Source organism: Platalea leucorodia, assembly GCF_965183815.1.
Source record: "Platalea leucorodia genome assembly, chromosome: 4".
In the NCBI taxonomy this organism is placed as follows: Eukaryota; Metazoa; Chordata; class Aves; order Pelecaniformes; family Threskiornithidae; genus Platalea; species Platalea leucorodia.
This window is the reverse complement of record NC_138826.1, coordinates 88,596,968-88,654,611: the sequence shown is the minus strand read 5'-3', so window position 1 is coordinate 88,654,611 and position 57,644 is coordinate 88,596,968. Positions and strand designations below refer to the sequence as shown.

At 40.0% G+C, this 57,644-nt stretch overlaps 2 protein-coding genes across 5 annotated transcripts; both read left to right on the top strand.

The window, feature by feature from the left end:
- The first annotated feature begins 6,000 nt into the window (after positions 1-6,000).
- Positions 6,001-37,669, top strand: NUP107 (nucleoporin 107). Of its 3 annotated transcripts, none has more exons than XM_082308140.1 (28): positions 6,001-6,071; positions 6,871-6,956; positions 8,707-8,796; positions 13,141-13,256; positions 15,173-15,308; positions 15,843-15,946; positions 17,829-17,956; positions 18,286-18,334; positions 19,560-19,631; positions 20,208-20,296; positions 21,218-21,296; positions 22,294-22,407; positions 24,569-24,659; positions 25,822-25,898; positions 26,437-26,496; positions 27,893-28,038; positions 28,146-28,194; positions 29,348-29,417; positions 29,860-29,978; positions 31,643-31,681; positions 32,035-32,185; positions 33,226-33,332; positions 34,321-34,423; positions 34,602-34,762; positions 35,017-35,142; positions 35,887-36,000; positions 36,297-36,464; positions 37,364-37,669. In XM_082308140.1, the coding sequence occupies exons 1-28, from the start codon at positions 6,064-6,066 to the stop codon at positions 37,469-37,471; spliced, it is 2,760 nt and encodes a 919-aa protein (XP_082164266.1). In that variant the 5' UTR covers positions 6,001-6,063; the 3' UTR covers positions 37,472-37,669. The 3 variants fall into 3 exon arrangements, with proteins under 3 accessions (XP_082164266.1, XP_082164268.1, XP_082164267.1); XM_082308141.1 differs by lacking the exon at positions 6,001-6,071 and adding an exon at positions 6,226-6,269; XM_082308142.1 differs by lacking the exon at positions 31,643-31,681.
- A 938-nt stretch (positions 37,670-38,607) lies between these two features.
- On the top strand, positions 38,608-45,069 carry SLC35E3 (solute carrier family 35 member E3). 2 transcript variants are annotated; one of them, XM_082308236.1, is made up of 5 exons: positions 38,608-39,061; positions 39,242-39,352; positions 40,975-41,133; positions 42,101-42,183; positions 42,655-43,827. In XM_082308236.1, the coding sequence occupies exons 1-5, from the start codon at positions 38,672-38,674 to the stop codon at positions 42,839-42,841; spliced, it is 930 nt and encodes a 309-aa protein (XP_082164362.1). In that variant the 5' UTR covers positions 38,608-38,671; the 3' UTR covers positions 42,842-43,827. The 2 variants fall into 2 exon arrangements, with proteins under 2 accessions (XP_082164362.1, XP_082164361.1); XM_082308235.1 differs by lacking the exon at positions 42,101-42,183 and having other exon boundaries at positions 43,721-45,069.
- Positions 45,070-57,644: the final 12,575 nt, after the last annotated feature.

The window sequence follows — 57,644 nt, the reverse complement described above, 5'->3', positions numbered from 1 at the left end:
GGCACAGAATTATCAGAGCTTGTTCTAATCCATTCCTGCAAATTCAGTCAGATTAGGTTAGCTAATACCGGTAAGCTTTGAGATAGTTTACGTTGCCCAAAGTGAATTAGGGAGCCCAGCTGATCCTTCCTGCTGGTAATTTCATCAGTCATCACCATTGCTTTAATGGAGGTAATACACTCTTTTCACTGTGCAGAGTCAGAGTTAAGACTGAAATTCCTTTTCATTTATCATTAGAAACCAGAGCATGTGGTTGATGATCCCCATAAATACCTCTTTTGGTGCTCCCTGCATCCTGATTGGTCCCCAGAGTAGATGAGACTGGAGCACTGGATGCTCTAGTTCCTTTTTCACTAGGTACCTTCCTCCTTGATGAGCTAATCAGTATTTTTCCTCCCTTCACTTTCAGCCTCTGCTTATTCAGGTCTTATAACACTTTTATGTCCCAATTGACCTTATCTGTGTTCTTTTTAATGTGTTTCTTTTCCAGGCAGCTGTACAGATGGCATTGGGTGGGAGGGAGAGAAAATTCTTTGATAACATCAGAGAGGGACCCTGGTCTGGTCTCAGTGTCCAGCCAAAGAGTACTGATTACAGGGAACGTCAGGCTTTGTCCTAAAAGCTCTGTACTGAAGCATCCTTGGTTGCTCTGTGGGATAGCAAATGTACAATTCCTCAGCATTAAAGGTAGTCAGTTTGATCAAATCCCAGGAAAGTATAATTTTCAGAAACTCCAGGCTTTAGCATCTAAAGACTGTGCTAAAAAAGTGAAATACACTTTCTCTCCTATATTTAGAACTTAGGCCAGATTTGTAAAATCAACACATCCTAACCCAGGTAATACCTAAAAACCAGTATTTGTCTCCTTGAAAACTTAGGCAGGCTTCAAGGGAGCAGTGTCCTCGTTGTTAAAGGGAAGATGCATGACAAAATGATGCTGAGGAAGTGATGGACATGAAGCGTAAGGAAAAACACATGAAAGAATTTTCATCATATCTAAGTAATCACGGCATAAGACGCTGTTCCTGCTGAGGAAGTGAACGTCCAGTTCCCCGCAGGAATTGGAACTATGTAAGCAGTTACCAATTCTAGAAAAGAATCCTGTCTGCTGAAATTTTTGAACAAACTTTTACATATCTTCAGGATAACAGCTTTGTGTACCAGCGCTTAAGAAGTTCACACTTGAACTACTTGTACAGAAACAGAACACTTCTCATAAAGCTTTGGATGATAACATGCATAATTCATATCTTGAGAACTAATGCAGTAATTTTCCAAATTCAGTGTTAATACACATGTATTACTGCTTGTAAAGTTAGCTTATGCTTACAGTGCACACAAAGGCTGTGACTGCTTTATTTCTACCCTAATCTGAAATTGGTATATGTCAGTATTTAAATGTCTGAGCTTTCTATGGAAAAAGTAATGTTTGTGTCCTGAAATATAGAAGTATTATTTAATGGAATTGCACTCTTCCTTTTAGGACTCTTTCCTGTCAGTATAAATTTATTTCTTATACCTTACCTTGTTACTCATGCCCTTCTTCATCCTCAAATTATTCTGTGAAATGAATGTCTACTTGCTGAACTTACAAGAATATTTTGAGACTTTGCAAGATGTTTTCAGATGTCCAAATGAACGCACTGTAAGCTCAAACTCCTACCGCTCTTCTGCATAAGAGAACGTAACTTGTGGAAAAGTATTGTAGAGTTAGATATTGTTTCATAACGTGTACTGATATTGCAATGCTAGAAATGGGAGGTAGGAGGAGAATCCTGCTGGAATTTGGATTAAACTGTGCGTTTTACTCCTTTACTGGTGTAACTAGAGTTGCTGTTTCCTCATGGGTGAACGCTGAAGATGAGGATTTTCTTCTTTTAAAATGGTAAACCAAATGAATCAAACTTGATAGGGTTTTTTTTTTTTTCTGAAGTTTTCTAATCTTTGCCAGTTTTGGAAATAACTTGGAGGGGGAGAAATTTTGCCACAATACTGTAGTAGTTCTAGATAGACTTCAGTTTAGACATATCAACCATAGAAAGTTATTTCTAGATGTGAATGGTCAAAAATAGTAGTCTATATACAGCTGTCAGTAGTACTTTTTGAATTGTAATATGAAGATGCAGCCAAGCATCAGCGTAGACAGAAAGCTTTTTGTCCAATTTTAAACTGCTGTCCCAACAGCATTAGGCTATACTTTAATTTATAGCTTTTATTTTGCCTGTGTAGGGGGAGGAGAATAAAAGCAAAGAAAAAGTTACTCAAAGATGTAACAAAGTGCAGTTGTATGTAGTTCTCTAAGGCACCATTAGAGAAGCAGAGCTCTTAATCAAATTAGGTTCTTATTTCTGGGTCTCAAGCACCTTACGCTTTTCTTTGAAAGGTTTATAAACAACTTGAAGATTCTGAAAACCTAATTTAACTTCTCTGTTCTATAAAGTAAAACTCTGGAATGATACTGACATTTGTCACAAACTTTACGTTCTCAGCGTGGAACTATAAGCAGCGTTGTTTTGTAGTCTTGATTTTGTTCTCAGTGTTGCAATATCTGGGCTTCAAACAACAGATAAATGTGAATTTTGCTTCTTTTCTTTTTTCTGTGTTTGGGTTTTTTGGGGGGTTGTTTGGGTTTTTTTAAATACCCTCCCAAACCATTTGTTTTCAGAATTTTGAATCATCAAGCGGAGGGTGGCTTCCTGTTCTCAATGAGGTGTTCTTTAGGGAGAGCTTTGTGAATGGAGAAAGGAATGTCTTTATAATTCCACTGTACTCACTTCAGCCTCAAGAAATATTAGTTCGGCTGAACAAGCTCTACAGCTTCATTGTTTTAAGAAAGTTCACTGCCACCAGGATTTTTTTTTTTTCCTTTGAGGTTATGGCTGGGGTGAACTACTTCATTTGAAAGACATTGTAATTTCTAATTAATTCATATAACGTCTTTTCGTTACCATAAACTTGGGGGGAGAGGGCATTTCTGCAATCTTGGATACCAAGTGAAATTATAGTAGAAGTTATAGTTCCTTCTTTGGTCAGTATACTTTACCTTTTCATACTATGCAGCATTTTTACCTTCTAAATCTAACAGGGAGGAGCCAGTAACTTCACTCCTGTACCAAGTACAAAAATCTACACATGAAATCCCAGCTCTCATAAACTGGGTTTACTGCTTGTAATGTGCCCAATACAACAAAGACCCTTGGCACTACTGTCATGATTTTCAGACACAAATAAAATGACAGTTACAAATTTGTCTCTTTCTTTTTAATCAAAAAGGGGTTTTAGGTGAGCTTCCTCAATAGGAGTGGGCATGGGAATCAATTTGTTTAGGGGAAGACCTCCAGCAAACATTAATTTGAGAGTCAACACAAGTATTTTAATACTAAGCAAGCACATAAACACTTTAGTTAAATTCTTGAGATCGGTTTTAAAAAAAAGTTTCCTTACATTTAAATTTTAGAAAGTGGAAAATTACACATTCCAGGAACGTGTTTCAACTAAGAAAAGATGGGCTAAAACATGAGCTTTCTTCCTTCTCTTACAAAAAGGCAAGGTATAGCAGAGGTTCTGTGGTTTTCTTTGTACTGAATGCAGTTGCGCTGCTGTCACATGTTGCAGAACTTTGTCGTGCCCTTGGTTTTGATAGCTCTGAATTAAGACTACAGTTTTGTATAAGCAGATGTCACGTATGCACCTTAGCAATGCATTAGGGCCATTTATTTGATTTGTGAGCTGTCTATATTAAAACATATTTTCTAAAGGGTAATTGGAGTTTTAAGTTAGTTTACTTGTTTAATTTTAATCTAGTATATCCTGAACTTTAACCTAGTAGATCCTGTAAACCTCGCTAACTTCACAGAAAGCTAGTAGGGAGCAGAGGAATCCTAGGCGTTGGCGATAAACACACCATGTTTCTGCGTTAGTCGTGCTAGCTGCTGAGTTGTCTTTGCTTGTCCTGCCTCTTAAGTATGGAGCGTTACTATCCCTTGTGATACTCTGACAACATGGCTGGAGTTAGGATCAGTGTTGATGCAAATATGTGAAACTTAAGATGGATTTATAATTTTTAACTATAAATTCAGAGTCCTTTATATCACTGCCTGAAAAATTTGCATTCCCTTCTGCTTCTTGGAAGTGTAAGATGCTTGCATGACACTTTTAGGTTTTTTTCTCCTTTTTTTTTTTTCCTTCTTTCCCTCTCGCTAGATAAATATGAAGTGGGACAGTAGTCAAAAAATACTGCCTGAAAACACACCTCCAGGTTTTTGCCCTGTTTCCCCCTCCTTGCCCCCGTCCTGGAGCCAACTTGAAGCCTCAAAGGTGCTTCCCCAGCCTGCACTTAAAGAGGCTGTATATGCTATGACAAGTTCTCTTAAGGGCCCCAAATCTTTTGTATTCTTTTACAGGCTGGTTTGGTTTGGGTTTGGTGTTTTGTTTTGTTGGTTTTTTTTAAGGAATGCATGCTGCTCTCTTAATTTCTCTTCAGCCTTCTTTCTTTTGCTTTGTTGTCATCTGTCATTGCTTTGAATGAACTTGAGGCAGCATGCAAAGGAAGCATTTTCTCTGACATCATTACATCCCTCACTTGTTTACACTTTCCTGCCCTGAGAAAGGGCTAGACTGAGAGCTTGAGCTGTTGGCGAAGAATTGCACCAGAATTAATTTGTGCATTGCTCTGTTTGAATTTCCCACTGCACTACAGAGGCAATAATGCTACACTGTTTTGTGAGAATGTGTTGAGAAGTAAATTCTATTAAATATGTAGTACTGAATTAGGATATATACTTCCTTTAACATTCTTTTAGTTTTCTGCCATAACAAAGGTTGCTGCCTTCACTTGTGCTTTCGTGATAGTCTATATGATAGAAGGGCAACTTTTTTTTTTTTTAAATCCAAAACTACATTTCTTGACTAATCTACTCTCTAAGGGTCTTCTGCTTGCTTGTGTTCTTGCATACCCGATCTTCATCAGGCTTCTCGGCTTTCCTCTTCCCGCGAAGCCTTCCGAGGTTAGGCTCTCCAGCAGCTTCAGGGAGCCACCAAGGTTGGGTGCCGCGGCGTTTCATCAGCACCTTAAGCAAGCCGTGGGACTTCGGGTGGTGTTTTGCAGTTCTGCTCCCTTTTGCAGCTGTTTTCAGATGCATCCCTCTGTATGAGGAATTTAAGTGCCTCATTTGCTCAAAGTACCCCTTGGTAGCTGTAGCCCCAAATGCACCCCAGTGTATTTGCAAGCATTTTTCAGAACTTACCTGTCTACGCTAAAAATGCAGTTAGGACGCTTTTCCTTGTACTAGAGCACAAGTAAATGAACTAGTCAGTGGTACGGTCATTTGTACTGATAGAGTGGTATCAGTGTTTTCCTGTAGTTAAAATTATGAATCCATTTTGGGAGGAAAAGGAGAGGCAATGTCGTAACTTCTGTCAGTTTGCCCAGGGAGGTACGGGCTGAGCGATCCTGGTGGTGGTTACTACCTTACCTCTTGGTGCCAGCAGTCCGAGTTACACCGGGACAAATGGGAAAGGAAAAGAAATAAGCACAAGTTTGTCATCTTCTGACAGAAACAGCCTCATCTTGACGAAGCAAAGGCTGGGAGGCACGAAAACAGAAAGAGAAGAAAAAAAAGAAAAAATTTTGAGTATTGGGTTACTTCCTCTCTGTGGAATGAGATAACCTGAACAGCATTTGAAACATTTAAACTTTTTTTTTTTTTTTTTTTAAGCTTTGTCGCTTAATCCGGGATCCTTCGGCCTAAGGAGAGCAGCCTTTGCCCGGCGGCAACTGCCGCCCGGACAGAGGAGGGCAGGGCAGGCCGTTACCCCCTCACCACCGCCACGGCCTGGCTCGCCTCAGCACGGCCGCTCGCCGGGGCCGAGCTGCCGCCGGGGCTCGGGGCCCGGGGCGCGTCCCGGCCCAGGCCAGGCTACCGGTGCCCGGCGCGGCGCAGGCGCAGCGCGGCGGCCCCGCCTTGGGCGGGCGGAAGCTCTCCCTTCTCCTTCCGGGCGGCGGGCCGGCGCTGGCGGAGGCGGGAAGGCTGGAGCCCGGGCTGCGCCGGGCCGGAGGCCGCCATGGAGAGGTGGGAGGCGCGGGGAGGGGGCGGCGGCCGGGGCCGGCGGGGCGTCCCGGGGAGCGCGGCCCCCCCGCGGGTGTGGTGTGGTGTGGTGGGACGGGACACGTCCCCCTGAGGCGGCGGCGGGGAGCGGTGCGCTCGCAGCGCGGGCTGGAAAAGGCAGCGAAGCTGGAGCAGCGGCTGAGGGGCACCGAAGGCTTTTAGGTCACCCGAGAGCTTTAAATCTGTTTGACTTCTTCTGGAATAAATTTATCGGCTGAACGGTTGTTCATTACGGAGGAATCATTGAGCCTTTGCACCTTTGCAGGGTGCTCCACGGGCAGGCCCGCTTGGGCAGTCACGGCTGCGGCCTTCACAGTCCACCTGTAGCTTCTCCTTTGCGTTTTAGCAACTGTTAACGGTTTTTTCCCCACCTGCAAGACACGTGAACTTGCTCAATCTGCAGTGATTTTGTGTATCTGAAGAAAAAAAATCGTGAAATCATGTCATTCTTTCAATTGAATTTTTCAGTTCAAAATTGAATTTCAGACTGTGGCATCTCTTACTGGCTTTTTTTAACAAGAAAATGTTTGTAGTGGTGCAGGAGGAACAAAGTGTGGTTTTTCAGACAAACTCATTTTCCCGAGCTGATGAGCAATACTAGGTGATCTGTAGAGGAAACTGGACATCACTACTAGAATTGGAAATGACTTAGGCTTTGTTTAAGTTTCCCAGTTGTGGAGTTTCTTGAAGCAACAGAATAATCTTGTTGTATGTTCTGCTTGGATTCACTTGCTTACTTTGTGTCTATGTTGCTGTTCTCTAGAAATGGTTTTGGAGACATGCCATCCCCCCGTGATGCAGAGATGGCCAGACCTGGACGAAAACAAAGCTCTCAGAAAAGAGTTTCTAGTATCCTTTTTCTGTAAAAACTTTTTATCTTTTCTTTAATCATTGCTTGCCGTGCTCACAGGGTGTGTGTATTTTTACCACTGCTTTGATTTTAAGCATGTTGAGAGTAGTTTTCAAATATACAGCAAGTTACTCTTTGTTTTATACCTATTTAAAGTGAGGAATGTATGAATATAATGTGAAATTGTTATCTGATTTATGGGGTGTTCTCCAGTCAAAATTTTGCTATTGAACTGTCTCATGTTTTCCCCTTCTGTAGTCTGTTTTCTGTATGGTATTTTCATGCATTAAGAAGGAGAAAAGTTCAAAAACAAAACTATGATTGCAATATCTAGAAGCTAGTAGGGAGGGATATTAATGACTGACTGAAAGTGTGACTAGGAAATCCGGATGAGTTTCATTTAGAAAAATAGTGCGTTTTCAGCAACATGGTACATTACTTGGCCTTTACAGAAGAACTTAGGGATAAGCCAAAAGATGCAGTTCTTGGCCTTTTCACAGAATAGTACTTTCACTGAATGGAATTTTCTCTCTCCCCTTCTTTTCCCCCTATTGTAGTCTCAAACCATGTCAAAGCCGTTGTAGTGATGGCTCAGAAGATTATTTGCTAGACTTCAGGGGAAGTAAGAGATTGTCAAAATGGTTGTATAGTCAATTCTTGACTATATTTAGATTATTTCGGTTGTGGGTTAAATTATGATTGCGGGGATGTTGCATTGCCTATCTCCTAAACTTGTACCATCACATTGGTGTAGCATGGCATTTCACAGTTTTTCATGGGCTTATGAACTCAGATTGATGTCAGCCCAGAGAGCTGTGAGCCACAGGTGACTCCATCCTTGAGTTTTTGAAAAAACAAAGTTTTCCTCACTCCATTATATCTTAATTTTATGGTTTTATGGTCTTTTGCATGTGTTGTGTTATCAGAGTATTGCGATTATTTAGCGTATCTTAGCTTTCCATCCACAATAATAGCAAGAGGAGTGCACAGACATAGATTTAAATTTCCACAGAATTATTTTCCCCCACTTATTTACAATGAGAAAAAAATACCGTGTAATTTGACAGCTAGTATAATGGTATTTTTCTGGTTGTGATGGCAAAGGAATCCAGTACATTTGCTTGCCCTTCTGTTTTTTGCAAGCAGAGTAAAACTAGTGAGATATCGGCCCTGGTTATATTGTCCCTAAGACTCATGATGGTCTTGGACACTGATATAACATAGGATACTGAAACGTTTATACAACTACTTCTTCGTAAACCACACCTAGAGCACTGAACCTAGTTGCTGACAGGAAGAAGCAACGTAGAGCAACAGAGACTTTTTGTTAAAGCCATCAGCATCCTGGAAATGAGAGAGAGAGAAAATTTGTTTAAATGCATTCAGTCTCAGATTTTCTTGTTGTGGTTTATGTAGCATAAAGCAGCTCCTCATGGGGAAAAAGTATTCTCTTTGATCTGAGCAATTATGAGGAGTGAGGAGTCCCAGACCTGTTGTGCTCAGGTTTCTGAACTTTACTCTGCAGTGTCCCTTTTAGCCTTCTAGCTTTTAAGCTTCTGGTGAAACATTTTGTGACCTAACTCAGGCTTATGAATGGGACTTTCTGCTTTAGTCTGAAAGACAAGATGTGTAATCTTCATAATACTTGAGCTACAGCAAAATATTTTTCCTTTCCGAGTACTCAAAGTCGTTTTGAATAGAGCCAAAAGCATGTTTAGGAGAGTGTTTCTTAACTTGTTTATTAATCAGTTCTTGCATCCCTGGACGACACTATTGGAAACATGACGCCCAGAGGCCAGTTGATTTCCCGAACTCCTAGTTCATTGCTTCGCCAGCCAGGTAAGACTGCTTTCTTTCTTTAGTATTTAGTTAAAGGCATAATACGCTTGGACTTCATATTTGCTAGCAATTCATAAGGAGAAAGACATGGATGCACTGTAGTGGGTTCAGTGAAGGGCCGCAAAGTCAATTAGGGGATTGGAGCATCTGACATGTGAGGAGAGGCTGAGAAGAGCTGGGATTGTTTAGCCTGGGAAAGAGAAGGCTTGGGGGGATCTTGTCAATGTATATAAATACCTGATGGGAGGGAATAAAAAGGCAGCCAGGCTCTGCTTGGTGGTGCCCAGTGAAAAGACAAGAGGCAGTAGGCACAACAGGATATACAGGGAATTCTGTTTAAACATAAGAAAAAACTTTTTTACTGTAAGGGTGATTGAACGCTAGAACAGGTTGCCCAGGCGGTCTGTGGAGTCTCCATCCTTGGAGATAACCAAAGCTGGCTGGACAAGGTCCTGAGCAACCTTTTCTAGTTGACACTGCTTTGGGCAGGGGGGTTAGAACAGATGATCTCCAGAGGTTCCTTCCAACCTCAACTACTTGGTGATGTTGTGGTTCTGAAGTTAAACACATTTATAAATATGGAAAAAAACACCTAGTAGCAGTCAACATATATGTTCATATGTTATGTATTTATGCAATTGCTGAATGCCAATGGATTTTTGCCTTTCAGTTTTTAGAGGGTGTTTGAACTTCATTTTCTTTGTTTGGCACAAGAGTATGTCCAGTATCATTTCAGTTTCTCTCAAGTACCACAATGAAACTGATTCTTGCCTTACTAGTAAGCAATCTAATTTGTTGTGTTTACTTCTTTTTCACATCCTTCATTCGGTTTTGCAGTAGCTTTTAATTCTTCAGGATTGTCTGTTGTGTAATGTCTCTTCAGGTATTTTTCCATCCTTGTTTTTGTAGCAGGTTAGTTCTCTTGCTGACCTTTCTACCAGGTGTATTTATTGGTTGCATCAGTAAATGATTTCCCTCTCCACTAGCAGGAGAAGCAATTAGACAGTACACCTCACAGAAAGGCTGTGGAACCACACATGGTGGCTAGGGTCAGGTTGTCCTGAAACCTCCCAGTCTCAACTCCCGTGTTCTGCCTCAGCTGACCCATATTAGGAGTGTGTTGCGGGTTATTCCCAAACTGGCACTGGTGCAAAGATATCACGTTCCAGAGAGACTGATTCTTCATGATTTCTCAGGATTCCTGGCAAGTTCTGTGTAGCCCCTGCTTATTCTCATTTAGTGTAATATCTAGTGGCTTCTGTTTTGGCGGCCAGCAGCAAAGATAAATGCTGTTAGCATCAGCTTTCTTCTCAAGCACAAGCTGCTTGTGTGTCAGCATTGACAGCTCTCGCAGTGAAACTGCAAATTGTTCTTAGTGTTAACTTAAACATACTGTGAAAAGGTCTGTAATCCTCTTAGAGCCTCCCTCACTAGTTGTGGCTGAAATAAAGAAACATGCCCATTCCTCACGTTTCCATGTCATCACCAGGGCTTACCTCCCTTTTCCTTGTTACAGTCTTCTCCTGTAGTCTATTTTGTCATCATTCAGTCACTTATATAAAGGATTCCTCTTTTTCGTCATCATCTAGCCAGTGTGTTTTCCAGCAAGCTCCAAGAGGATGGTTGCACCCTCTGCTGCTTCATATCCTCCTTTCAGGACTGCTTCAAGATGGGTGCTGTGTTAGTTGTTTTAAAGAGAGAAGCGTTGTGTGTCACACTGTGATGGTCAGAGAGCACTTCAAAATCAAGTAGCTCTTTTCGAACTTTTATCTTCAAATTAGAACATGTGTATACCATCCCAACCATTGTCTGTCTTCAGTGAAGATCTTTATTTCGGTTAGCATGTTAATCTAACAGCTTGCTGTGATTTTGTCACTATGAAGTTTCTGTTTTATCTGTTTTCAGAAAGTTCAACAGTACAGAATTTCAGTAAGAGGTAAGAGTTTGCTTGTGCAGCAGCTGCTCTGCAAAAATATAGAGAGTTGATATCAGGTGAAAGTAGAGATTGCAGATGCAAAATACTCTGATCAAGAAGGTTTAATGTTGAGCAATTCTGTTAATTTGTATGGCTGGTCATCATAGAGGTGTTACATCAGGAAATGTAACTAGACAGCATATACTCTGTAAACCTATCATCTATTTTTTAACAGACTTCAGGAGGAGACTTTCTGGCTTCTGAATAATGATTCTCTCTGCAAACTTCCCTAAACACAGCTGACAATTATCCACATGTGTGGCTATGATTTGTGATAAACTTTCTTCAAACAGCATTATGAGTGGACAGGCAGTCCTTACAAAAGGTTTGCTATTTGACGTTCCTGCACTATTTAATCCAAAGACTTCTGCGCTTCTTCATTACAACCCTGTGTTTCTCCGTGGCATCCTGTCTTTCTTCTGTTTAACCCTTGCTGCTGCACTGTACAGATTTTCTAAGAGTCGCAAGTGTCATCTGCTGCATAGGCTAGAGCTACTTCTCTTTCAAACTGTCTGACGATTCTGCAACAAACAAAGCATCAGCATTTTCACTTCTGTTTCTGTTCCCATTGTACAGTCTCATTCCTAGAGTGGAACATTTAAAGTGTTCTTGTGAAGGGCATCCATTCTCTCCTCTCCTGGGGACAAGTTTTTTGCTTCCTCTGATGTCAGTTGCTCCTAATTGTGGATTTGGGGGTATTAGAAACTGTATTTGAGGATTATTCAATATAATTCTTTTTTGCCACCCTGTAAATTCCTACCCTTTGAGTGCATTGTATCATATGGGTAGCAGGGTTTATAGTGATTATTTTCTGGTACCATGGAGGAGAGGAGAATGATGACCCATTAACAATTTAAGTGCTTTGATCTGCAACTTCGGAGTCAGACCGTTAATGTTAGTAGCCATAATTCTAGTTCCACAGACTGGGAATTGATTTGTCTCTTTGATCGTCAGTATGTCTGACTTTCACGTCTCAAGAGTTTAGGGAAAATCTATTTTTGGTGATTCAAGGTATGTGTTAATACAAGCGCATAAACCTTGGGACAGAAACCTTTGGTTCTTCAGCTTTCTAGACCCGTGTGAAATTGACGCATGGAAAACCAAATCTGCCTATTGATACAAAGCCTTCTAGGGTCCCTGTACCCGTTTGCAATGCCCTTGCCACCTTATAATTTGAGGGTGTCAGAGATCTGACGAGATACACTCTTGCAGTCTTCAGGACGAGTCTGATGGAGACCCTGGGCGTGCTCTTATTTTGTGGTTATATGCTGCTGCAGGCATCTTTGATGCCTCTGATTCCAGCAGTCCTCAAGTCCAAAAGGAAATGTTAATGATCTCGATGCTGACTGAAGCTATCTTGGTATCAAGAACTGCTGCTGAGGGCTGTACAAGCACTTCTGTCTCCAAATTTGCTAACAAAACTTTGGGATTGTGTGTCATTCCCTCTTTGCAGCTGCTGACGCAGCTCCTGATCTGGCTGTCACTGTGTTGATGCAACCAATGTTTTTAGATTACTTTCCAGGCTGTTTGTGGTCGATAAGAGGACCCAAGCAGCTACTGTCTCGGTGCAGATTCTGTGGTCTTTGGGCTGTATGACGGTCTGTTGTGGTGAAGCACCCTGTTGTCATAGGATGGAGCATTTACCGTCTTGCAAAGCAGTGTCTCCATTTTTAACACGGGTCAGATATTCCTGGGAACATGCAGGAGTATCTGGAGCAGATGTAGTGTTTGGCAGAGCAGACTTGTTGCCTTTTGCTTTAAGGGTTTGGAGACCAATTTCCAAGGAGTGACTGGAGATTTATTGCTATTTATGCTCATGGTGTGAGCGTACCAATGAACTCTTTAGTAACCAAAGGTGCGTCACACATTCGGTGCGTGTGTACACTTGCGTTCAACATGGCTTCAGACTTCTCTCTGCAATGCTGCTGCACTTGAGGAAGAACTGAAATGACAATAGATACACTTTGTTTTTATGTTTATACATGCCCTACTTGGAAAACTAGGGCTTGAGTATGCTCCAGACTTGGTTAACAGGGTGTTTGTATAACTCTGGTGTAACTAGATGTGTAGACTATTAAGTTCCATTATTGATAGTTAACCTCCTTATTTCTAAGTGTTGTTGGGCCTAAGACTTGTTTCTCTTTTATAATTGTCATTTGTGGGTTTGGTACAAGCCTTCTGATGGAAGGAAAATAAAGATGGACAGGAGCAAGTTACTTCTTCATCAGGTTGGTTTGTCTGTTTCTTCTGTGACCAAGCAGGATTTCATAAATACTTCAATCTCTGTTAAGACTTCCTTTGGAGCTCCTTGATGGAGCATAGTGGCCCTAAATACTACTTCTTTTCAGAAAACGCTCTCTCTCTTTCAGTTACTGCATTAAATCGAAGCTCCATGAAGCCATCAGATATGTCTGCCATCCTGGGAACCGGAGGAAAATCTCCTCTTCTTCTACCAACTCCTGGACTTTTTGGCAATCTGTCAATGGTAAGATAGTTAGAGCACCTTTTCCTCTTTTGTTCCTGTGAAACTTATAAGAAACTGCAAGTTTACAGTGTTTCAGTGTTGTTTGCACCAAGGACAAACTGTGGGTGGTACAAGTTTGCTGTTACTACTGTTGCTGCTTGCTACTAGTATCATTTATTACTGTGGTGTTCTTTGAGATGATGCAGTGAGGGATAAGAGAGGGGTTTAAGGCCTTGCTAAATAGGCCATGTGTGTTAAGCTAGTCCTTATAACATCAGCTTGTGACTACAAAAATCTTGACTTTGCTTGTTTACAAATTCTTCAAAGACAATTGTTCTGTGTCAGCAAGTTAAACCTTCAGAATTTTTCTTATTTTGTCACTCTTCAGTATTAGGCTTCACTTGGATGTTAAACTTTGGACTTCAAAGAACAAGCTCTTCTGATGACTTTTCAGATGACGTTAATTATCTTCTACTGTAATGTCTTTGGAAAAACACTGATTAAAAAAGTTATCAGTAGGGACATCTGAAGTATTTTATCTCCATTTGTTTTTAAATTAACTCAAGCCAAGTTAAGATGTCTTTCTGTATGTGCATTTTAATTCATTCTTCCTTCTAGTTGTTTCCATAGTTTGTTGCAGCCCATTTGTTTCTTTAAATTTTCAGGTTCTGAAAATTTAGTTGATCAATGTGTATACAGCTCTTAGGAGTGACACTTTTCCTCTGATTCAGAGCCTCTTGTCATTCTGTAACCAGTGTTTTGTGAGTGGAGTACACTTTAGATTAGCATTTAGTGCTTTGACTAATCCAGTTTAGATTATCGGGGGAAACTTGGGACTAGACAAAGGCTTTCACAGGAGAGTGACGGAAAAAGGACTTAAAATTGTGTCTTGCGGAAATTTACTTGCTGGGAGATAAGAACACTCATCAGCCCTTTTTGTATTTCCCACAGAGTCCTGATACGATTTTATTGGAACTGAGTTTCTGGTTATTTTTACTCTGCAGTTGGAGTGCTATAGCACTATAGGGTAGAAACTGGGGCATAACAGGAAGAATAACAGGTATCTGTCCACAGTTTTTGGATATGCTGGAGAGACTGCTACAGCAATGTCATCTGGTTCCTTGTTTGTACTTGTTTGGGTGGGACCATTTTAAGAGTCTGGAAAAAAAATCAGCCAGTGGCACATCTTTAGGTCTTTGTATAGCATTAATTGCTGCTGAGAAAGCAATTGCTGTCATGGAAACAGCTATAGGAAGTTGTCCTGTCAGTGCAGTATATGTACAGTCTATTTTCTGTCTTGGCCATTTTGCTGCTCTGATGTCAGATATGTTATCAAATACCTCCCCTGAAATATCCCTCAAAAAGTATAGATGTGTCTTTATTTCCCACTTTAATATTCTGATACTTGCTACTATTTTAAACATATATTGCTTCATTCGATCAAATGGTTTTGAGCAATTCACCAAGAAGGTTGAAAGACTGTGGTAAATGGTTCTGATTAAAATTTTAACTATTTTGTTTAGCTTTTCACAGCTGCTTTACAACTTAGTCAATGTTATTCCGTCATTTTTTACTTTGAATGACAAAATACTAAGTAAACATTTAGCGTAATAGAATATGAAAGTTTAGAGTGATTTATTTGTTTTAAGATGAAAAGTGATACATGGTGTTTTAAAGTAGGTCTTATTAGATTAGCTTCTACTTTAGTTATTTCCTGAAAAAGACATCAAGAATTTCCTTTTTCCAGATTAAAATTTATCTTTTCAGAGCTGTTCGTTAAAGGCATAGTTGCACCTTATCTAAAGGCAGTTACTTCACTATTAATTCTTAGAATTGCTCTGTTTATACCATTTATATAGAATGAAAAAACTTGGAGCTAGGGTTATAATAGTCTGAGATTGCTATTTATTTTCCTTATGTCCTTTTTATGCTTTTAGTTTGATGAAAGTAGCTGGACAATGGCACTCTCACCTCAGCAGACGGGAATGTTTGTAAATCTGGACATGTCCAATATGACAGAAGATGTCACTATGAGTGCTGTACTGTTGCGTGAGGATGATCCTGGGGAAGCTGGTGAGACAATCTGAAGTTTTCATAATAATTGACTACATTTTTTATTTATAGGATATAAATATATATGTTCTTTTTTTTCCTGTATTATTTTGATGAGATATTTCTTCTTCAAAAAGAGTCTAGTTTAAAAAGTTCAGAAAGTTAGCTCTTCCAGTTACTGGTGTTTTGAGAGTTTGTGTCTTCTGTGGAAACTGATGTCACAAATGGGGTGCTCTGGTGATGTAAGATGCAAACTGGATTAGTTTTGTGGAGATATGCAAAGGAGTTTGTTGCTAAAACTTTCTGAGATGACATGTTTACAGCAAAAGTTTTATAATTATTTGACTTACCTCATAGTTTCTGTGTATCTTACTATCTTAGCTGATAAGTTCTTCTGACTTTATGGGCTATAAATAGTTCACATCATCATTGTCCTCATTTAGATTTACGAAAGACGAGATGCCTTGTCATCAGAAGGATTTTTTTTGTAACATGTTGAGGTTTTTTTACCAAGTTGTGTCTGACTAATATGGCTGTTTCTTAAATCTGTTCTAGCCACTATGAGCATGTACTCAGATTTTCTGCATTCCTTTCTGAAGCATACATCAACTACCATTTTTGATCTTGTGGATGAGTATGAAAGTATTTGTAACAGTCAGGTAAGTAGTTTGCTTGGTTTTTTATTTACTTTATTTTACAGTCCCTTCCTTAAGTAGTATTGCTGTTTTTCTTTAAGCTGAAGTCACAGTGCTTAACATAGATAATTTAAATCTTCCAGCTGGTTGCAGTCTTATGAGTCACTGAACACTAGCATTGAGTAGCATCTGTCTTTCCTCATACACTACTCTGGCACAGGAATACCCATTGTGTAGCTTGCTGGATACTAAAAATGTCATCTGGCTGCCATTCCACTGCAAGTGTCAAGTGACAATAAACATGAGCAGATGTATAGATTTTTAGTTAATGATAATAAGATGGATTGAAAAGTACTTATTTCTCTTGGGTATAAATAAATAAAATCATTGTCTTCTGATGCTTTAAGAGTTTTCTGCTATGTTGCTAACAAGCTGGCAGTAGAGGGCTCAATGTTAGATTTAAGGTGTCACTGTACTTTTAGACGCAGTTTTTTATTCGATTGGCTGTTGACTGACAGTTCAGGATCAGCAGGGACTGACAGTTTGAAAGGAACAAATTATGATGCTTTTGTCAATAAGTGTTGATCACAAAAGAGGGAGGTGGGCAGATAGTCTTTTTTTTTTAAGAGACTTCATGCCTGTTTCTATGTTAAGAAAATGTGTTCTTGGTAGAAGGTTGCTAGCCCTGTTTTGTGCAAATTTGTTTGTGGCGCTGAGTTGGAGAATGCTGAAACCTTTAATGAGGTGTGTACCACATTTGTGTTCCCAAGCGGGAAGCAGACAAGACAAGGAAAATAAATGTGAACTTGATTATTTTGTGAGATGGTTGAACTTCCAAGGTCTCTTCCATTCCTCCTGTTTGGGAATATGGATACCATCGACAAGATCATGGAATATAGAGTGGTTGGTTTAAGCCACCTGGAATTGTGGGGAGTTGATTGTATGTTGCCAAGGACCTACAAAAGTAGAGGGAAGGATACTACTCCAAGGATTGGCTTGGATGTTGCTGACAGGGCTTGGGATGGGGGTGGAGGGACATCCCTGAGCTCTTATGCTGCCTGTTAGCTGTACCCTGAGATCAGTCCGGTGGCTCCTAGCAGCCATGAACTCCTTTCACGCTTTCTGGGAGGTAATAGAAGGGAACAGAAGATCATGCTCCTCTCTTGCATTGTGATGGTACACTTCATTCTTTTCTCAAATCTGTTGCTCACCTCCCACTTGAAAACTGGTGAATATATTGATGCCTGACAAATTGGGTATTCCTAAAATGTAAGAGTTTGGGGCCATTCTTAGAAGTAGTAGGAGCTCTGGAACTAGCTACTGATGGAGAAGACTTTATTATCTAAGTTTTCTTCATAATAAATAAAGGAAAAGATAATATGATTTCTTTCTGGTGATACTGTAAATTATGTAGTAACCAACAGTTCGGGTTTCCTCATTTATCAGAGCTAGAAAGGAAAGGGTATCCTTCAGGCACTGATAAATACTGTCACAAATACCAGTAGGGCTGACTTTATGTTGGATATTGATGTATATGGAAACAAAGTTGGGGGGGTTTGGTGGTTTGGGTTTGGTTTTTGTTTTTTTTTTCTCAGTCATTGCCTTCTCTCCCTCCTAATCTTTTGGTGCTTTTTAATTGAGTAACATAAGCTGGTTTTATCCTTTGTACGGTGCCTTGCAAAACAAAGTTACTCTCTTGGTTTATGCCATCTAGGCTGTGTTAATATTATTTTTATTAATAATTAAGGTAATTTATGGTGTGGAGTAACATTTACCTATTTTGAAGAGATGATAATCAAACTAGGTTGTTAGGAGCATTGAGGATAATGAAAAGATTGCTGCAATGGCTTAGAAAAAAAATGCAATGATGAGCAATATTAACTATGTATAAATTTATTTACCTCAGGTGAATATATTAGGAAAAATAGTTTATCGGGCAACTCCTGGACAGCAAAAGTTTTCAAAAACTGCCAGTGTCTTGTGGCTTCTCAAGCAGGAAATGGTAACTTGGAGACTGTTGTCCTCGCTTTATAGGTAATTCCTTTGAAAAGCACGTTATGTTTTTGCACTGAGCTAACTTTCTTGGATATATTTTTTACATGTTTATAAATATATAGAGTGAAGCAATTCAGTACCTATTAATAATCTGTTTATGGAACTGGGTGCTGATATATATGTCTATTTATTACCTACTTACAGAAATGAAAGTTGTAAATGGGCCTATTCTTATTACTTTTGCAACTTCTAGTATTTTTTTAAAAGAACATTTTTGTAAAGGTATTTTTAAGGGCTTTCACTTACGCATTCTGCTGATTTTTCTCAGCTTTGTTTTAATCATTAAGGTTTTGCACTTTTATTTCTAGAGACAGAATACAGTCTGCACTGGAAGATGAAACGGCATTTGATATCACAGTAAGCTTGCACTTTTTTGGGTTTTTTTTTAAGCGATATAATAAGCTAAATAAACTAAATACAAGCTAAATGTTTGTGGTTTATGATCTCAATATTGCAGCCACTCAAAATTCAAAGGTGAAAGAATATAAACAAAAATGAGACTGATTTGATTATTATCAAGACAAATATTAAATTATTTCATTTATTTCAATTATTGTGAAAAGTGATTTTAAATATTCAGTTTTAACAGAAAATGCTAGTGTAAAAATATTACAAACTATATTTATTATTTCCTTAAGTATTCCACATATGCTTGGAAAATCCACTAGAAAGAACTATTTATTTCTTTTTAAAAGTTGCATCAGTAGTGGTAATGTTTCTGTAGGTCAGAGATAATTTTGCTTTGCCTAAAAGAAGAACATGTGGTCTCAAGCTGTCTAGCCTTTGCAATCCTGATTCCAATTTATCTCAAGAGAAATCCAAAGTTTTTAGCATTCTTGTTTCAGCTGTGGTCTTCTTGTCTATGTTGATACAGTACTTCCAGCCTTTGCTGCCAGAATATGCTTAGGAAGACAAAACAATAAGTAAAGTGACTCTGCCTTTGTAAAATATATGATTGCAGTTGCTTTTTTCTCAGTCATAAAATAGCTTCCTCTAGGATTCCCCCTGCTAAGTTGTCACTGCTAAACTAAACACTTGTGCCAAAAAACAGTCTCCTCCTACCCATGCTTTTTAGGAAAATGCATCTCCTGTTCTCTTTTTGTTGTGAGTCTAATGAAAGCTAAATTAATGCAGGAGAGCAGATAGAAGGATGAGGGTTCTGGGGTTGGGTTTTTTGGTTTGGTGGTTTTTGTTTTTTTCTTTTTCCACTTGTTCATGTTAGTGTGCATATGGTCTTGGAAAATGCCATCTTTTGTATGTGTACAGTAATAAATGGGATTTAGGAGAATATGAGTGTAGTCAGTGGAATCAATGGATCTACTATGTAGCATCTTTCTGTGGTCATACATTTGTGAATAATATTCTGAATCTCATTTTTACAGTTTTTGGTGTAACTGAATGTAAACAATAATCCAAATAAAACAAACGTATAGCACCATCCGTTTTTAACAAAGGGCTAGGGGAGAGGTAGCATACTGAGCTTGCAGAAAGTTTATGAGTTAGTATGTGTTCAGCTTGGTATTCATGGTTTTGTGGCAAGTTTTCTTTTCCATGAAGTAATAATCAGCTTTTTCTTAAATAGGTTTTAACTGCTAGTGAAAAGACGAATGTAGACAACTTGTTTCAGAAAGATTCACTTGTCCGACAAAGCCAGGTATGATGGAAAGTTTTTAAGATGAGAATGGAAATAGAGCACTAGACACTTAAATGTGTATAATACTAATGCTCTATGCACCTAATTAAGCTGTTTCTAATACTTACTTATTTCAATTCACTGAAGTGTGTTGTTCTTTGTATGCATAAAAATAATGCTCTTTAATTTCTAAAGATCAAAAATTTCTAATACTTATTTCTTTATATTTGCTGAAGCATGTTATTCTTTGTATGCGTAAAAATAATGCTCTCTGGTTTCTAAAGATCAGAAGTATTTTTCAGGTTAGCTTGGAGAGGGTGGAAGGCTGAGAGCTATTCCCATTTGGAGCATCTGTTACTGTTGATGGTGATCAATAAACTGCTAAGTAGCACTGTAGTAACTGCAGCATCTAGTGAGAAATAGAGATCAAGTGCCTAGACAACCTTCGTACTGGATACTTAAAATGACAGTGGAATAGTCTTCAGGATGTGTACGCCTTTGGTTACCGTGTAGATAATGAGTAGATCCAGAGGTGAGAGGAAAGCAGTTCAAATATTGTTACGTTTGTTTTAAAAATGCAATTTAATTTTATTCCAGCTGGTGGTAGACTGGCTAGAGAGCATTGCCAAGGATGAAATTGGGGACTTCTCCGATAATATTGAGTTTTATGCAAAATCTGTATATTGGTGAGTTCAGATGTTCTTTGATTGTATACGTGTTCCCATCAAGTGTAAGACTCACAGGCACAGACACAGAATCACTCTTAAAAAGAAGTGGATTTCTAAAGGTTGTTCAGTTCATTCACTAATTTTCTTTAAATTCTTAGATGTAAAAATTGAGATTTCCTACCTACCCACTGAAGTTATGTCTTCTCAAAAGTCACTGCTTTTGGGAGGCAAGGATAGAAGGAAAACCATCAAAGCGACTTAATTTAATCTTAACCTGGATGCAGATTTGGTTTTTTCATAATAAAGCACAATAAGAGACGGTCACCTGCTGGTCAGCCTGTTATTTACGCTGGATAAAACGATTTTTATTATGTGTTTCTCAGGTGGTCACTTCCTTGTCTGGCTTTAATTTTTGCCTGTTTAAGTTGTTGTGATCACTTTGTGTCATTGACCCTTCACCAGAAGCTGTTATTGTCATCTTTAATATCAATGATGGGTTTTACGACAGAGAAGACCAAAGCCTACCTTTGATTCTAGATGCCTAGAATAAACCTGCTTTTAGTGGCCAGTGAATACAGGCTTTTGGAATCACGCGTGCATCCCAAGTTGAAATTCTGTCCTACACTGACTTTATAGTGAATGCTAATGGGAAATTCTGCTCATGCAGAAACCAGTTCATAGTTAAATACATGAATGATTGAAATAATGGATGCTTTTGAAAGAAACCAAAGATACGTAAATTGATTCTAATATTGTACTTCTTGTGAAATGTTGCATTTTCACAACAGTAACACAATTCATTGATAAACCAACCAAACCAAGTGTGTCTCTTCTGTAACCATGTTCCACGTAACAAAAAATATCTTTCAATATTTGTGTCTTATTAAAAGATGCTTGCTAAAAAAACCATTTTTCTCAAAAACATTTCACTGCTTTCAGGGAGAACACACTACATATCCTGAAGCAGCGACAGTTAAGTACATACATTGGAAGTTCTCGAGCTCTGGTAACGGAGTTGGTAAGTATTATTTAAAAACAAGATTTGATTTCAAAATGGGTTAGAGAGCATATATGCTACTTTCACAGCCTTCCACCAATTTTTAGATAGTTGTATTATCCAAAAATACTTGTACTGTCTAAAACTTGCAAAACATTTAAGTTGGAAAAGATGAAAATTAGTACAGAAATTGTGCGGCAGGACACCTCTGGAGTTCCCTTTTGGGATATATGGACTTGTGTTTTCTTTCAGCAGTCACTTCCACCCCCCCACCCCCCATCGCAAGTACCTGTCGTCTATTTGGTGAAGTAAATGGCTTTATTAGTACTTTTTATGTCTGAAACAAACTCATGTTCCTAACCAGAAGAGCTTATAAAACTGTTTGGAAGCCCTTGCAGATAAGGGCGTGCTGTCTTTATACAGCGACTAGTAGAATGAAACCAAGTCCTAATGGGATTCCTTGAGAGCTACTATAGTAAAAGCTAATAGGAGGGAAGTCAAGGAAAGAAAGGATTGTCCCGTAGAAGGAGGTGATGAACTGTCTCAGTGACAGTGAAGCAGTCTTAGAAGACTAATTAAATTGGGGAGTGATCTGAGGTATTGATTGGCTTGAGAAAATCTGTTTGGATTAAATAGAAGCAAGTACAGCTGTTGTGAAAAGCCTTCTCAGTTAGAATGTGGAGGAGGAGAAACAGTCTGGTAGGTAGAGAGGCAGAAGGGGGGAAAGGGTGTTTGAAGGCGAGAAGAGCTCGAAGATGAGAAGTTTGGGGCAAAAAAACAAGGTGGTGGAGTAAATAAAGAAATTGCAATGGCTCCTTCTGATAGGAATAGTGACAGAAGATGAATAGAAGAAATGAGAGAGGAAAGACAGGGAAGTATCATGCTAGATATTAAGTGGGTTGTACAGATTGTTGTGCTAATGTGAAAAAGTGACTCCAAATTATAAAACAGGGCAGGAAATCATTGGAAGAAACAGACAGGCATTGTGTGGATGGATAGTGACTTTTCTTTCTTGCAGGATCCAGATGCTCCTATAAGACAGAAACTGCCACTTGACGATTTGGATCGAGAAGATGATGCAAGGTTATTGAAGTATCTCTTCACTCTCATCAGAGCAGGAATGACAGATGAGGTATGCTGCAGAAAGTTATAGTATCTTCTTGGTTAACTAGTTTAACTTATTTTAAATCTATATTGAAAACTGTATTAAAGCTGATGAAAAGCTGTGGACTAAAGTGCCTGTTTAGATTTGGCTTGTAGTGATTTAATTTCCAATTTATTATCAATACCAACAATGATGGACTGCTAAATTATTATTTTAACAAAATCTTGCATTTAGTTAAGTAACTTTGGGTGTAGAATGGATGTTATGGAAAAAAACATTGTATCTTTGGATTTTTTGGTTGTTTGACAATATTTTTTTACTGTAGTGGCTTGATGCTAAATACTGCCAGACAAACACACAGAATGTTTCAAAGAACTTCCTAATTGCATCTCTAATAATCGGTGGATTATCATACAGGCTTCCTTCTAGATACAGTAGAGTGGAATGCACTTGTAATTTTAAATAGAGAGAGAGGTTTGATGTATGCTTTCTTTAGAAATAGCATTAAATTAATCAAATTTTATTTGCTCTGCTCCTCTAACATTCCCTTGGGTATAAGATCAGAGTGGAGTTGAGGGAAAGAGTAGGGGCTTTTTTTTTACCTTATACAAACCATTGCAGTGGCACATTTGGAGGTGTGTCCCGGGACTGAGAACTCGGGACCAGCGCACAAGCTCCATAGGCTAGTACTGCCATCAGAAGTGTAGTTATTTACAGTGATTACTCTTATAAGTTAAAATAACTTTTCTTTCGTGCTTTCTACCTATTGTTTTCTTACCTTTATCGTTTGGCAAGGTCTTCAGCAGTGAAAACTCTGCTAGACTTTGAGTATTCTAGAAAGCACATTATTGTCCTCCATTAACTCTTTCACTGTAAGCCTGCTTGTTCCCCTACCTTAGAGAGAATATATGATGTGTATACTTTGTATTAATCCTTAGCTGAGTAACATCCAGGCAATTTCGGTCCTAAAGCTGTTTCGTATAACGATTCCCAGTTGAGAAGTGGCTTTCATGATTTAATCACATAAATACTTCTGTTGTGGTGTTGTCTAAAGGCCTCAGCTGGAAACTGATTCCCTTATTCTAGGCTCCATGTATACTTAATGACATTTGAGTGATGGGGGCGGGGGAAAGGGACTTGAGATTCTTGTGCCCCAGGCCTTAGACTTAGGAATATGGTTACTTGCTAGTATTCTGTTCCACTGCGGTGCACATCTATTCGTTTTCTGATAGTGTGGGCACATGAGCATGTTGCTGCAGGGCAATGTGAATATAAATCTGCAGCATCGGTCGTTCTGCAGTCGCTGCCATGACGGCCCTCCTGTCTGATAAGCGTGAAGTGGGTTATTCATTACTGAAAGACTAAGTTAAAATACTTTGAGTTTACTCTGAATTAAGAATGAACCTCTGTTCATTTACCATACAACAGGTAATACATAGCAGGTAAGCTAGAACAACTTGCTTTAAATTTACTGTTTGTCACCATTCCCAAAATGGCTGAATGTCTGCAGCCTTCCATTGCGAAAAGAACAGAATTTGGCTAAACAAACCAAGACTGCTTATTGCAATTTCTCTCACTGTTCATACTGTTTTGTCAGTCCCGGAATGGTACCAGTCGTCTGATAATCTTTAGCTGACTTTTTTTTTTTTTTTGTAGGGGTGTAGGATTGGAAGAATTGTAGGCAATCTTTTTTTGTACACTTTCTGTTCTACTTTCCAGGCTATTCAAAATAGCTTTGAATTAAACCTGTTTGTGCTAGTGCATAGACTATTGAATATCATTATGGGAAAGGTGGGATTGCTATTTTTAGAAGTGCCTGAGGGGTTTGGAAGGCTAAGTCAACTGGAAAAGTAGATGACTGCGTGAAGAGATGGATTATACATCTAAGCAACAAGACAACACCTTAAACTAAACTTATCAGCAGGATGCGTAACAGCTGTTCAAGCTAGCAAAGATGAGACTGTAGCATGTTTCTCACATAGCTATAAATACTGTCTGAAAAACTGAAATCTTTAGTGAAAAAAACACTGATGACATTTTATTTACTTTGAAATCTTTCAGCTGTTTTGAGTTTAAGGTTCTTTGTGCTTATTTTTTGCATAGTAGAATCTCTACACAATTTTTAAAGGAGAAGCTAGTGGTTTTCCTACCTTGAAGTCTGTTGCTGAGAAAATCCATTGTTTTTCAGGCACAGCGCTTATGCAAACGATGTGGTCAGGCCTGGAGAGCTGCAACTTTGGAAGGATGGAAATTGTATCATGATCCTAACATAAATGGAGGTATCTACTTCAAAGAGCATTTGAGACAGATGTAAAAATAGGGCAGAGGGCTTTCTCTTAATATCTGTCTGTGGCAAAGAAAAATAACTCTTTCATCTTAAGAGCCTTTTTTGTATCTGAAATATTTTACCATGTCTGTCAAATGTGTAAAAAACTAATATGAAATTATTTTAGTTGAAGGTTCACTGAATCCACTTAACATGCTGAAGTCACTTTCCTTTTGAAAATCAAGCATAATCACTAGGAAATAGATGTCTCAGAGTTCCGGACAGATTTTCTCCACTTCCATATAATATTTCAGTCTGTATTTTCTCAACATCTGACTTGTGCCACCTAGCAAACAACTTGTTGCTTACAGACTCAAAGTTGGACTCTGTATCCAGCTTCAGAAAGGTATAGTAGGACCAGAGTTCAGCAAGTGTAAATGCAGGAAAAATAGATGCTTTTGAAATATTTGAAAATTGTTAAATTGCCTTTCTCCTTGATTCTGGGGTTCCTTGCACACGGTCCTATTTATAGCACAGTACCTTTCTTCTCTTTATGCTCAGGACGTTGCAGGATTTAGCAAAGAATTTAAGAATGTGTCTAAGTGTTGTGCATAGCCGGGTCTGGAAGACATGATGCTTTCCTGCTTTTTAAATCATGATAGCCTGCTACTTTTATCTGCACGCTTCACCACTTAGCCTTGTTTTTTGTCCCAGTCTTGTTTTGAGCGTACCTACCTAGCCTGCTGTTATATGGGTTTTAATTCCACGATGCGTGCCCTCATGCAGATGCATGCAGAATAGCAGTACTGAAGCAGTGACATTTTTTAGAAGTTTGTATTCCTTAAGATATAAAAATTCCTTTTCTTCTTAACTTTGTGCTTTCCAAATGTAAACATTGTAGATATGCTACAGTCAAAAACATTATTTTCTTCAAAGCTAGATAGCAGCTAAGCTTTCAAAATACTGTAACTTTAAGATGTGCATTTACCAAACTTCCCAGAAAAGCCACCTTGCAGTCCAGTTGAAAGCATCAAAATGCTTTGGGAAGAGTTCCAAAGGGATTGAAATTGGGTTAATAACAGAAAATAGGCTTTACCTTGTTACTGGTTTCTCTCTCTCTCTTTTTTTTTTTTTTTAATTTTTTTTTTTTTTTTTAAATTATCCTTTGCATGAAGGAAAAGAGCTGGAGCCTGTTCAAGGGAATCCGTATAGGTGCATTTGGAAAATAAGTTGTTGGCGTATGGCTGAAGAGGTAAGATAATGCTGATTTGTTTGATATTAATATATAAATTCGAACTTTTCTGAACTCTGTAATATGATTTTTAAGTAAACCTACCCACTCGGTGTTTGCTGCCTATGGGATTTGCAATTAATGTTTCTAAGAGGACTCCTGAAATAACGTATTTATGTCTTGTAGTGAGAAATCTACGTAATCAGCACCAATTTTTCAGGCTTACAAAATGTCTGACTTTTTTTATTTGGTTGAAAGTGAAACTCCTGACACTAACTTTGACTTTCATCTTGACTTAATTGAATGGGAAAGGACAAGCGTTGCTTTCTTTCCAGGTCAATGTATATTTTTCAGATAAGTTACAAGGGGATGCTAGTGAAGGGGGAGTCACTTGCTGTTCTTATTTTGGCTCCTGATGCGTCCTGTGATTTTCTGGCTTTTCTTGGAAACTGTTAGAGGGAACATTTTGTAATGGGTTGATCTCTAATAAAATGTAAAGCGACTAGAAAACTTACGTGCTTTGTAATTAAAAGGGTTTTTTTTTTACTGTTTATTTTAGGAGCAGTTTAATAGATATGAGAGAGCAATCTATGCAGCACTGAGTGGAAACCTCAAACAGGTATGTCAGGCCTCCTAGTTAAGTGGTGTTTGGTAGTTGTGCATTTTCTTTATCATATGTGACAGTGATATCATCAGAAATACTGCAATTACTGGTTATTGTACTTTTAAAGATCTAGTAAACAGGACAATAGCAAGCATTGCTGCTTTAGTAGACATGTTCTTTGTAAGATTGACGTGCCTTAATTAAATAGACGATAGACTTTTCTTAGTATTATTCCTGCTGACTTTCAGTACAAACAGTTCTAGTGTTGTTGTTGTAGTTCTTTTCTAGTTTAGTATTATTTAAGGGCTTCTATAGTCACTTTCCTGCTCATGCACAGTATTCTTATAGACGAGTTGGTGTATCGAAAGATTATTCTGTAACTGAATTTCATTATCAGTAGGTTTTATACGCTGTACAATTCTCAATTTTATATTTAAGTAGTTCTCTCTTTTTATTAGCTTTAATCCTCCAGATGTTTTTGTGCTCTTCCACTCCTAACCAGTGATTTTTAATTTTTTTTTTTATTTTTAAGAACAATGAGGAACACTGCAGACTGTCATATAAGTTTCTTTGCTGTTATAGTAATCAGTGATAAGCTCCTACTTATGAGGAGCTTGATTTCCGCCCCCCCATCTTGGTATGATGTAGTAGAAATAAAGATAATTCAGAAAATAAAACAAGGGGGAATAGGGAATGTTTTCAGGTTTTATTCATTGAAATTTAAAATTAGCTCTTCTGCAGGAAAAAAAGGTATTGTAAAATTATACAGACTTACAGAACAGAAGATACTTACCTTCTTGTGACAGAGCAAAGAGACATTTAATGAAATCAAATTTCAGTAATTTCAGTAAAATTCAGTAATTTTAGAATTACTGTAAGAGAGAAGTGTTTCATGAAATGCAGTGTTTTCTCTGGAACTTGTCCTAGGGTTTCACTGCTGAAAAAGCCTAGCAAGATTCAGAGAAGAACTGGGTATAAAATTCTTTACATCACCACAGCAGCGGTACTCCCTTCCTCCTGCCCTTCACTGCTCACTACTGCACTGTGACTTGTGCAACCATGATAGGCAAAGAGAAAAATGATCAGGCAGAAAAGTGTATAGTCTTCATCTGGATTGGTTTTCTGAGGTGGTACACAAGAGGGGGAACGGTGTCAGAGTGGTGCTGCCTCTGGACGGAGGATAGGACAATTTCCATTTACTGCCTTTGATATAAAATAATCAAGGAACTAGAGCGTTATTCAGTGGAAGGATTTTTTCTGTCCTGTTTTGGTGAAGGAAAGGCTGCTATTCAAGATGGTTATTAGTCTGCTTTGGTGCCTGGAAATATGATTCTAAATTACAGTTGCTTGCTTCGGATTCTGATAGTTCTCCATCTCTTGATAATTTTTGCTCTCTTTTTTTAATATGTAGCTTCTTCCAGTTTGTGACACCTGGGAAGATACTGTTTGGGCATATTTCAGGGTCATGGTGGACACTCTTGTTGAGCAGGAAATACGAACCTCAGTAATAACTGCAGAGGAGATGGAAGAGCTTCCTAGAGATTATTTAGAAATGAAGTAAGTTTTAAGTAAAATTATGCTCCTACACTCAACAAAGGATCCTGTATGATCTGTTTGGAATATTCAAGGTAACGTTTTTTTGCCTTTTCTCTCCTACTTTGAAGCTGGACTTCAGAAAAAGTTTTTGAAGAACTTCAGGCAACAGACAAAAAGGTACATATTAATTACAGTGTTTCTCCTCACTGTTTACCATTTTTAACTATGCACTAGGTTCTACTTTTACTACACTATTTAATGAAATGCTCAAATATGCACAGTGACTGATTTATTGTAGGTTTTCTACCTCTGTAATGTGTAATTTCTTAATTCAAATAGCTTTTTCTATATGGTGCCACCTTTTAACAATGAAAAAGATACAGGTTTTGTCTTGCCCTGTATCTGCCAAACTAGCTGGGTGTGCTAAAGAAATGGCTGACTGTCAAGTGTTGTCAGACATAAAGTAAACAGAGTAAATCACCTATTTAACACTTTGATAAAATGTGCAAAGATTGATTACATGCTGTTTTCTTTGTAAGAGGTTTCAGTTTTCTTTATAGGAGGTTCGTGTGCATATTTCGAAACAGGCCTTTTAAAAGCATATTTGCTTAAACAGGCTGTGTTTCTTTGTTACTGTCAAAACCCAGGATACTTGTTTCATTTAAGATGGAATATATAATTTATTTATCTTTATTTTTAATAATTTTTAATTTTGTAAAGATTAAATTGAAACTACACTTACTTTTATTTGATGGAATAGACATACAGCATTTATCATATTGCTAAGACAAAGACATGCTGAAAGACAGCTTACAGATTGATGCAGCCAGCCACAGATACACCCAGCTGCCTTTGCCTTTCTAGTGCAAGCCTCCCCATACAGCAACTTTACAGGTGCATTTAAACTGTATTTCATGCATTAATTCCTCTACCAAAAAAAATCTCTTCCTCCTCAATAAGTTTCACATGCCTTTTCTTTTAGGATTTATACACGTTGTTGCTTCTTCTGTGACTTTGTAGAATCTATTCTCTGCAACATCGTTATTTATTCTACTCTTCAGAGCAAAAAGCCCTTAGTCTTGGATCTCTTCCATGAAAGTATTAACTCCACAGATCTATATTCTGGTTCTTTCTTTCAGTTTGTCAATATTCTTGTAACTTGACATTGAGAGAGCAAATGCCTTTTCTCCTGCTCTTTATGCAGAATACCCTTTGAAATAGGAAAGCTTTATTCCCTAAGGAACCTTTGCTTTATTTATAAGTTTGCTTTCTTTATACATTACGCTATAAGATTTTATTCAAAGTTTAAACTTTCTTTTTCTCTCCCCAGAGGGTTATAGAGGAGAATCAAGAACACTATCACGTGATTCAGAAATTCATTATACTGGGAGATGTGGACGGTGAGCTTTTCTCTAAGTGATTTTTAAATGTCAACTACTACATTATTTCTAGTGACCTTTCCAGAAACTTATATGTGAATGGATTTTAGAAGCACACAGTAGGCAAACTCCCCCTAAAAGCTAAGCTGCTGCTTTAATGAAGAACTGCAGGGACTTTCTGCAGTTTGACATACAAGGTAGTTTTCAAAGAAGTCATGAAATCATGTAAATGTGTCAGAATATATGTGAGACTATTGCTATAACTTTTCCCGAGAAATGACAAAATACATACAGCAGATATTTAAGCCAGACAGCTAAATCTTTCCAAAACTGTTGCTGTTCTGTTTTGTTGGGCTTTTGAGGCTAAATTACATTTGTTGAATAAATGCATAATTTTGAAATATTTCTTAGGTGTTTTTTCCCTGTGGTATGGCTAATATCGACATTTCCTTGGTGGCTATAGGTTTGATGGAAGAATTCAGCAGATGGCTTTCCAAAGACAGAAGTGTGCTCCCAGGACACCTCCTTCGTTTCATGACGCATCTTATTCTGTTTTTCCGCACTTTGGGTCTGCAGACTAAGGTAAGTTCACTTGTTTTTGATCTGTTGTCATAGCAATAGCTAGTCTTTGAAGTAGAAATGTGTAAATATATAAACTACGTAGAACGATGGTAAATTACTACCAGGCTGATGAGGAGCTGCATGCTTAAATAGTGTATTTGTTGATCTTAGACCCTAAATGCAACAGTCAAAATTAGAAAAGAGCATCCTCCTCCCCTCCAGTTCAGCTTGAAAATTATTTTTTAAGGATGATGGATTCTACTCGTAGGCCCTTTATTGAGAAGGACCTGACTCAAACTTTAATATTAGGTTTATTCATAGCAGCCAAGATGCTTTGAATATAACCTGATCTTATACACAGTCCTTGGAATTGTACCTGTTGCTGTAAGCTCATAAATGTTTTTGCTTGAGGTAATTGGTACTAGCTGAAACTTTTCATATTTTCTCAAAACGGTTATACTAAGTATAGCCTACTAGCTACCTAGCCTATTTATGCTAAATACACAGATGGGTCACATAGCTGCAATTACTCTTTTCTGAGGCAATCACAAGTAATTAGCAGCTCTCCTTTTCTACTATGTTAAAATTTAGAAGTGCTTATGTATCAGTTAAGTTTCTGAATGTAACCTATTTTGGCAAAAGGCAAATAAGTGTTTTCATTAGATGATTTAAATACAGCTCTGAGTTGTTATGTTTTTTCATGCCACTAATCATTGCTTCATTCCCTTGTTGAAATTTATGTTTAAGTCAGTTAACATTTAGCTAATTAAGAGGAACTTGTATGTGTGTGTACACGTACACATTTTGTTAGCCAGACTCAAAATTTGATAGAATAGGTCTTTAAGCTAAAGTGTGATAGAACTAGTCATTAGCATATGTTTAACAGAGAGGATAAAAAAGGTGCAATTTCCTACATAAATTCCATTGTGGGATTGTGAGTAACTGTTGATTACTGCCTCTACAATTCTGGAGTAGGCAAATTTACTGGAAGATTACTCGATCAACCCTCAGTAGACCTTGGAGGGAAGAGGCAGTTGTGCAAGCTTTTGATGTTTGAGTACAATTCATATAGGTATATGCTTAGATGAGGATCTCTAATTTCATTTACACATATAAAACTAGAATGATAGTTCCTCACACTAACAAACACTTGAGTCTTAGCTGAAGCAGTCTCAGGTGCTCGGACTATACTTTTGGTTTTTTAGTATAGGCTATTAAGCCTATTTTTAGTATAGGCTATTAAGGATGAGCCAGGTGATATTTATACCCTGTACATAGGAACATTAGAATTTTCTATAATACAACAGTGCATGTAGCACACTGCAATAGTCATCTGTTTGCCTGACATTTTATTTATTAATTTAAAAATGGTGAAATGGAAATATTTGAAAAACAATTTAAAAAGTAACTTGCCAGTTAGACCAAAAACTATGTTATCCAGTTGCTGAAAAAGAAAATCCGTGGAACATTAAATCTTTGAATCGGAAGACATATTTTTAATCAGTCTCTGAGGCAAACAGTTCTTCCAGCTGAGCCTGTTTGAATGTGTAGATTACTGAAACAGGGGTAAGCAAATAACCTCGTGTCAGTGTCATAGTGGTAGCCTGTAAAGGATCTTTCTTTCTTCCCCCCCCCCCCCCAACATTATCTGATTTAAAATTGAATTTGTATTTGTTTGCAATAAGGAGGAAGTTTCAGTTGAAGTCCTGAAGACCTACATTCAGGTAAGCTTTCAAAAATACAGTTTGCTTTCTCTGATGTAATTTAGATGTAAAGGAGGAGGAAAAGCAGACTTAAGGTTACAGGATGGAAAGAGCTATGACGCAGTTAATGCTCTTTTCTCAAGAGATACCTGGAAGCTTGCCTAATATGCAGAGTTTCTGTCGGCAGTGCTTAAATAAGAGACAGTTTTATTGATCCTTGTTTGGAAGCTGGGAAATGGAATCTTCCTATATAAGAACAAAATAATCAGAAATTTTTTACGCTTTTATGTTTTTACATAAATGTAAACACACTTATATGTTTACACAGAGGAATACAGTATGTTTTTTCTAAATATTTGCTTCTTATTCTGCAGCGGATGATATCTGAGAAGCACACGGATTTAATAGCATTTTATGTTAGCCACTTGCCCCCAGAGCTAGCTGTTGCTCAGTATGCTTTATTTCTCGAAGATGTTACTGAAAGTGATCAACGCCACCACTGCCTTGAATTAGCAAAAGATGCAGGTGAGATATGCTGATATTCAAATTATCATTTTGTATGCTGGGCTATTTTGTCTTTCAGTAGTTTTTAATGCAAGACCTATCTATGAAGATGGTATTGTTTCTCTTATATGTGTCTCTTCATTTTTCAATTAAATAAAATTAATTTGCTGATCACTTCTTCAAGTAGGTATATTGTGGTTTTTAACTCCCCTGGAATTGCAGTTCTTTTTCTGAATTAAACTAAATATCACTTCTGCTTCTGGATTATGTCCAAACACAGCAGGAAGTAAATGCCAGCTGCCTGTCTCAAATATATGCTCTGAAGCTTGACATGATTGTATTTATTTCAGAAAACTAATTATAAAAATACATACCTGTTTGTGAATTTAGGAAGGTTATGAGTATCTTATGTTTTTTGTCCTATTTCTAGTGCTCTTTCTTAGCCGTGGTGGGTTGCTCACATTAATTGTACGCTTCCTTCCAGGCCTATACATCAAACTAAACAGGACTACAGTGAAGCAGCACACTGTCTGTTGTTTGACAATGCCTCTGTGCCACTCAAAATTCACAAAGAAATAGATTTACTGCAGAATTCAGTGTCTAATTTTTTTCTTCAATCATTTTTTAGTCATTTTCTTTTAAAGACTTGGCTAAGGGTTCAAAAATAAAATGTCCTGCTTCAGCATCTGTAAAAGAACTACTCTGAGCTTTCCCTGGTACATTCCTGTCAAATCATAGTCTTTTCGTCAGAATTGTAGGAATCGGTGGTCTTAGCAAATATATCTCTATGCTGGTCCCCAGCACAGACTGAAAAAAATGTTAGTTGTCTTATTCTTTTTCCCATGTTTGATGTTCTCTGTTATCTCAAATATCATTCTTCTGAAATACCGGCAATAAATGACATATCTCAAAAGCTTATAATCTAGTCTGACAATGTGAGTGTGAACAGACTGATAAGAATTACTAGTCGTGAGGAATAAGATCAACAATTGGAGTCTGAAATTAATTTTGTGGCAAGTCTGAATTAATGATCGCTGTTACATGGTTCTCTCTTAACCTAGGTCTGGATGTTGCAACCATAACAAAAACTGTTGTTGAAAACATCCGCAAGAAGGATGCTGGTGAATTCAGTCACCATGACCATATGTTAGATACAGGCACAACGGAGGTGAGTATACTTCGCAGGGCAGATATCCCAGTTTGCAATCAACCACAGAGTCTTTTGCCGTATGTCTCTTGCAACAATGGTGGAAATGGCCTTGAAAAAGCCTGTGAGGGAAATGCACTTTCCATGTGATCAAGTGAGGAGTTGAATTGCACAAGTTCGTAACTCCCGTTTCTACATCTCCTTGATCTTCTGGGCTGTGGTGTATGTTGCTCAGCAGCATGTCTGTGTGCAAGCAGTAAGTGAAGATAAAGCCCATTAAATGACTATAACAAAATACATTGTAGCTGAAAGTAGGATATTATTGTAGCTTCTAAGAATTATGAGGATTAATACTTTGGATCCCAGATGTACCTTATTACATGCTCAGGTGACATATTCTAGCTATGACAGACATTGCCTTTACTGACAGTTTCCTTGTCGTCACCACTGAGTGTCGGTTGGATCCAACTCAGTTCTTCAGTGACAGTGAGGTACTCTTAATAGCTTGCTTTTAAAGTACAACTGTTTAGAAAGCAACTGATAGTTGGCAAGCTTGCGGCAATTTTTTTGCTGTTCCATCCAAAGTTTCAACTCTCTAAGCCAAATAGGTAGTTTATCTAACGCAAGAGTTGGGATAACTGTGGTTGCAGGTTGATGGCACCCCTGAGGATTGTAGCAAGGGCTCCATAAACCATGTTTGTACAGTGTATTCATATTAAAGTTTGAGGAAGATGCATGGCAATCCATAAAAATTTTTGAGAGCTGATGGTCACCCATTGGCCTGAACATCTTGGAAATACTTAGGCATGGATTTTTGAATTATTCTAGATTGCAGAGATTGTTTTCTAAGCTTTTGATACTAAAGTTGTGAATAAAGCAATCCTGTGAGTATGTCCTAATGCTATCCAAAGATCTCTAGAAACTTGTATATTTAATTGACCAGATTTAATATGCCTAACATCAGCTGTATGCTTGAAATGTTAGTGAATCTATATGTTGTTTTTTACAGGCAGATCGGCTGAAAATAGATGTAATTGACTGGCTCGTATTTGATCCTGCACAGAGGGCAGAAGCACTTAAGCAAAGCAATGCAATCATGAGGAAGTTCTTGGGTACTAAACTTCACAAACATTGTAGACTTTTTAAATGTTGTTTTCGTTCTCATTGGCTCTCGGCACTACATTTGATATAACTTTTAATCTAGTCTACTAAAAAGCATGGTTTTGTCAGTTTATAAAAATAAAATATGGAAGTTGCAAAGCTGTTGATACTCAGTTCACATTCTCATAGCATCCAAGAAACATGAAGCTGCAAAAGACGTGTTTTTGAAGATTCCCCAAGACTCTATAGCAGAAATATATAACCAATGGGAAGAACAGGGAATGGACACTCCACTTCCAGCTGAAGATGACAATGCTATAAGGGAACATTTATGCATTCGGGCATATTTGGTGAGTTTCAAATATGCTGTATTCCAAGTTATTACTTAGAAATAATGGTGGCTTTGCCTTGGTGGTGAAACTTTAAGCTTTGTCCATTTGATTTAACTACTGATTCCTGGATGCACTGTAGCTAAGAGTTTACAAAATAGTGAGGTTCTTTTTATACTTAAAAGTAACTTTTGGCTTTTGTGCATTAAATGCACATTCTTGTAATTGCATAAGTGAGTAAAAAATGTCAAAACCCTCTTTCCAATGCAATCCAGGAAGCCCACGAAACCTTCAATGAATGGTTTAAACACATGAATTCGGCTCCACAGAAGCCTTCTTTGTTACCACAAGCAAGTTTCACTGAAAAAGTAGCCCATGAACATAAAGAAAAGAAGTACGAGGTAGGTGAAAGTTCAAGTTGTTATTTACTGTAAACATTTACGTTCTTGCTTAGAAGGCAGTCTTAGTTTAATGAAACAGCGTAGAAGTCTGCTAATTCATATTGCTTAAGAACTCTATTATAAATTATTCTATTTTTACGTTGAAAAGAGGGAGTATAAGATAGAACAGTAATGCCACTGCACAATAAATTCTCATGCTTTATTCTTACATGACTCACCTTTACATGTAATATTGTATACTGTAATAGTAAATATTAATTATAATGTGTTGATGGTCAGTGTTATTAATAAATCTACTCGATTTTTGCTGTTAACTCTTCCCTGGAAATGGAGGATGAAGGCTGTCTTGTGTTCCTGCATTTGTCACATTTTCTTCTCTAAATGGTGCTGCAGTTCTGTTTGTTTTGCCAAAAGTTCTTTTTGCATGTCTGGCCAGTATGAATACACTGTATTCGGTTTATACAAGTATTTGTTATAGAAGCATGGCAGAATAAGTTGTTTAAAATTATCTTCCTCTAGTGGCTTTGACTGCTTCTGAACAACCTGTCTGACTCTCTCTGGACAGGGAATTAAGCAAAGATGGAAATAGCTGTTAGCAGCAGGCTTTTAGGTTTTGGCAGTTAGCTGAAGATTCTGGTTTGAATTACAGCTGGGCTGGCTGTTGCTTGCTAGGTGAAGAGTCTGTTAAAATAGCCTTGGAAATTATCCTGTTCTGCAGTAGTTTATTTTTTGTTTCTTTGCCAGATGGACTATGGTATTTGGAAAGGCCTCTTGGATGCTCTTACAGCTGACGCAAAAGAGAAAATGTACAATGTGTTGCTGTTTGTTGATGGAGGATGGATGGTTGATGTTAGAGAGGTAAAATGAATTTTTATATCATGGCGTAGACCACAAAGCCAGATTGTACCCGGTTGTACCTTTGTCATCTTTAGTTTGATGAGCTTCTGTTTACTCTGTTATAATTCACTCCGGCCGTGCTGTGACCAATTACAGATTGCTTCCCCTTCGGTTACCACATAAATCGGATCTGGCAGTCCAGCCTAGGCTGGTTAGTCCAGTTTTTTGCCTCTGATGCTGCTAATTATGTGGTCATACCGAGTTGCCTTTTAAAGGCGAATGTTCATAATACTAATATATTGTTTTGCTATGGTAAGGATGCCGAGGATGACCCTGAACGAACACACCAGATGATTTTGCTGCGAAAGCTGTGTCTGCCAATGATGTGCTTTTTACTGCATACGGTGTTACACAGTACTGGACAATATCAAGAGTGCCTACGACTGGCTGACATGGTTGCTTCCGAGCGACACAAGCTTTATACGGTGAGTTACTGAGTGCTGCAGACAGCTTAGCTTCCATTTAAAAGCTCTGTGGGTTGACTGTGGATAAAAGCTTCTATATAGAGAGGAAGATGCCATATGTTCCTTAACATCATAAGTTTCTTCATCTCTTCCCATTCACTGCGGTAGTAGAGGGTTTCCTTGTATGCTGACTTAAGGAAGCAAAGAGTTAACTTTGAAACACTGAAGATGATGCCCATGTTTTGACGAGCAGTTCTTCTGAGTAGTGCAGTTACTAATTTTTGGGTGGGGGCTATTGAAATAAGTTGAACTGTAGAACTGTAATTTATTTTTTTATTTCCATTACATTTCAGAACATTGTATAAGCAGGTTTTGTTTTGGAGCACTTGGTTTACCTAACCTCCTCTCCCTCCAAAAGCCTGAAAAACAACACAAAAAAACTTTATCACTTAAAAAACCCAAACAAACAAAAAAACTAAACCACAACACATACCCCCCCCCTCCAAAAAGAAAAAAACCACACCAAACCCAAAAACGAAAGAAACAAGGATTCCAAATCTGAAAAGAAACATCAGGGCTAAGAAAAATACTGTGATGCACTCGCCTGGATTGGCTTAAGGTCTCTGCCAGCAATAACAGGAAAATTAAATTTGGCTGTTTACCAATAATCTTTGTAGTAGTTATGAGACAGAGCTATCTTCAGACTACCTTCAGGTTTTGGATACTGCTACTAGCTTCCAGTCCTTTACTAAATTCCATTCTGAAATGTCTGGTGTTCACGCTGTCTTAAATAGAAAGAAAGAAGGAGAAAAAAAAAAAAAAAAAAAAATTAGTAACTGAATTAATGACCATTTACTTTGATATCAGTGCTGTTCATTGCAAATAAATATAACTTCATATGTCTTTTTTTTTATTCTTAGGTATTTTCAAAAGAAGAACTCCGAAAGCTTCTACAGAAGCTGAGGGAATCTTCTTTGATGCTTCTGGACCAGGATCTTGATCCTTTGGGATATGAAATTCAGTCATAGGATTTCATGTAGATACTTGCAAACAACTTGTAAACATGGACATTCTGCTTATAAATAAAAAAAAAAAAAAAAAAAAAAAAAGTCAGGTAAACTGTTCTGATCTTTGGGGAAAAAACCCTGACCCTCAGATTTTAATTTCAACTTGAAAAATTCTTACCAACTTCACAGAAGATATTTGTTACACAACCTTTTTCATAATGTTGGGGTGTTTTTCTAATAAAAATGCTTCACAAATAGAAAACGTTTGTTCATTCTAATCTATAATGTCATTAAATTAAGTATGGTGATTGTATGAACCTCCTTAATCTCTTTGCTGCGTGCCAAAGAGCTGCCTGTAGACTGGAAGTGCTACTCGGCAGGAGAAGAACGCGCAAGGGTACGGTGGAGAGGAAAGCGAGACTGGAGGAGGATGCATGTGGAAGGCAGGGGAGAAGAAAGCGGAGGCAGGGAGCTGGAGGAAAGGAACACCAAAGGAAGAGAGCAAGCGCAGGGCTACCACCAGCCCTTTGGAGGAGAGAAGGGCTTGCTTCGGGGCTTGTACTGTTCTCGCGTACATTGTGTAGTTGCTAAAATGCCGGCGTAACGCTGAACCGGAGAAGGGCGATCGTACCTCAAACCTCCCAAGTTTGAGATTCTGTAGTTTATTTAGAAACCTTGTTCTGGCCCTGTTTACACGTGTAAACGCGTTTAGCTGCTTTTCCCTTAACTGGAGAGGGTGGAGGAGAGAGCTGTAGCGCGGCCGGGCAACGGCTTCAGCTCCTCCGCCCAGTCGGCGTCTCCTGACGCTTCTGACACAAAGAAGGTCATTTGTGCTATACCTGTGCGTGTTACAGAAATACCAAGTCCAGTTGTCGAGAGGTACCGGTACCTTGGCGGGAAGCTGTGCTGCGGCCCATCGCTGGGCTGCCGGAGAGCGGGGCGGGAGGTGGGGGGGGCCGGGGAGAGCTCCTGCACGTTTGCGTGGGCTTCCCGCTCCCGGGAGGGGGCCCGGCGAAGCGCGGCTCCCGGCCGTGCCCGGTGGCTACCGAGCGCCCGCAGCTCCGCCCGCGGGGCTGCGCTGGGGCGGGCGGGGCCACCGGAAGGCGCGGGCCCACGTGTCCCGGCGGAGGCGGGGCCAGGCGGCGGCGGCGGCGGCCCGGCCGGTTCGCTGGCGGCCGGCGGGCTGCCTCAGCCGCTGACTGCCCGGCCCCGCGGGACGCCATGGGCTGGATGCCGGCGCAGGGTCGGCTGGCGGCGGGGCTGCTGGTGAACCTGGCCGCCTCCATCTGCATCGTCTTCCTGAACAAGTGGCTGTACGTGCGGCTGGGCTTCCCCAACCTCAGCCTCACCCTGGTGCACTTCGCCATCACCTGGCTCGGCCTCTACCTGTGCCAGGCGCTCGGCGCCTTCTCCCCCAAGAGCCTGCAGCCCTCCCAGGTGCTGCCGTTGGCCCTCAGCTTCTGCGGCTTCGTCGTCTTCACCAACCTCTCCCTGCAGAGCAACACCATCGGTACCTACCAGCTGGCTAAAGCCATGACCACGCCGGTCATCGTGGTCATCCAGAGCCTGGCTTACGGCAAGACCTTCCCTCTCCGTATCAAGCTTACCCTGGTGAGGAGGCGGCGGGGATGAGGGGAGCGGGAAGGGGCTGCCCCCGGGCGTCGCCTCAGGCCGGGCGGGCGGAGGGAAGGGGGGGGCGCGGGGGAACCCCCGCGCCCCCCCCTTCCCTCCGCCCGCCCGGCCCAAACCCGGCCTAAACCCGGCCTAAACCCCCTCTCTCCTCCTCCACAGGTCCCTATCACGCTGGGCGTTTTCCTCAACTCCTACTACGACGTGAAGTTCAACGTCCTGGGGATGGCGTTCGCCACCTTGGGCGTCCTGGTGACCTCCCTCTACCAAGTGGTGGGTAATGGCGGGGAGGGGAGGGCGGGAGCGTCGTGGTGGTTGGGTTTCAGCCTGCTGTCCGGCGGTTCGGTCGCCTCTGAACAGCACCCTGCCTTCCAGGAAACCCTCCATACTCCCTTATTTATTTAAAAAAAAAAAAAAAAAAAAAAAAACACCACCAAATTGTAACAATCCACCACAACCCCTGGTAAATTGTTTAAGGAATTGATCGTCCTTGCTGCTAAAAATTGGGGTGTCAGCTTTAACGCGGTCATGAGCGTATTTTCAAGGGATAAAGATCGCTTCATCGGTAAAACTCCGTTTTCTAGAGAGCATGGATTTTCTCCTTGCAGAAGCAAGTGCCTTGCATCTGGGCCTTTCCCTATAAACGACATTTTCCAATCTTTCAGTTAATCCCATGGTTTATCCTTGAGCTATTTACGTTTTCATCAGCATCCTTCTTCAATTTCAACTATACACAGTCTGGGCTGTTTCTGTCAAGGGTGCACTACTGCCAAATATAGGCACAATATAACCTTTCTGGCTGATTATGGTTGAAAAAATAGACACATCCAAGGACTGCCTTAGCCCTTTTCACTGTAAAGTTGTACTAACAGCTCAGGATCAGCTCATTATTGGCCATGATTGTAAAAGCCACCCTAATAAGGGTCCCCTGTTACATTGATGGGATAGTCATCGTCAATTTAAGGGTGAATCTCTTTGTAACAGAGGTACTGTGCCTCCAAAAGAAGTGAGGCTCTTTGACCTGTAGCGTGCAAGATGATAAATAATGGTCTCTTCCTGTTTTGGGGCAGCAGGAGGAGGAGGGAGATGCTGCATAGCAACCTTGGGTGACGGTGTGTGTACTGGAGAAATGATAGTACCTGAGTGAAATTACCCTGTAGTTTTTTAAAAAAAAAAAAAAAACTTAGCAAGTTTATATTGTATACACTGGAATCCATGTTACCCGTGAATGTGATTTATGAAGTATTAATGTAAACATCGCTCTTCAGTATAACATAAAGCTGCATCCTTTTGCCTATAGCATCTATCTTTGTATCCATAGATAACTAATGTTGTCTCTTAAAGCGTGCTACAGTTATAGTCAATATTGAAATGAAATCCAGTAAATTTGGAATAAGCTGGCAAAAAATAAAGCCAAACGTTTACTGATTTTGTTAGCTTCTGTGTGGAGGAACATGAGAAGGAGCAAAAGCAGATCTCTGCTTAGGCAAAGGTGCTCAGCTCCATCATAGACAGGATCTGGAATTTGTCTCGAGAATAAAAGGCAGCTGGCATTTTCTTCCCAGGTCTGCTATTCTTTTGTTCTTCCTCAAGTATAATACCTTACCCCCTAGGCTACGGGAAGAGGAAAGTTTAGGCACATAAGGGGGTTTTCACTGCTCCTGCATACGCTTTCCTCCTCACATGACTGCGCTCTACAGCTTGTGTGCTCACAAGAGACAAACGTGTAGGCCTCTAGCTAGGCAAAGGTGGAAGATGATGCTCAGCAGTCCGTTTATGTAGTATTGTCCACATGAGACTCCCTCTGTGTTAGGACCCATTATACTTTTGCTCAAGTTTTCCATTTATGTGGGGTTTTTTTCCTTGTGTTTAACAGCTTTCTCTTTTGGTTTTAGTGGGTAGGAGCTAAGCAGCATGAGTTGCAGGTAAACTCTATGCAGTTGCTGTACTATCAGGCACCGATGTCCTCGGCTATGTTGTTGTTCATCATACCCTTCTTTGAGCCAGTCTTTGGAGAAGGGGGAATATTTGGGCCCTGGACGCTTTCTGCTGTGGTAAGGCTTTTATTGACTTTATTTAAATAAATAATCATCCTTGATGTAGTTAAATTTGATACTAAGATCTGTTTCATTGTGAAACAGATTTTTGACCAGTTGTTGGCTATGATGAGATGAGAGGGGCATGTGCAAGAGAGAAAAAAAAAAACCAACTTGTTGTGTCTGTCCCGCTTCCTCCCAGAGGAGTTTGTCTGTCAATTGATTTACCTCCTTATTCTTGTTTCTGTTTAGAGGGGCATCTGAACAACAGGAAAATCTGACAAAATCCAGAAGCTTCCCCTAGTGTATTAAATTAAAAATATGTAAGTGCCCTAGTTCCAGCTCTTACTGTCCACTCAGAAAAGAGATAAGCTTGCTCACTTTTGACACTCTCAACTCCTCTTCTGTGGAAAGATGCCAGCATTGGTTGTTCTCTGGAATTGCTAGTTTATTTTCACCAAGAAGGCTATAATTTCTCTCTTTGTCCTTCTCTTCAAAAAAGAGCCAGTGGCTTATTCTTACCACTGCTGATCATGCCACTGAGCAATGGGTCATTTCTCGTAGCGCTGCAGTTTATGAATGGAATAGCAAGTATTCACAATAATAAAATCGGATATTTTTCCAAAATGTTTTTTTGTGTGTGTGTGTGACCATAAACAAGACTTTGTCTCAAAGGTAAAGAATACAACTTGTATGTGTATGAGTAGCCAGATTTTCCAAATCACTCTTAAATGTTCACTGAGAGTAAAGGAGAAAAGGCTTGTGGTTGTATCAGTATATATTTATGGACATCATACCCTGAGCTACTTATACACATCACCAGTGTCTGTACTGATTTGAAGCTGTGTCTGGTTTTGTTCTCCATATGTTTTTCTTGCCTGATACTTTGCATTTGAAAGTAAAGGAAACTAACTAAATAACCTGAAATGTATCTACAAAAGGCTAAAAGCATGTCGGATTACTGACTGTGTCCATTAATCCACAGATAATGGTACTGCTGTCTGGTATAATAGCCTTTATGGTAAACTTGTCCATTTACTGGATCATTGGAAATACGTCACCTGTCACGTATCCTTTGTAACATTAGTTGTTTCTCCTGTTTCCAGATGAATTATGTTAGCATTCATTTGGGCTGATTTACTATGGGAAAATTGTTTGGTAACCTGCCTGCTTTATCTTAAATGATGAAGCTGGAAAAGCACTTTCATGTTTTAGTGTATTTTGTTTCTTTGTTCAGGGTTTGTACAGATATGGTGGTTAACTTACTGACGTGACCTTCATACCTAGAAAGAATATTTACCCACACTTTGGCTACCTTGAGGAAGTGTTGGCATGTCAGTTAGTTTGTATTGTACGATGGGTGAAAAGGCTTCACGTGGAGGCTAATTCTCATAGCCGCAGAGATGTGGGAAAGCTGCATGAGTTGAAGTCGATGTGACACAGCATTGCATGCTTTGGATGTAATTAATGAAGTTCCCAAGTGTTTCTTTTTACAAAAAACAATACTGGTATTTGCTATTATCCTTAACAGATGTCTAGGTATAACATGTTTGGACATTTCAAGTTCTGCATCACCCTCCTGGGAGGGTGCCTCTTATTTAAGGATCCACTGTCTGTTAATCAAGGCCTTGGGATTCTGTGCACATTGTTGGGCATTTTAGCTTACACCCACTTCAAGCTTAGCGAGCAGGAAAGCAGTAAGAGTAAATTGGTTCAGCGTCCATAAAGCAAGGGTTTCTGGAGATTAATAATATTGTGAAGGAAAACAAGTATTTAAATATGCATTGATTGTAGAATGCACAAAATTGCCTCGTTCATTTAGATCTATGGTCTTAGTTTAACAGCCAGGATCGTTATTCTGTAACTAAACCAAACAAACTGAATTATGTAAAATGCTGGGGTTTTTGCCATCTCAGTCCGTCCTATCGTTTTCATTAAATTTAAATGGTAACTTAAAAGAGAAAATGGCATACTTCAAATTGCTGTGGAAATTGTACTGAAGTAATTATATTTTTTGCATACCAAATGAGATCATGATGTCTACAGTTACAATACAGAGAGAGAGAGAGAGAGAGAGAGAGAAAGAAAAGGAATCCTGTCTTTGTGATCATGCCAGTATTACTGTTGTGAAGAAACTTGGAGGCATTTTTATGCAGATGTTCTGGTATGTAGTGATGCTTCCTCCTTTTTGTCTGGTGAAGGACGAAGAGGAAACATACTTTGTTCAGTAGTTTTAAAAATGGATGCCAAGCTCATTCCTATTTCTTCTATGCTTTCTTACGTATGTTTGGCTTCAACATATTGATAAATTTTGGTTGAAGAAAGTAGATAAAATTACAGGTGGAGAGAGCCTAGAGGAGACATTGGAAAACTTGAAGCCATAGGCCAAGCTATAGAAAACTAGGAAATCAGATCTGAACAGTTCATCTTAAATTTTTTCTTTTGGTCTGTCAGGACATTAATGAAGTCAGTTATGTTTTAGAAAATTCTGTTGCTGCTTTATAATTTTCTCTACGCCAAAACCAAGGCTTTACATGAGATCTTGTAAATACTCATCACCCGAATAAAATCTCTGATTTTGTGGTAATAACCAAATATTTTGCAGCCCTTGCATGCAGACACCCGTACTAAAAATATTTTTGGAGAAATCTTTGGAAAGGTCACCATCTGTAATGGATGTGAAGGCTGCCCGGTTCTCTCTCCTGCCTTCAAGCCCACCTCCCTCGCTCCCACACCTCTCCCCAAGAGTTACGCTCAGTGGGATCTGCAGGTCTGTCTGCTGTTATTCCGTGGGGAGGCCCGAGGGCTCTCTGGGCAGTGCTGGGTAGGCAGCGTTTCCTCAACAGACAGTCCCCGGAAACGTATCGGAGTGACTGAAGAGTGTGAGGTGGGACCTGCTTCTGCTCTAATTTGGGAACGCTTTGAAAATTATTTTATGCCAGTACCAAGCACTGATTTTTGACAACGTGGAAGGAAGAAGTTGAGCACTGTTCTATTTAAAAAAAGAAAGAAAAAATAACTGCTTTCAGTAAATCTGGTGAGAACATATGTTCGCTAGATTGCAGGTTTAGAATTTATTTGCAGTGTCTTAATCCTTACATTTTGGGGTTCATTTTATCGTCATCTACCTCTAGCACATTTAAAGAGGGGAATTACGTGAACAAAACCAGGTATTTAAGTTTTACAACCACCGACAGAAATGATATTTAATTCCTCTGAGCTTTTTACAATATAGGTAACAAGTCCTTGGGTAAGAAACAATGCAGATCTTCTCAAGCTTGTAAATTATTTATTCTGTTACAGAGTTCTTGATTTAAGAAAAAGTTATATCTCTGTGTAACCTAAGTTTACACCATAATACTCTATATCATTTCAGAGTTAGAAATACCTGAATAATTTTACATCTTTACCAACTGTGTCTTAGACTGGTCCAAGGATAATTTTTTGTATACATTTTTATAAATCTATAATTAGTTTAAAAATACAGCCTGGACTACTGAAAGATGTGTTCAGGCAGTCAGTCTCTGGATGCACATCCTTCAGTACGTACACTGAGAAAGCCATTTGCATTAATTTGTGCTGTGCACAAGTTCTTCTAAAATGTAGATAGACTGCAAAGACTCTTACAGGTAGAGAAGAACAACTGAATTAGAAGCCTGTATGACAACAGTATTTGGGATGAGACTGATGTAAATATAAAGTGTTAGAATGAACAAAAGAACCATGTCTGAAAATACAAAAGACTCCTTATGGAGAGGAGCAGATCTGCAAGAGAAAGTGAACAGTATCATTAAAACAATATAAATACAGTTTGTTGCTGGAATGTATAAGTTGTGGAGGTCACTTAAGTGACGTGATTTTTTTTCATACGTTCAAGACCTCTCATTTGAGATTTACCTGTTGTATCTAACAAATAAAGTATCTTGAACTTTGTTGTATGGTTCAAAATATTAAATCCAGGAGGCTTGTGTAATCGTGGGATAAATAGATCTTTGTATGTATTGTTTCTTTGGATACCATGTGTAGGGTGGGAATAAATTTTTAATCACTTGACTGATACTTGTTTATTGCAGGGGAGAGCAGTTGTTTTTGTCTTTGTTCATCCTCTGCTTGAATTGCATGCACTTTGGGGGTCTAGGTGTGTATCAGGCAAAATGGTGCTACTTGGATTTCTGTCTATATAAATATTTCAAGGAGTTTGCATGTTTTGAGGCTGAACTCAGGACACGTGAGGGAGGCTGCATCCCTCCCCTCCCCTGGGCAAACAGAGGGGCCCGCCTGTATGTACGCACAGGCTTGCCCACTGACAAACTGCCTGTGTGCTTTCCTTCCCCCCTGTCTCTTTCCCCCAGGTCCTTCCTGACTGCTCCGGTCTCTGCACTTCTCCCATTTCCTTCCCTGTCCTGCACCAAGGTCCCCAGTGCCGAGGTTCCTTGGCCTCACCTTTCCCCTGCGCTAGGATTGTGCATACTTCCCCCATCCCTTAGCAGAGAAATCCTGGTGCTCTCCCAGTGGTACTGGGGAGGAGGGCAGGAGCAAAACCAAGTTAACTATTACGATGCCTGAGTAGGGTAGCTCTGGCACCAGCCAGCTCCTTCCTTCACAGGCAAGTATATGTAGAGTTTCATGTTAGGGGGACTGAATCTTTCTTCAGGAGATTGTAAAACAAGGGAAGGAAGGGGTAAGAGGGACTTTCAGTTTAGATGGTTTTACTGCAAGCACTGTGATAATTTACTTAGCCAAACTTTTAAATCCTGAGGTAAAAGTAGAGCTTAATAAAAATTACTGATACTTACCTGGTGGGAAGTTTGCGTATTCTAGCTTTTACTATATCGCTTTAATGTGTTTTCCTGCTAATTATATGTATTTCATTTGGTTTTGGCTTTCCCGAAAGAGAAATCAGAGACTTGGCATCTTTACCAGTATGTAGGCATCACCCTGTATGTGCTGTCACAACTGGAGCCATGCTGTACCTACCCTGCTGTTTTCTCTCTGCTTTTCATTTTACTTCATGATCTATGTGTGACTAAACCGTGGTAACAAGATGGACCTTGGTCCTTTTCTGCCATCAAGCGCTTTGCTGCTTATTTTAGTATTCTTTACCTTAAAAAGCTACCCTTGATGTAGTTCCAGTGGAAAAGCTAGTGTACATACCAGGGTGGCATTTAATAATTAGAGCAGATCCAGATGATTCTGATTAAAATATGAGCGACTGGTGGTAAGTTATCTTTGCTAGCCTTGTCCCTGAAAACACTTCAGAACAACATACGTGAGGTTTTCTCATTTTTGCCAAAGGAATAGGAAGTATGCCTTCACTTAGAGGTACTCAGTTAAAAGCTTTGCGTTACCTTTAACTTTGGTAACTCAGCATTTGTTTGACGGATTTTTGCATCTGGTTTTGTACGACTTGCTAAGTTCTTGCAGGCTCTGGGGGCACTGTGCCAGAGGAGCTTTCCTGTTGACGGGTGAACAGCTGCTCTCCCAGGCTGGAGGTTGAAGGAGAGCAGTTTGCTGCTGTCGCATGTATGAAAAGGAGGTTTGTCTCGCAGGAGGTCTACCTTCAAGACAGAGCTGCAGTTCAGGAGGAATGTATCCTCTCTCTGTCTCATTTCGTGAAATGAATGCCCAGTGATGGCCTGGGGCTAAAGCAACATTAAAGCCTTGTTTGGGCTACCCCTAGTTTTTATTAAACTTTTTAAAAAATATTAGTGGTAGTCAATGCTGGTTAAGTATTAAGGTAAAAATCTCATTTTTATAATGTTTTATATAATAGGGGATTCAGAAGAGTGTTTTATAACATTTTGGACTACAGCTAATGTCTAATCCATGTCTAGTTTGTCACATTTTCTGCAAAACCGATCAAAAGGTAATGGTGGATTTTGTAACTGGCTGTATATATTTATACAGTTGGGCTGCTGAGAAGGGGCTTGCTCTTGAGCAATACTGTACTACTAAACACCGACATACTGTTAATGTATTTAGCAGTGATTTAGAAACGTCCCGCCTGAAATTCACCAATGTGCTTAGGAAGGGAAAAAGGTGAGAGAGCTTATCTTCTTGTTTTTAACAACAAACCTCAGTTTAAGGGAATTTGGAGAGCAGGCCTTGCTCTCCCTCAAATCGCCTTTCATAATAAGATTTTTCTCCCAAGATACCTGTTTTGCTCCCAGTTACATGGTTGGTGTCTTACCTGGATTTTAAAAGTATAATAGAGTTTGCACTGCAGACTTCCAGGTGTTTGCTTGTGTTGTGGGTTTTTTCCTCTTAAAACATTCACAACCCAACTTCCCTGTTTAGTGAGAAAACAAAAAAGAAAGGAATGTTGAATAAATGAAAGGTAGACTGGATAGATAGTGAAGATATGTTTTATTTTGTACCAGATTTTCACTCTTCTAACTGTAAAGATGCAGCTCTTTCTGTTTGTTTCTCTACTGTTACAATCGGGTAGATGCACACAAGCACCAGCTTTCTGCTCCATACAAATTCACTGTCTTCCTGCTGGTGCGCTCTCTCTGATCGCAGTCTCAGCCTTGCATTTGACAGCTCAGTTGCTGCAAAGATGATTGGGATGTCAGCTGCAGAAGGTTAAGAACATGAAGTGAAAAACAATCAGCAGGAGCTGATATAATCTTGGGTAATGAGAAATCCTATTCTGAGACACGGAGACTAAGACACAGAGACATCTTACCAAAAAGACCTGTGCTAAGCAGCGGGGAGAGGTGTGGGTTTACGTCCAGGCAGGTATTGCAAAGAATGCAAGAGCTGAAGTGTATGAATTCTTGCTGTGCTGCAGCAGTCAACACATTTAGTTTAAACTAGCTTTTAATAATACCAAAATTGAAAATATAAATGCCATGCAAAAAAATAAACGGTTGGGTTCAGACAGTATAAAATCATTGCCAGACTCGTCCCACAGCAATGGTTAACGTTCCTGAGAGAAGGGAGCTATTGCTCCGCCTTCCCTTCGCCCAGTGGTGCTGGGCTTGGTGAAGGAGGGTTTGTGTTCCTGAAGGCTGGTCTGCTTTTTTCCACTCTATCAGTTGGTCCAATGAAAACATATCACCTCTCCCTACAGAGCTTGTCTCACTGAAGTTACTGTTTCTGCTTTCACCTAACTGACTTGGATCGTGCTCCTATCTTCCTCCAGGAGCTGAAAGGTCTAATGGACATACCGCATCGCCTCATGTCACTGCAGTGTCCGGTCAGCCCCGCTGTAGGGGATCCAGCCCAGCCCAAAGGGTCGTAGTTACAATATATGGTATAACCAGAACTAACGAAAGGGGAAATGCAATCCCTTTTCATTGGTTTAGTTGCAGAGCCGTTACTAATCCTTTCAAATTTTAGTCTTTGCAGTTTTCCTTTAGTAGGCGCCTAAGAAAGCTCCCTTTCCTGTTTCAGTCTGCTTTTTCTGTATAAAGTATAATTATACTATATTTTCTGGAGTTAAGACAGAAATCGTATTCACTGCTCATATAAATATATTGACCACACCCAGCGTTGCGTCTTTTCCCTAGGGCCCCTTAACTGCCTTCCTGCTTAAAATACAGGAGGAGTCAGGTTAACCTGAATTAAGAGGTAATTTGCCAGCTCAGGAGTTGTATCTGCCTTCCCAGCTGCAGTAGCTCAGTACCTAATAGACACAATATGCTGTCTTTATAATGGAAAGGCAGGAACAGACATGGACAGATTAAACGTAATGTAATGAAAGTAAATGATGTATTTAGAAGCAAGTAGTGGGGATGATCCAAAGGTTGCTGGAGAATTAGCATTACAAAGATATATTCTGATTTGTTAGTGGCTTCACTGGAATGTGAATCTAAGCCTCTCATTTGAAGGCACATGGTTATATTTAAAGGAAGAAGTCCAGCACGGCTGTGTGGGTAACTAGCACATGCAGGATGCACATGCAGGCTAGCAGCGTGTCAGAAAAAAGCAGGATTATTTTTAGAACCGCAGACGGCAGTGTCACATCCAGGAAGTGCAGGGAGGAGATCTCTGGTTGAAGCACAGCATAAGAATGTAATTTTTAATGACCTTGGCGCTGAAAACAGTTGTATTTTTCACTTTCTTACGAAGCAGAGGCTGAAAAGCAAACTTTTTTAAAGGAGCTGTGTTCTGATTGGGCAAAGCCCATGGAGTAATCATGGCTACTGGGAGCCCGGCACAGAGGTGGCTGTGTATTCAAAACAAAACAAAACAAAAGAGACCGTGGATTAAGAGACAACTGAGAGGAGTATGCAGCACGTATGCGTCTAGGCAGGTTTTTAAACATAAGGTCTAAGTTTAGATCTTAACTCCATGATTAGGCATCTGAATAGCAGGGCCAGATTTGTCAGTGTGCACTTCTTCCCTTTCAATTGTACTTAATGGAGAATGGCATGTGCTGAACATTTCCAGAAATGAAGCTGCATAGTTGACAAGTTTGACATTTTTTTTGGTCTCCAACTAAATTAGGTACGCTGTTTAACAAAGAAACCACGTCCTTGTTCTGCTTCCTTACTCTGTCCATAATGTTTTTAATCCTCCTTACTCTTTGGGGAAAAAGAAACCATTTACACACTTTTATTTTCTGTTGTGTAACTAACTGCAGTGACTGAATAGGTTTTGTTTTACAATACACTGGAGTTGCATATTAAAAACTTTGATTGAGATCTTGTAATTTATCTACATGTGCGCATGTTGATTCCACTCAGGTTTCTGTCTCTGAGCTGAATGGAAAAAGCCGCTCGTATTATACAGCATCAACTGTTGTAAAATAAAGCGCTTCTCTCCAAGGAGTGGAAAGGCAATGTTAAGGTCTTCTGGGGTCCAGAGTGATTTACTTGTTAAATGCATTTCTTGTGGCGGTTAGTCAAAAACTGGTTTCCTATTTGTTAATCCAGTTGAGAGGAGAAACTTTTCCAGCTGAGAAAAGTGGTGGTCATACATCCTTCAGGCAGTTATGGTATGTTTCTGAAAACACACGATCTCACTTTTCAGAGTGGCAAGATGATGATTCTGATCAGGATTAACGATGTACCAATGTTTTTTAGCTAGTATCATTCCCCAGAGACCCACTTCTTCAGCTTTTCTTCAGGTGCAATTTGCATAAGGCTTTGGTCTACAGGTAGAAAAAAAAAAAGGGAGAGAGATGTAGTAGATTTGTTTCCCAAACAAAGCCCAAGCAAAACCTTCCCATAAAGGCTACTTTGATTCATGCATAGCTTTGCCTTTATCAGGGGTGGACATGTAAACCTTAATTCTTTACCCCTAAACCTACAGTCTCAGTGAGGTCCAGCCGACAGCGGAGTGGATGGACACATGGGAGGATGGCGCCGAGCCGGGGTTGCTCAGCACCCACAGGAAGCTGTTTGTACAGAACTAGGTGCAAGATTACAGAACCGGCTGTACTTGGGTGTCATTCAAACCTCATCTTGGATGCCAAAGAGAGAAATTAAAATACAGGTGGTTTGAAAATCAGAAACTTTCGGAAACTAGCAGATTTAGTGAAAGACATGCTCTTAGCACACATGATATGAGATGGCAGAGTCAGTGGAACAGCAGGTTACTGCTTAAAGGCCCGTGTTCTGCTCCTCCCCATGAACGCAGCCTGGGCACTTGCTTCTGCCCCTTGACCTGTCTGAGCTGGGAGATTCATCTGACCCTCGGCTAGGCCGAATACCCATGAGTGGTTCAGACAGCAAGTTGATTGCCTTACTGTGCAGGCAGGCAAGTTTCAGTGCTGGGACAAGGGAGAAAGTGACACCACATGGCTAGAAACAGGGTGGGAGGCACCTCTTTCGGTAGTCCAGATGTAATGTCCACATGCCCAGCCTCAGAAGGCAGGTTTTGAAGGAGAAGGTTTCACACAAGCACAAAACGGCAAGAAAGCCCGATCTCCTTGTACAGCTACCAACCTCTCACCCAGAAGCCCTCAAAGAGTTTCTCAAGCACTCCACAATATATTTCTGTGCCTATAAGTGGTCTTGAAGTCTTTGGGAGACTGGCTGGCTCTGAGCCTCGGTGGCTCATTGCCTGCCTCTGCAGCTTCCCGTGGACTGGGAACTCTCTATTCTTGCCACTGTATAAAGGGAAGATCTCTGGGAGGTTTGTATGTTGGTGCTATTTTTCAGCATGCTCCGTTTAACTGAACCAGTCTGCGCTACATCAGCTGTTTCTACTTCCATGAAGACAGCTTTACTCGTTTGAGAGCCTATAATAATTCTCACAGGGTGTCACACAAATCAGAAATCATTGGGATATTATTTTTAAAGGCTGGTTAATTTTCTAATCAGTTGCTTGTCCCTAAGCAAGCCAGGTTTTAAATATCTTGTAGTTAAGTATTCTCAGTGTTTTCATTGAGCGTAAAAGTAAGATAAGCAGTCCCCTTTTCTCCGGGGTTTCCTTTTAAAAATGGATGTAAATCAATGCATACGAAGATATCTAAAGAAATTATTTTACAATGTGACAACGTTATTGACTAATGGGATTTAACATTTTGGGGCTAGGAATGACTGAAATGAAACAAACTTCTGGACAGACTTTTCTGCAAAAGTGGCTTGATAGGATTGGGTTGTAGCAGAAGAAGAAGCCAGAGACATTGGGCTCTAAGGAGGCATTGCTTGCATTGAAAACTGCGACCAAAACCTAGTAAAAATGGAGAGCTGATATGCATATATAAAGCATAGGTAAAACCATAAAGTTTCCTTAGTTTTACTGCAGTCATCTTTTTGGTCTTGCATAAAATAATTGTATGGCTGCATGGACCAAAAGGACTCTTAACTCTTATTCCATGTGTCCATGCTGACAGTGATGTGGGACAGTACTGCTCCCCAGCTACTTGCAGCTTCTCCTTTTCCAGAGGCAATTGTACTTCCCTGTCGGTGTCAGCGAAGAGGAATGTGTGCCCCTGCCGTGGTCTCCCTTGGATGCAATCACTTGAGTAACAGTCTAACATGCCAGACTGTGAACTGAACCCAGGGAGATGTGGGCAGTGATCCCTCTGACTTACTGTGTTGCAAGGGCAGTAACTTTTGCTAAGAAAGTACCGTCAACAGCAGAGGGAAGCGATGTCTTGAGCTGGAGCAACTTTATTTGCTAGAGCTGCTTGATCAAAGCTGTAATAACCACAGCAAATCATGCCTGCTAGTAGGCAAAGAAATGTCAAGATCATAATTTTGGAAGTGTGTGGGGAAAAATCTTTGAAAGTGATGGAAAGATTAGACACAAAATGAAAGAGGGTCTCACTTCTCAGTCTTTTATCAAAAAGTTGCCACAGTAAAATGTATGTATTTGCTATCACAAAGGAAATTCCCTTAATATCTGCATAAGTGGAATGCAAAATACACAGCTGAAACATGCTCTCTACAGATGTCAAGATGTTTGTTTCCAAAGAAGCTTTCACAGAAGAGAACGGGTTCAGCTTGAAGTAGAGAGCGAATGAGCTATAAAGCAGAACGGCCTACAAACTACCATCAGAAGTGTCTTCAATGGTACAATCAACCCAACTCATCTTGCAAAGAAAGCTTCCAGCTCCCTTGCAGCACAGGAAAAGCTGCCTAGTGCTAGCTGAAGTAATTATTAGTGGTAACATGTACTCTTTACTTCTCCCTAAGTAACACCTGAGGGAAACTTCTGGGAATTTGCACCCGGTTCTATCACAGGAGATACTGCAGGGGCTTATCAACCCAGGTGACTGATACCGCAGGTAACGGCAGGATATTCAAGGTGTGGTTAGGTGATAAAGGAAAGACTACTGAATGGCTCCCTGCCTTCAGAAGGGGTTATTTCCCCATTTCCATCTCCAGTTCTCTGCTTCCAGCTGTGTGTTCCTGCTGCTTTCCTTGTGATGTCTCATGTGCTCATGTGACTGCATGATAAAGCAAGCTGACACACTAGCAGCAAACGGTAAATATCCTGCTGTTGAATCAGCTAAATCTGTGGTCAAATATGTCAAAGCCAGCTCAATAAAACACTTAGCTGGGAATGCACAGCTCCTGGCAAGGCCATTGTTTCAACAGGGCATTAGACGGGCTGGGGACATTCTTTCGGTGAGATATTTGATGGGCTCAGCCACATCACCTAACCATCCAAGGTGGCTGAGTCACTCCAACACCACACTGCTTCCAAAAAAGGTCTCACCATCCGAGCTTGCAGCCAGCAGTGAGGAGACGAGGCGGAGAACAGGACACCTCTTTCACAGTGGTGTGCTCTGAAATCAGCCGAGCTTTCTGTAAGCTTCACCTTCAGTAGTACTGCTGCCTAAGCTCACTGAAGCAGATCCCGCCTTTTCCCCTGCCTACCTGTCTGCTACCATTCCAGTGATGTCCTGGCCCAGCCGCTGTGTAGCTACTCAAGATCACCTCAGGGAACTGATCTGGCTGAAAAGCAACCTGCAGAAAAAAAAAAAAATCACTATTTCTCAGGTGTGCCACATCACTTTATGCCATAGATGCACAGATATCTGTGCCAGTATAACAGAAGGGGCAGCAAGAGGATGGAAGAAGTGGATGGGAACAGATCTCTGTGAAGTAGCATGCCTACCAAAGAAATGCGTGCTGAATCTTCACTATCTCACCATTAAACACAACCATTTCAGTGTGGCTGCGCAGCTGAGTAAGCCCCACAACTGATAGGTTTCTTTGAGCAGGGCAAGTATGGTAGATAATGATGTGGCTGATGAGGGATCAGGAAGAGGGTAAGAGAGGCCCAAGTCACTGATTCCCTGTAGCTTTACCTACATCCCATCCGGTAAGAAAGAGGAAATTGGATATCGCAGCATCTCCTGCATCGAATGAGTTAAAGATCAGGACAGGCAATTATCTGCCAAAAGGGAGGGTCTATAATCTGCCAGACCTTCTTCAGTAGATATTGGGGAAAACAAGTGTTCTCATGAATCTTCTTGAAACTCTGTATTTTGGCGCTGAAAGCCTGTGCTCTCAAATATCTCGCTGCACTGCATTTCTGGATATGTTTGTGTGAGGCTTGTTTTACTTATGTGAGGAAACTACAGCCTGTCTCCTGACAGCCAAGTCATGATGCAGCAGTATCTTACAGACCCACAGCGGTGGATTTGGGATTTTTCCCTTGTGAGTAACGCTACCGTGGTGTATTTCTCTCAAAGTGTTCTACCACACTGTGTCTCCTCCGGCCTTGGCTCATATCTGAACAACACGGTGTTAAGATAAGTAAGGTGGGTCAGAAGTCCAAGCCCAGTGCCTGCATATCTTTCCAGGTACACAAAGAAAGGCAGAAGAAACTGCCAAGAAAAATGCACAGAATCAAAGCTACCACAGCTAAAAAGATTATTTTTAAATGACAGGGGTGATCTAAACTAAGATGGTAAGACGGACCCTGTGAAACCAGCTGAATGAAGGAATGCCAAAAAGTCCATGCGCTTGCTTTCTCTGGAGGCAAGAGACAACTGAGATATTAATACTTCAGTGGAGCCAAACAAAGCACAGAACAAGAATTTGCACGGCTTCTTCACCTGCAGGCAGAGTTTAGTTTGTGCCCTGCTCTTCCAGTGGTATCAATGGGTTTGTGCAAGTCTCCATTTATTGCTAGGGGCCTTTCTTTGCGTGCTGTAGATGGAAAAAACCCTTTTCTCCACCAGATGGCACAAGCACCAGCAAACCTTCACGGACAAGCCGCCTCACCGAGCCAGCGTGGTCTAGGGCTTGTAAAGGGAGGTAATGCCTGTCAGACCAGCTGATGGAGCCAGGAGAGGTGGCAGAAAAACAAGCTTAATGGCACACACGTCCTTCCAAAATTCACATGCCATTTGGATTAATACTTCCTCCCTCTCTCTCCAAACCTTGCCTTCCTGATAAAGACTGTGGATACCATCCTGATCTGTATTGCCCACCAGTACTTAGAAAGGGTTTCAATCTGTAGGGCAGCTGGGGTGGGGGATTCCCCTTGCTTTTCCTGTTTCATATTTAGTAAAAAAAAAAAAAAAAAAAAAATTATTCTGGTAACAAAAACAAGTCACGTACAAGAACTACCTGTCTTGTTCAAGTTTCTCTAGTGCAGCTGGACCCATCAGAGTCCTTCTCAGGCTAAGAAACATGCCACATACTGGAAACCAGTATCAGGTGGCTTTCACGTGGAAGCTATGAAGAACTAAAACTCTACAATAAAAGAAGAAAGGCAGGGTATGAAGTATATGGATATTAAAACACTAAAAAAGGAGGAAACCCTCTTGCTATATGCTTCTTTATTGATCCAATTCTACAAACATGTGAAAAACATGTAATTACCAAAAATTAGGACACATAAGAGTATTTGCAGAATAGTTTGCAAGCTCTTTGTATGAAACTATTTTTTATATGTCTAGAGAGTATATATATTAAATATACTGTGGAAATATTAACAAAATCTGAAAAGCAGCAATGACATGAAGGAGACAAAGAATATGCAAGTACTGGGAGAAAAACACCATAGGGGGCAAAGTGGAGAAATTCAGAGGTGACCGTAAAAAAGAAGCTCAGGACAGTGCTGGTCATCCCAACCAGTGTCTGGCACCTGAAGTCCCAAATGCCAAAATCCCACTTTCTTAGTGTTTCTTACTGCAGCTGTCAGAGTGGAAAACATGTATGAGAGCTTTCCCCTTGATTCAGGGGAAAAACACGCATGCGAGCTTTCCCCCTGATTTCTGTGACTGTCATGTTCCAGGGCCTTGGCACGCAGCTTGGCACAAGCAGATTAATCCCCAAGGCTGCTGCAGCAGAACTGCCTGCCCCACCTCCGTGGGTCACAGAACTCCTCCCAGGAACACCCAGCTATCTTCTCAGCCAGCTCCCTTCCCTCAGGTTGTAGGGGCCTTTGGAAGAGCCTGGGCACCTATGCTTAACCCCTTGCACCTGGTCTCACAGTCTTCCACAGAAGAAGGGTTTACTCTATGGGAGATTGCCATTGAAGGACAAATAATTTTTGCAGAGATCTTTAGATCTCCAAGATCTTTAGGGACATTTGCCTGTTCTGTTACAGCACAGAAATATTTCCTGCTTTGGTATCCCTTCACAGTAGTAGTCCATTAATTCTGGGAGATGAGGTTTAGTTCCTACTTTCCCATAGGAAAAAGGAGCTGTAAGATGAGCCGTCAGTAGCTGCAGAATGGGAAACTGATAGAATTGATGCACAGGTGGAGCCTCAATGCTGAGGTTAAACAGCTGCTTTCCATGTTTTAGATAGCCTTTGTGAGAGCAAAGGACAATCCTTGAGGATCAGTGGAAGGAACAGATGAAACAGGGCATTAAGAACATCAGTGAATAAACAGCATTTATCACATCCTTAACATTGATTAATACGATTATGTCATATTGACAAGGTACTTTGACAATCCCATCAGGTTATCGCCAATGGAGAGTAAGATGACTAGTTATGTTCTTTGTGGAGATGCAAGTACAGAAGAGCTATACCTGTGGGCTGGAGGACATAAATCACACAATCGGCCATAAATAAAAATGAAGGATGCAAGTTCTGAGGTATTTCAGAAATCTAAACCCTCCAATTCCAGCTACTGCTGGAAGAAGAAATCTGGGAAAAGATCACTCAAGATGAAAGTGTAATGTGTGGCCCACTACAACTATATCATAACCAGGCTGTCTGGATGTTTGGGAAGTTAAAGAAGAACCTCTGTATATGTCACGTGTAAATCTCCTTCCCTTCGGATCTTTTTTAAATCAGAACACTAATATACCACTGGAGACATATAAATAATTTTAAAAAACCCAACTTTACTGCATATTTGTTATGCTATGCAAACTTAAAAGATCACAAGACCACATGCTTCAAGATGACTGCCTCTCCAGTAGAGCCTGTTTTCTGCGTAAAGCTCAATATGCTTGAGATGTAAAGCACTGTCTCGCAGACTGCTTTGCCAGCTAGGTAAAAAGAAAACTTGGTACAAGTTTGTAGCTGTCTGGGATTCATCGGTGAATTTATTTTCTGCTCTGCCAGCCTGTCATTCTTGTACGTATATGCACTGGTTCTTCATCTAGAGGACCTGCCTCTCTCTTCTGTCTTTCCCATAAGAGAGTCACTCAAATACAGCCACTGGTTTGAAGTGGAAAGGGCAAGAGGATTGAATAACTACTACTGTCTGGACATAAAATTAGGCAGTGACTTGGGTTTGCTTGTTTACAAGGAAAGTAATGCAGTACTTACAGACTCATTATTAGGAGCTCACGGATTCAGTCCTCTTCTTGGTTTGGGTCTCAAGTGGAGTTCAAGTGGTTGATTTGCTGACTGTCATTCAGGATTCTGTGAACGTCAGAGGTTACGGGTTTCACCAAATGGACAAAGCGTCAGTTGTGTGTATCGGCCAGAAAAGCCCCTATCATTACAGTCACTGAAAGGTGACAGAACTGGCACAGACATAGCTCCCCTCCTAGCGAAACCGCACCGGTTCCCTCCCATACGTTGTGCTGATGTTACTATTCCCTCGGTCCACAGAGAGAACCTTTCGGTTTCGGTGGCATGAATGTGTTCCTTACTTAGATGGTGTTGTTTCATGTTTCTGTTTAAAGAAGTACTAATCGACAGGC

Excerpts from the sequence above, each read along its gene's own strand:
- NUP107 (XM_082308140.1), top strand. Across the intron at positions 15,947-17,828 it reads AAAGTATTTGTAACAGTCAG|GTGAATATATTAGGAAAAAT; the intron begins GTAAGTAGTTTG and ends TATTTACCTCAG. Across the intron at positions 29,979-31,642 it reads CTTTGGGTCTGCAGACTAAG|GAGGAAGTTTCAGTTGAAGT; the intron begins GTAAGTTCACTT and ends GTTTGCAATAAG.
- SLC35E3 (XM_082308235.1), top strand. The coding sequence starts at position 38,672 with ATGGGCTGGATGCCGGCGCAGGGTCGGCTGGCGGCGGGGCTGCTGGTG. Across the intron at positions 39,062-39,241 it reads TCCGTATCAAGCTTACCCTG|GTCCCTATCACGCTGGGCGT; the intron begins GTGAGGAGGCGG and ends CCTCCTCCACAG. Across the intron at positions 41,134-43,720 it reads CCTGGACGCTTTCTGCTGTG|CCCTTGCATGCAGACACCCG; the intron begins GTAAGGCTTTTA and ends AATATTTTGCAG.